General features: G+C 45.5%; 1 non-coding gene across 1 annotated transcript; it reads right to left on the reverse strand.

The window, feature by feature from the left end:
• Positions 1-51,913: 51,913 nt before the first annotated feature.
• TRNAS-GCU (transfer RNA serine (anticodon GCU)) lies at positions 51,914-51,989 on the reverse strand. The gene has a single exon. It is a non-coding gene; the product is annotated as a tRNA-Ser (tRNA).
• Between the last annotated feature and the right edge of the window lie 20,100 nt (positions 51,990-72,089).

A 72,089-nucleotide genomic window follows, 5' to 3' on the forward strand; every position in this document is an offset into this window, starting at 1 on the left:
TTCTTTTTATGAGGCAAGCATTACTCTGATTCCAAAACCAAAGGCATTATAATAAAGGAAACCTAAAGTCTAGTACCTTCCATCAATAAAAAGCGAAATACCTTAACAAAATGTTAGTGAAGTGAATCTAGCAATATATGAAAAAGGTCATAAACCATGACTAACGAAATTTATCCCACAAATGCAAGGCTGTTTTAACACTCAATAATCAATGTATTTCACCAGCTTAATGGACTAAAAAAAAATCATATAATCATCTTAATAGACATAGAAAAAGCATTTAAGAAAGTTGAATATTCATTCATGATTTTAAAAAGAAAAATTTCAGCAAACTAGGAAAAGAAGGGAACTTCCTCAACCTGAAAAGACACTTATGAAAAGCTTACAGCTATGAAAAACTTAAAGCTAACATCACATTTAATGGTAAAAGACTGAATGTTTCCCCCTAATATTGGGAGCTAGGCAAAAGTTTCCACTTTTATCACTTCTATTGAACACTGTAATGGAGGTTTTAGACAGGCAAGCAGGCAAGAAAAAAAGAGAAATTTAGATTGGAAAGGAAAAATAAAAACCATCTTTTCGCAGATGGCATGATTATATCTAGGTAGAATAAAGGCTACCAAAATTGATAAGCAACATAGTAATATATATTTAAAAATCTATTGTATTTCTGTATACTAGGAATAAACAATTGAAAATTCAAAATTTTTAAATGCCATTTACACTAGCAAGAAACTAGTAAATACTTTAGAATAGATTTAATAATATATTTGCAATTTCTATACACTCAAAATTACTATTTATTGATCAGAAAAATAAAGAAGACCTAAAAAGTGGTGAGACACACCACGTCCATGAATCAGAAGGTTCAATCTCATTAGGACATAATTCTTCCCCAATTGTTCTATTTGTTGCATAAAAATTCCAATCAAGATCCCAATAGGTGCCTGCCCTGTGGTGGTGCAGTGGATAAAGCGTCAACCTGGAAATGTTGAGGTCGCCAGTTCGAAACCCTGGGCTTGCCTGGTCAAGGCATATGGGAGTTGATGCTTCCAGCTCCTCCCCACCTTCTCTCTCTGTTTCTCTCTCCTCTCTCTCTCCCTCTCTGTCTCTCTCACTCCCTTTCTCTCTCCTCTCTAAAATGAATTTAAAAAATTTTAAAAATCTTAAAAAAAAAAAAAAAAGATCTCAATAGGTGCCTGACCAGGCGGTGGCGCAGTGGATGGAGCATCGGACTGGGATGCCGAGGACCCAGGTTCGAGGCCTGAGGTCACCAGTTTGAGCGCGGGCTCATCTGGTTTGAGCAAAAGCTCAGTAGCTTGGACCCAAGGTCGCTGGCTCCAGCAAGGGGTTACTCATCTGCTGAAGGCCCGCGGTCAAGGCACATATGAGAAAGCAATCAATGAACAACTAAGGTGTAGCAACGAAAGGCTGATGATTGATGCTTCTCATCTCTCTCCGTTCCTATCTGTCTGTCCCTGTCTATCCCTCTCTCTGACTCTCTCTCTGTCCCTGTAAAAAAATAAAGGAAAAAAAAAAAGATCCCAGTAGGTGTTTTATTTTGTAGAAATTGGCATTCTGATTATAAATATTATATGGAAATTAATTACCTCAAAAAGCCAAAAACCTTGGGGGAAAAAAGTTGGAGGCTACACTATCTGATTTCAAGACTTATTACAAAGCCATAGTAATCAAAGCATCATGGAATTAGCTTAAAGACATAAAATAGTTCAACAGAACATAATAGAGTCCAAAAATAGAACCACACACATATGGATAACTGATTTTTTACCAAGGGACAAAAATAATTTTGTAGAGAAAAGATACTCTTTTCAACAAATGATGCTGAAACAATTGCATATTCTTATGTAAAAAAAAATTGAACCTTGTTATACAAATGTCAATACAAAAGTTAACTCAATATGAATTATATACCTAAAAGTAAAACCTAAAACTATAGGACTTCTAGCAGAGAACTTAGAAGAAAATCCTTATTACCTTCAGTTAGGCAAAGATTTGCTAGACCTGACATCAAAAGCATGATCCATAAAAAAACAAATTGATAAATTTGACTTCATTAAAATGTGAATGTCCTGTGCTTCAAAAAATACTCTTAATAGGATGAATATACAAGGTGCAGTCTTGGAAAAATAGCCATTCCACTAGTAGGCATTTGCCTGAGATATTGCTTATGTCCATACAAACACTTGTACATAATATTTATAGCAGATTAAAAAATTTTTTTTAACTTATCTAGTGGTTTTAGAGAGAGAGGAAGGGGGAAAAGAGATAGAGAGAAAGACAGAGAGAAACATTGATCTATTCCTGTATATGCCCTGACTAGGGATCAAACCTGCAACCTTTGCATATCAGGATAATGCTTTAACCAACCGAGCTATCTAGCCAGGGCTTTATAGGAGATTTGTAACAATCCCAAGAGGAAACAATTCAAAATTCCAAACTCCCATCAATAAGTGATTGCTTCAAAAAGTGTGGTATATCCAAATAATGGAATATTACTCAGCAATAAAAAGAATATAAGCCCATCACAAAAGAATACATACTGTACTATAGATACTATGTTTATAAAACCCCAGAAACTGCAAACTAATCTATGGTGACACAAAGGACATCAGTGTTTACTTGGGGGATGTGGGAGGTGGAGAGAGGTTGAAGGAGGGATTACAAAGAAGCATAAGGAGACTTGAGGTAATGGATATGTTAAATTTCTTTTTTGTGGTGATAGTTTCATTGGTGTATACATGTATCAAAATTAGTTTATCAAGTATTTTAAATACATGTAGTATATGTCAATTATGCTTCGATGAAGCTAAATTTTGCCAATGATATTTTAGAGACCAAAAATTATTTTTAAAACATCTTTTATATTTCCTCACATTTTTACATTTCCATCACACATCTAATGATATGTTAATAGAATAGTACACAAAAATCTTAAGATACTTATCAAATAAGAAATGAATATGACAGAAAAATACCCTCCTAAAGTATCACAAACTGGGATGTGTGACAAACTCTCCAGAAGCCCTTCCGGGAAGAAAACTTAAATGCTTTAAAGTCTCCTAGAAGTCTTCAAAAACCATAAAAATGTCCAGTCTAATGTAAAGAGATAGTGCTTATAACAATGACTTTAAAACACTTTTAGAAATCCCGTGTCTTTAATTTTATATTCCTTTATTAAATGTATAAGGTATAGCCCTGGCTGGATAGCTTGGCTGGTAAGCATCATCCCATAGTGCAGAGGTTGCTTGTTCAATCCCCAATCAGGGAAGATACAGGAGCAGCTTGATGTTCCTGGCTTTCTCTCTCTCTCTCTTTCTCTCTTGCTGAAATCAATAAATAAAAGATTTTTAAAATGTATATGCTACATACTTAGTACATTATAAGTTATTCAATAATCACAATATTCATTTTAAAAAATGATCCAATTCATTAATCTCTCACTCTGAGTTTATCTCCTTCTAGAACTTATCAACTAATATATTGTTGCAGCAACCAGGCTATCACCTTTCACAAAAATACTTTCTTTTCATTGCATTTTGGGTAAATGGGTGTGTACTAAAAAACATTTGTGGGGAGGACATACATTTTACAGCTTACTTATGTAAATCTTTTCTTCTTCTTCTCCTTCCTTTCCCCTCTCCTCCTCCTCCTCCTCCTCCTCCTCCTCATCCTCCTCCTCCTCCTCCTCCTCCTTCTCCTTCTTCTTCTTCCTCTCCAAGTGAGAGAAAAGGAGATAGACAGACTCTTCCATGAGCCCTGACCAGGATCCACCTGGCAACCCCTATCTGGGGCCAAGCTATTTTTAGCACCTGAGGCAGAAGCTCCACGGAACCATCCTCAGTGCCAGGGCACAATGCTCATGAGTCAATCAAGACATGGGAGAGTGAGAGAAGGAGAGGGGTGGAGAAGTAGATGGTTGCTTCTCCTGTGTGCCCTGACCGGAAATTGAACCCAGGACAACCACATGCCAGGCTGACACTGGGACAATGCTCTACCACTGAGCCAACCAGCCAGGGCTGCAAATCTTTTAATGCATAACAAGACACAAGACAGAGATTTGGCATTAGTTAAAAAAAAATTAGAGAAATAAAGAAAGGAAGGAAGGAAGGAATTAAAGGGAGGGAGGGAGGGAGGGAGGGAGGGAGGGAGGGAGGAAGGAAAAGAAAGAAAAAAGAAAAGACACCTATAAGGAATAAGTTAGCCCATTCAAATATATTGGACTGTTTCACACTGTGATTTAGAATTATTCCTAACTGTAAAATATCTACCCAAAATTTGAAAAAATTACAACACCCTGTCTTGAAATAAAGATCACAGTGTATGATAAAACCTCCCCTACAAGACTTTGGGAGCAAAGAGATAGACAGTCAGAGCTGAGGAATATAAAGAAAGTCCTTTTTCTCACTTTATTTCGTTAAAATTTCTGCAAGCACACAAACTGCAGAGGAAGTATTTGTTTAGAGAATGGTGAGGAATATTTTGAAAACTGAGGAAAAGTATAGAGAAATAAAAGTTTTACAGTGTTATGTGTAAGTGTCATTCTGGTTCCCAAAGATTTTCATTGCTTTAATAATTGCTCAACAAGTATTATGAGAAATCCACCAGAGTACACTATGTACTATCATCGTAAGGAACACACACACCAGTAACTGCCCTATCATTTAAATGTTTAGGTAATAGCCACTAATCCAGAGACTACTATCATGTCAGGTTTTTAAGGTGACCTGATTCATGTACTTATGTGTTACAGTGCCTGATCCACACTAACCCTTATTACCTATTCCTTTAGGAAGTAAGTTATCAAGTAGAAAGCTCAAATGAAGAAAATGATCTCGGCCCTGGCCGGGTGGCTCAGCGGTAGAGCGTCGGCCTGGCGTGCGGGGGACCCGGGTTCGATTCCCAGCCAGGGCACATAGGAGAAGCGCCCATTTGCTTCTCCACCCCCCCCCTTCTTCCTCTCTGTCTCTCTCTTCCCCTCCCGCAGCCAAGGCTCCATTGGAGCAAAGATGGCCCGGGCGCTGGGGATGGCTCCTTGGCCTCTGCCCCAGGTGCTAGAGTGGCTCTGGTCGCGGCAGAGCGAAGCCCCGGAGGGGCAGAGCATCGCCCCCTGGTGGGCGTGCCGGGTGGATCCCAGTTGGGGGCATGCGGGAGTCTGTCTGACTATCTCTCCCCATTTCCAGCTTCAGAAAAATACAAAAAAAAAAAAAAAAAAAAGATCTCATATAGAATTCACAGTTCAGCAAGACCTACCGACTGGCAAGTCCACACATCAGTATCATCCAGAAGGGAGAGCTGACACATGATGAACTTAGAATCTCCATCCACGGGAACGTGGAGCAGTTCCCTGAGCTTCTTGGAGTCGTTCTTCATTCCTTCTCAGCATGTTTAGGCATTGATGCATGCCCAAGTGTCGCTGGCCTGGGAAAACAGTGAGGCTTAGGAGAGGGCAGCCCCTCAGGAAATCCCAAGAAATGGTGGCCTAAGGGACACACTGCGCTAGTCCCTGGATGACCTCCTTCACCACTCTTGATTTCTCTACATCTATCCAAATTTCTACTTGGTATTATTTCCTTCTTGAAAATTTTGCATCTAATTTCTAGTCTATTTCTAATGCTTGATTTTTTTTTTTTTTACCTAAAATGGGTTATGTATATCTTTTTTCTTCTTTGTGTAACTGGCAGAATTATGTTTCCCAAGAAGATTCTATGCTCTAATCCAGGGAGCTGTGGCTATACTAATTTACATGAAAAAGATACTTTACAGATGTAATTAAGTTCACTAATCATTTGACCTTAAAATAGAAAGGTTATACCGGGTTATCTGCTGAGCCCGTGAGTCCTTAAAGGCAGAAGTGGAAGTGGAAGTCAGGAAGATTCAGAGCATGAGTAGAACTTGGTGCACCATCGCTGGTTTGAAGATAGAGGAGGCATCAGGAAAGGGATGTAAAAGCCTCGTGGAACTGAAGGCAGCCCTAGATGATGGCCAACATGGAAACCAGAACCTCAGTCCTACAACCACAGGAACTGAGGTTAAGCTGGGAAGACAATCCCAAGTTCTAGAAGAGAACTATGCAAACTGACACCTTGATTTCAGCCTTGCAAGACTATACTCAGGGCACCCAGCAGAGCTATGCTATGTCTGGACTTCTTACCCAACAGAACTGTGCTTGTGGTAACTTGTTACGGGTGGCAAGAGAAAATACATTTGGTAATTTTTGGTTGGATGCCGACATTGTGAATTGTACCTTTTTGAGTGCTGGATATTTATATATTCCCATAAATATTCTTAAGTTTTGCTCTGGGACAGAAGTAATTTACTTGAAAATAGTTGGATCTTTTCAAGTCTTGTTAGTTTATCTTTATCTTTTCCTGGGTGATTCTAGAGCACCCTTTATTCTAGGGTTAATTTAGCCTGTCACTGAGTTCTTAGCCAAAGACCTGAGAGGATTCTCTGCAATGCCCTGGTGCTCTTTCTTTCTCTGCAGCTCTAACCTTGCCAGTACTCGGCCCCACAAATTCTAGCCACCTTGGTCTCACTGAACTTCAGTCTTTGTTCCCTCAACTCAGGGTGGTAAGTAATGAAACTTCAGGGCTCACCTTATTTGTTTCCTTTCTCTAAGCAATTTACATACAGTCTTGCCCTGCCTGTTGTTGAATGTATAAAAACTATCATATCCCATATTTTGCCCAGATTTCTAGTTGTTTAAGCTTGAAAGGTAAATTTAGTTTTTATTACTCCCTTATAGCTAGAAACAGAAGTCTCTGAGGGAACATGTTAAATATTGAAGCCTGGATCTCATCCCAGAATGCCGTGGGGGCAGACCTAGGCATTGTTAAATGCTCCCTTACTGGTTCTAATGTGCATCCCCAGGTGGGAACCATTGACCTGGATGATCTATACAGATTTTTATTCTTAGAAAATATCTGTCATCAGTGAGTACTTACCACGCCCCAGGCGTTCTGCTAGGTATTTATCTATCTCATCTAATCCTCTCAACAACTCACAAAATGGATATTATCTTTAATTTACAGATGAGGCTGAGTCTCAGGGAAGTTAGTGACCTGCCCCATGTCACATCACTGGTAAGCGAAAGAGCTGAAAAAATGAAAGCAGCCTGCATGACTGCAAAGGTTCCTTCCACTCTGTGCACTGCTGTGTCTTCCTCATCTGATCACCAGAGTCCAGGCTGCCTTGTGTGGGTTCTGTGCAGGTTCTGGACAGGCCCATGGGCCAGGGTGCCCAGGAAAGGGGTTGGGCTCTGCTCTGGACTTTTCAGTGGTCTCACTGAAGGGCTGAGGGACCCCTTTTTACTTTTTCCTCAAATAAGAGCCCCTCCTAACATTTCAACTCCCTTTGCTGCTCCTGCTTGAAGCTGCTGAGAATAACACTGTTGGCCTCGTGGACTCCCCACTCACTCCCTGAAGATGGGGAGGCAACGATTGCTATAGAGATGGCACAGCAGGAGCTACTGAGTAGGGGCAGATTGGCAAAGATAATGACTTCCCTGGGACCTCCATTCCATTTATACTCTGGGCCAGGGAGTCTGGATATGACAGAAGAGGATAGTGGTCCCAGGAGAAAGCCATAGACCTGGCAGGATCCTTAGAGACTCTTTGTCCAATGTTTTCATTAGGCAAATGGGGACACTATGCCCAGAGAGGCAAAAGGACTATCCCAAGGTCATTCAGAAACCTAAAGGGAGGGGATAGCCAAGTTTCTTACCCACCTGCTCACCCTTCCTAGTACCAGGGGCCTGCTCAGGGACTCTAGCTGCTCCTAGCATCCTGGCCAGTGAAAGCTCAGCCACGAGGTATTAAGTGACCCAGCCAGGGTCCCTCAGTAGGCTGAGGCAGAGCTGAGGGTTCTACTGTACATATTACTGCTCTGGAAGGTTGAAGAGCTGCTCCATCCTGGCTCACCCGCCCCTTCAGGGGCCTTGATTGGACCATGTGGTTCCCTTGGAAACAGAGTCGCTTTTCTCCTGGGGTCAGCAGCACTTAATCTGCAGTTACTGCAATTTTGATGCTAGTGGGGGAAGGGACCCCGAACTCCCCTCCACATTCCTACACCACGTCCTACACCTGCTGCTTCTGAGAGCACACACACTTTCCCTCCTCGTTCTCATACTGGGCTTTCCCACATGTGGACACACACACACACACACACACACACACACACACACACACACACACACACACACTTTCTACAATGCTCAGAGAGCTTTTAATGATTCTGTTTTCTAACCCCCAACTGAAAAGGAACAATCATGCCTCTACCAATTATCCTCCCTTTGTGTCCTACGGTTGTCAGAGAGCCGGGATTGGAACACCCTTTCCTTTCAAATGCTATCTCTGCAGCCTTAAAATCAGGTGAGGAGTGGGACTGGGAAAGGGCCGGATAATCCATTGTCCTTGCTCCTCTAGGTCCTAAGAGACTTCAGTGCCTGCAAGGAAAGCCAAGGGTGTGTTGGGGCATTACTTTGGGCACAATGAAGTTTTAAATAATCTACATTGTAATTTCTCAGTGTACTTCTGCTCCTGGCCGAGTCTTTTGAGGACTGGCTACCTGTCTAATCCCTGCTGTGGCGCCCAGCACCTTGGCACCCACTGAGTTTGTGCTAAATAAAGATGTCCTGGACTTCAGGAGGCAGAGATGACAATCCTGGCTAGCATTAGGTTTTATCAGATTCAATCTCATTGTTTGACCTTAATTGTAAGAGATTGAGCATAGATTCATATGCTTATTGGACTGTATTTCTTGTATCTATGAACTGCCTATTCATATCCTTGGCTCTTTTTTCGATTCTTTTTCTTATTCTGATTCTGACCTATGAAAATAGTTGATATCAAGAAAGAAAAGAAAAGGCTTTTCAAATGTTAATTAAGGTTTATCAGAGATCCCGGCAGAAGATGGAAAAATAGGAGACACACAGCAAACACCAGGAAACAGACGTTGGACATGAACCTGTAGTTTGGAAGATAGTGCCCGAAATGAGGGTAAATTGAGGGGGTGGGACTCTATCAAAACAATAAAAATAATAAGAATTATGGCAACACCAGGACTTTTAACTACATTCAGAGCCTCGGGTTGCTGGAAGGTCCCTGGTACAGAGAAAGGAACCTGGCTGGTGTCCTCTCCATCACGGAGGCTCCTGATGAACACCTGAGCGGCCGGCACAGCAGGGGCAAGGCCACGCTTCTGTAAGTTTATAAAACAAATGCATGTATTTGGTAAAGAAATTAAAACTATATTGAAACTTCTAACACAAAGGTCAAAATTCTCCTCTCCAATCCAGTCCTACTCTCCAGAGGCATTTATAATTTTTCACAGATTCTTCAAAATATTTTTATGGACAATATACAAATTTTTATTTTGATTTTTTATTGATTTTGAGAGAGAGAGAGATGGAAACATTTGTTATTCCACTTAGTTCCACATTCACTGCTCACTTCCCACTTGTGGCTTGACCAAGGATCAAACCTGCAAATTTGGCCTGACCTGTGGTGATACAATGGATAGAGTATCAACCTGGAATGCTGAGGTCACCAGTTCAAAACCCCGGACTTGCCCCGTCAAGGCACATATGACAAACAGCTACTGAGAGTTGATGCTTTCTGCTCCTCCCCCACTCTTTCTCTTTCTCCTCTCTGTGAAATCAATCAATAATTTAAAAAAAAAAAAAGATTTTATTTATTTATTTTTAAAGAGGAGAGAGAGAGAGAAAGGAAGGAAGAGGAGCAGGAAACATCAACTCACTTCTTGTACGTGCCTTGACCAGGCAAGCCCAAGGTTTTGAACTGGCAACCTTAGCATTCCAGGTCAATTCTTTATCCACTGCACCACCACAGGTCAGGCTTTTTTTTTAAAAGTAATAAAAAGTCTTTTAAAAAAATACTGCAACCTTGGTGTTTTAGGACAATTCCCTAACTGACTGAACTAACAAGCCAAGATCTATACATACAAATTTTAAAACACAAACAGAATCATACTGGCAGACAGTTCTGCGTTTTTATTTGACTTAATGCGTCAGAGCTCTTTTCATATCAGCCCAAATAAGTCTATTTCATTTTTCTAATGATTGAATAGCAGTTCATTTTATAGGTGTGTCAGTGTGATCAGCCACCTAGTGACAAAGCTTTAGTTTCTAGTGTTTTTACAATCTTGCAATGAATATTCTAGTACATTATGTTTGAGTTATGCGACCAAATCCCAAAAGACAAAGTCAGGTGCATTTAAATTTTTTATAAATATTACTAAAGTACTCTTCAAATATATTGCAGCAATTTACGCCTTCACAAACCATATCTGCAAGTACCCATTTCTCCAGATCCTGGCTAGCATTAGGTTTTATAAGATTTAATCTCATTGTTTGACCTTAATTGTAAGAGATTGAGCATAGGTTCATATGCTTATTGGCCTTTTGCATTTCTTGTATCTATGAACTGCCTATTCATATCCTCTGCTCTTTTTTCTATTCTTTTTCTTATTGATCTTTAAGATCTGCTTGCATGACAGAAAAATTAATCCAGTGTCATAACTGAGACAATATTGTTATAATCAGCTTCTATTTTGAACAGGTTTTTTTACATAGATATGTTTCAAAATGTTTATAAAGCCAGACACAGGGATTTTGTTCTTTATGGTTTTCGGGAGGTTTGGTTTTCTGCTTTAAACAAGTTTGCTGTCTGGTGTAAACAAGTTATCTTTGAAGTTTCTTGAAGAACTAACAGGTATGATCACAGAACCTGAGAAAGCAATCCTTGAAAAATCAGGGAAAACATGAGAGGGGCAGAAAGAGGTCAACAAACATCCCCGTTTTCCAAAGAAAAGAAAGATAGGGTCCAGAAATGTAGACAAATTAATTTCATGCTAGTTCCGAGTAAAACTGTAGGGTGGATCACTAAGCGGGTAGTTTGGGAACAGTTATCAAAGGGCATGTGGGTATCAGGAGCTGGCATGGTGTCACCAGGAAGAGGTCATGCCAAACCCATGCAGCCCTCATTTTTGTCAGGGTCCTGTATAGAGGAATCAGAAGACTATGGTGGACCTATGCCTTCTGGGTTTCGGGAGGGCATTTGATAAAGTCACTCAAGACTTCCCTGTGGACAGGATGTTAGTCAGATCTACAGCTGGCTGAACAACTATATCCAAAGAGATTAATTAGGGAATCAGTATCAAGTAGGAGGGCTCTCTAGAGGCTGCAGACCTCTCTCTCAACTTGACTGTCTTGTTTAATGCTCTTATCAGTGCCTTGGATAAAGGCACAGAAGGCCACTTATCAGATTGACGGAGGACATGGGCTGGGAGAGAAAGCTAACACAATGGGATGTTGGAATCAAGATACAAAGATGTATCGACAGCTTTAAACAGGGTTAAGAGGGGTAATGTAAATCCTGCACTTTGGTGGGGTGGGAGGGGTATGAATAAGCAGACCTTGGGAGAGAGCTGAGTTAAAAGCAGTAATTTATGTGAGAAAAGGCAAGCAGAGCCCAGATGTGCCTGGCTGCAGAAGAGAAGTCTGAAGACCCTCCAGGGACTATTGCACATGGCTCCCGGATGCCCTCATCCTCAGGAACAGTTCCAAGAGAAGGACACTCGCCTGGAGAAGCCGGGGGGACATGCTACTGATACTAACACTGGCGAGGCCACGCTGAGAACAGAGAGCAGACAGGTGCCTTGGCTCCAGCTGGCTGAATAAGAGCCAGCCGGTACAATCACAAGGAAGAACACTGGAACTCCCAGAGAAAAATGTCCTGAACAGCAGATTGCCCAGGAGCCAGAGATCCATGCCCAGGCTGGGAGCCGTCGGACCCCTTTCTGGCCCATGTGCAGGGCTCAAACAGATCACCTTGCTGTAGCTTTGGATTCCATGAAAGGTCAAGGTCACCTTCAAATGCAAATGCAGCTTTAAGACAAGCCCTGTCAGCCCTCTCTGCTAGCTTGTTGCCCCTAAACTCCTAAGTACAAATCCTGGGCTGTCCATTGTGCTTCTTAGACATGTCTTCTCCTCCTTAACCCTAGTCTTGGGAGTTTTAAAGGCATTTCAGGTACTGGGACTAGCCTGTCACGGAGAAGAGGTCCCAGTACCTGGTTCCTCGTCTCATTTTCAGAGACTCTCTGAACCCCTTGGGCAAAGCAAGACCCAGCTCTTCTTTGGAATGGGGAGGCCTTGGGGTGGGGCTGGCTGGGAGAGGAGCTGACTTCTGGGAAAAAACTTGATCTTCTGTCCCTTCAAGCACCCATTTCTGTGGCTGGAGGCCCCTCATAGTGTGACATACCCAGGACCACAGACCAGCTAGTGTCCAGAGTACCTCACAACTTTCAGAATTAGCTTGTCCCAGGGCCCACGTACCACACATGTCCAGGCGCAGGCATCACCACTGCTCAGTTCACCACTCAGCCTTGGCCTCCTGACACCCACTGCCAGCACGATTATGATTGAGGGTGGTCAGCCGGGAAGGTCCCGTTCGCCCAGCCAGCTTTTGGCCCAACATTTAATATGCACATCACCTCCAGCCACTTCCTGTCACACAGACACTTCCTGCCACACACTGGGCAGTCCAGAGTGCCCTTCCAGCTCAGGGCCACCGCGCCACCTCCTCTCCCTCTACCATTTCCACCCTCCGCTGGCATCTGCTTCCTGCTTCCTTCCCTCCTTCCCGTGTTCCTTCCTGCCACTGTCTCGCCAGCCCAGGTCTGCTCCAAGCTCTGAAGTCACTTCCCATATCTCTACCCCACCTGTCTGCTGGCGGTGGGGTGAGGATTATTTTCCAGGTTCTTCTCTGACTCCTTTGCCTCAGGCTTTCGGAACCTCAGTTCTCTCTGTACAAAATATAGTCTTTCAAATTCCTCCTGCTCCTGGCATCTACTGTCCCAGCATTTTATAAACATCTGCAAGTCCAAAACCCAATAACAAACGGTTTGTATGTATGAAGTGCTTATTACCCACCAGGCCCCATGCACAGTAGGCAGTATCTTGTTCGTGCCTCCAGAATCCCCGAGAGGTGGGAGTGTGAGCAGCCCTGTTTTGCCCAAGGAGAGACTGAGGCAGCACAGAGAGGCTCTGTAACTTACCCATAACGAGTGGTCCAGCCTGTGCAGCCCACACCCGCACTCCCATGTGCCAGCAGAGCTCAGGCTGCAGAAGATTCTGGAGTCCAGGCATCCGCCTTATTTGTGATCAGGATCTGGGGCCTAGAAGATCATATGAACTCTTCTGTTCTGAGAGCCCCGAGCCCTGGGCAGCCATAATGACCCTGACTCTCAGGTGAGTCTCCAAGGAACTCTCCACCAAGCCATTGCCCACCCCAATTCATCCCAAGGCCAAGATGACAGAAGATGGCCTTTCTGTATAATAGGACAGATTTGGGTTAGGCAAGACGGTTTGTTGAAATATAATCTTTTGTTTTTGTCAAAGTGAGAAAATGAGACAGGGCAGATAGGCTTGATGGATGACAGCCTCCTTCCTCGAGCCCCAGTCCCGGTCCGGACACCTGAGCCAGAAACAGACGTTAGGCTCTCAGGGGCTCCTCAGGCAGTGCCTCCTCTTTCTCGGTGATGTGATTTGCTATTTCTTGTCACTGATGTGAGCCATTTCTATTGACTTGGATAGAGGGTTCTGGCAGGGTCTATACAAGTGCTCCAGGAGGGTGGTGGAGGAAGAATGCCTTTCTCTGGAAGACAGGGCTGGAGGGGTTGGGACTCAGGGACAAGGGGTGGCCCATTTGTATGAGGACTAGAGGGACAACCCTGCTGAGGAGCAGGGGACAGCCAGGGAGTCCGTGGCTCAACCTTCCAAGGCCAAGGCACGCCACAGTTCCAGAACTGAATGAACAAACCTCTCCTCTCCGTTTAGACGGCAAGCCATGTGCATTCCCACCTCCAGGCTGCCTGGGCATGCTCACTTCCCCCACTCCTACCTGGCCGGCCCTTTCTGCTTTTTAGCCCTTCACCTAAATGCTACTTGTCCCTCCAGCTCCAGCTCAGAGCTTCCTTCTCCAGGAAGCCTTCTTGCTGCCCCCCCACCCCCGCTGCCTTTTTCTTTTTTTGCATTTCTGAAAGCTGGGTCATCAGAACAGGCAGCTAGCTCATGCTTCTCAGTTCTCTGCCCCCTCAGGGTGCATATTGGCTTCTCTAGTCAGACATCAAGGCCCAAGGAAGCAGGGGCCTGTCTGATGGCCCCTGGCATCCCCAGTCCTGAGTTTCACCCCTGGTCCCTGAGGGCTCAGGACATGGGTTTGGCTGGAGGGCCCGCGGCAGGGAGTGAGTCCACCAGCTCTTAGGTGAGACCATGTCTCTGCTGCCTGGGGTTCTGAAAGAATAAAACATCCAAATTGCCCTTTACAGTTTACAAAGCACTTTTATAAGCAGCCTGTGCATTACATGTTATCAACTTTCTAACTTGAAGGATGAATTCAGTGAGGCTCAGGAGGGCTTCCTAGAAGACCCACAGCTAGAAGGAGCAGAACTGGCCTAGAAGTTAGGGATTTTGAACTCATTTCTCTGTCCAGGACCCTGTGCAGCCCCGCCCCACACATAGGAGTGGGAATGGGACGAAGGCTGCTCTGGGCAGTTGACAGATTGTCAGGGGAGGAGGTCAAGTGCCTTCCACACTGATGCACGACAGGGGCCCAGCTGCTTCCTCCTCATTCACTTGCAGCTCCGTCAGCAGCCTCTGTGCTGTCCTGTAGCTTTCATCATCAGGCCCCTGACCCTGAGACCCAGGCCCGGCCCAGCTTGCCTGAGGGAAACACACTGCAAACACCCACCTCTCAGGGACACACTTGTAAATATTGAGTTGAAGTCTTTCAGATGGTTCTCACACGTGGGGAAACTGAGGCTGGAGTGGGCCAGCAGCTTGCCCAGTGCCAAACTGCCAATGGGTAGCAGTTAGGAGAACCTGGGCTCCTGACTCCCACTGAAGGGTTAGTTTTACACTTGCAGAGCCTGACCAATGGAGTGAGGGAAGAGGGGAGTCATGTACACATGAGGGAGAGAGAGTGCAGTATATGTGCATAGTCAAGGGTGTGTGTGCCACTGTATCTGTATATGGGTTTCTCTTCGCTATAAGACAAACATCAGAATGTATGAACGTCCGCAAGTTTACTATTGCCTCGACCAAAGCAATTACAGAATAATGTACGACCCATTTAGTTAGACACACATGTACACAAATATTTTTAAGCTCACAAACTGAGGGGCTTAAACAACAGAAATTAAATTTTTCATCGTTCCTGAGGATGGGAAGCCTAAGATATCAAGATTTGGGCCAGTTTGGTTTCTGGCGAGAGCTCTCTTCCTGGCTTATAGACTGCCACCTTTTCGACGTAGCCTTATCATGGCTCTTCCACACCATGCGTGTCGTGGGGGCCAGGACAGTCTCTGGTGTTTCTTCTTCCAGAGACACTAATTCTATCGGATAAGGGCCCCTCTCTTCTGACTTCACTTAACCTTACTTATCTCCTTAGAGGCCCTATCTTCAGGGGTCAGAGTTTCAATACATAGATTTAGGGTAGGGCACACAAACATTCAGTCCATAATAAATATACAACTAGTATGTGTGAGTGTAAGAGAGTGTGTGTGAATGTGGTACTGTGTCAGCCGCTCCTTTTGTCATTGCAGTTTCATCCGTGACAATATATTTGCTATAAACGTTACAACTTTTAAGAAAAAACAAATCAATCACAAAGGAGGAAGGAAGGGGAGAAAGAATTGTCTTTCCAGGGTTTTGTCTGTAGGCTCGCAGTGACAGTGGTCACAGACACCTGCCTAAAAAGTGAAACTTCAGTCAAACATCCAGAGATTTCCAAACAGCTGTTGGACACTGGGCACACCAGACATCTAATGGCATGAAAAACCCCCATTCCTCGGCTGGGTCACTGTCACCCTGTCATCTATCATTTTCCACGTGAGAACCTGGGTGGGGTTCTGAGGGCTGTAGGTCTAGAAGGAATTTAGCATGCACGCACACCCCTGCCTCCCTTCTGCTGTCCGGGGAGGAAGGCTCCAGCCATCCCGTGGCCCTTCCTCAGCCCGGCTCCACCTCCCGGTCCAGTGGGGCAAGGGAGATTGAGTCTAGTTCTTGGCTCATGCTCTGGAGGTTCAGCCAGCAGCAGACAGACATTTGGAACAGGTACATTGCGATGCCTGAAGGAAAATCAATGTCCCATGTATCCAAGGACTTGGGCTATCCACGTCTTTGCGATGAGCAGTCTGCAGCCACCACGACCACTAGTGGTAAGGGAGACTGAGGACCAGAGAGAAGATCATTCCCATGACAGAGCCTGACAGTCCCCACCCCCACCTTGCTCTGCCACGAGCTGCCTCCTGGCTCTGGGGAGGGCGCCCCACAATGCACAGAACCTGGAAATGAGGGTAATGTGGGCTCTCCCTCCCCCACCCACCAGCAGCTCCTGACAAGCTTGGCAGCTGGAGTCCCAGGGAGCGGCTGAATCCATCACTAGGGTCAAAGACAGGGCCTGGGGTATGTGTTAAAACAAGAAAACCAATCAGAGCTGAAAATGAAAAGCAGCGTAGGTGTGAAGCGGAGATGGAGGCTGCCAGACGGGATGCTGGGTGGCTGGCAGGTCGCATGCCTGGTGTCCCCACATCTGCCCCCTGGTCAACGTGCCCCCCCCGGGACCCGCCACTCTAGGAACCAGGTGGCCAGTGAGAACCATGGGCCTGCCTCTCTCAACCTAGAGAGCAGGGCTCCAGACCAGGGCTGAAATGACAAGGAAGTGTTGGAGAAAGAGTGTCCTCAACAGCTGTCAAAGTTGGCACACAGATGACCCCTGTTGTAACACCCAGGATGAGCCAGTCCTCACACATCCAGAGTGCTCTGGGGTCTCTGGATGGCAGAGTCTGGGTGGCCTCTGGCTCCAAAGTCCCTATCTCCCTGTCAGAGCTGGGCGTGCCGGGTCCAGGAGGCTAATGCGGACCACGTGTGTGTCCTGGGCCGGGCCCACTTACCATTCCATTGAATCCTGTGTCACCTGTGAGAGGAACACTGTTTATATGCCCACAGACTGAAACTCTGGATGCTCAAGTGACTTGCCCAGGGTCACAGAGCCGTGGAGGGGCGGGGCAGCAAGTAGACAGGTGGGGGTCGCCGAGAATAGACTGTTCTGCCAAGGCAGCCCTTCTCACCGGGCTGTGGCCACAGTCCGAGACTTTTTCAGTGGTCCAAGGCCTCCATGATCAGTCCCTCAAGCAGACTCAACAACCATGTGCCCATTCAATAAATACTTACGGTGCACCTACTGTGTACCAGGCACAAGGCCACAGTGAAGTCCTTAAGGCTCCTGTCCTCTTGGACCTTACCACCCAGAGGGGACAAAGTACAGAGTCCTTCCTCCTCATGTCCCCTCAGTGAGGCCCTATGGCAAGAGACAGATCATTGGCTCCAGCTGTCGGCTGTCCGTCAGGATTGCCATGGTCTGAGCTTCCGTTTTACAAAGTAGAGAGATGAGGTCTACTGTCACACAAAGGGGCACAGCTGAGTGGGGACAGCCGGTCGTCTGGGGCCAGCTGGCACAGATCATACAGGCTTTCCTTGCCACGGGGCAGCAAGGCCCGAGCTTCTGTCAACTGCATGATTGAGGGGTGAGGCCGCCACCTGAGGCGCCTAGGACCCAAGGTGAAGGGAGGGGGCAGGGGGGCAGGCTGATGCCCGAGAGGTGGGCTATGAGAGAAAGGGAGTGGGCAGAGTGAAGCATAGAGAAGGCACACTGTGCTTGGAGGCACAGTGCCTGGCACCAGCAGGGGGCCGCTGACAGCCAGGGTTGGCTTTGGGGGAACTGAGGAACCTGCACACCCAGCCGGGCAGCAGGGGGTCTTCCTCAGGTGGGGGAGCTGGGGTGTGCTCTAAGCTCTCAGCCTTGCTCTGCTCCGATCCCCAGACAAGAGGGCAGAGCTAGGTGGCACAGTCAGGCTGACAAGGTAGCTGCCTGCTCTCGGAGAAAGAGAGGCCATCCCAGGCTGAGTTCCCACTTCCCCTCTGCCTGGCCACCTCGGCTGACAGACCCAATTGCTCACGTTGGCCTTGGGCACCCAGTAAAGCCCGGGAGAGGGCCAGCAGCCGCTCTATTAACACACAATCCAGTGGCCCAGCAGCTGCTGACACTGGGGTTAATTAAATCTATCTCCCCATCAATTCTCATTCAACTACTATCGACAGCCATTAGATGGGTGACAGAGTGACAAGGAAACACTAATAGACTTCTCTTGACCCTCATGCTGTGTGGAGAGGGGGCTCCGTACCAGGGTCTCCCAGGACACCGCACCCCCTGCCGTAACCCAGGCCCCACCCACTGGAGCCTGGCTCACTGGAGAGGCTTGTTCCCCCACACACACCTGGCCCCCAGCCAGCCCACCTCACCCTTCGTTCACTTCGCAGATTCTTCCTAGGCACCTCCTCTGTGTCAAGCAGACAGGTAAGAAGACCACAGCAGGACTTAGACCACTCCCTTTGCTGTGCCCAACCCAGCTCTTCCTCTGCCAAGTGCAGTCTGTCCCCAGCTGTCCTTTCCAAGGAGCTGGGTTTGAACTGAGGCTCCTTGGAAGAAGTCTGACAGTCCCTGTCACCCGGTCACCCTGTAGCCAGCAGAATAATGCCCTCCAAGGACATCACGTCCTAATGCCTGGGATCAGTGACTGTTATCTCACATGGCAATGGGCACTATGCAGTGTGATTAACCTAAGGATCTTGAGAAGTGGAGATTATCCCAGACTAACCAGGCAGGCTCAATGTCATTGCTGGGCCCTGTAAGTGAAGGAGGGAGACCAGCAAATTGAAGATGTGACTATGGAAGCAGGGTCAGAGTCATGCAATGTTAGAAAGACTGCCATTGCTGACTTTGAAGGCAGCAGCAGGAGGCCACGAGTGAAGGAGAGCAAGAAGTCTCTAGACCCTGGGAAAGGCAAGGAAATAGAGGCTCCTCCAGGGATGCAGGCCTGAACACCTCCATTTCAGCCTCGTCAGACCCACTACACACTTCTGATCTCCAGGACAGAATACAGTGTGTTTTAAGCCACTAAGTTTGTGGTCATTTGTTAGGGCAGTGATAGGAAAGTAACACCTGTTCTGCCCACTCTACGCTCTAACCATTCTAGGCTCCTGCAGCTGTGTGAGCATCCCAGTACACATCTCCCTGTCCTAGCACATGCTGTGCCCTCCACCTGAAGTGCGGTTCCAGGCTAGCTGCCAATGTCTTACTTCAAAACTCTCCCAGCACCTCCTCTGTGAAGCCTTCCCTGATTTCCCCTCATTGCGAGGGCCATCTCATCCTTGTCCTCCCACTAAACTTGGCTCCTCACTGATGTGGCTCAATTTTGCACTCAGTGTGAACTCCTTTAGCAGGGAGTTTTATCCACCTGTATCACCGCAGATCCTCTCACATAAGCAGTTCAGGAAACATTTGCAAAATGAGAGCCATAGGATGGCCTAGTCTGCTTTGTGCTACCTGAGTAGAGAAATAATAGAGCCCGGTGGATGGAAGCGCCAGTTAATGTCAATTTTACATTATGAAAAAAAAAATTAAATATTAAACTTGCTAAAATTTATGATGAAGTGTTTAGGGAAAATATACAAATGTCTACATCTTATTTTTAAATGCATCAGAAATAACAATGATGGGTAATGAGATAGTACACAACTAAAGGACCAAACAAGCTTAGGGAAATGTTAATAGTATATGGGTGTTCAATGTAAAATTCTGTCAATTGGGCTGTATGTTTGCACTTTTTCATAATATCAAGGGAAAAGTATATCGAGTGATGGTTAATTTCATGTGTCAGCTTGACTGGGTGGAGGGATGTCCTACACCTGGAAAAATATGATTTCTAGGTGTGTCTCCATGAGAGAGCAGCCTTTGAATAGGTCAACTAGGTAAAGAGCTACCTTCTCTGATGTCAGCAGGCCTCATTTGACCTCTTGGGGACCTGAGTAGATCCAAAAGCAGAGGAAAGGCAGATTTGCTCTCTGCTGGACCTGGGATGTCCGTCTCCTTCTGTCCTTACACTAGTGGCACTCCTGGTTCTGAGGCCTTTGAACTTGGGTCAGGACAGATGCCATCAGCTCCTCTGGTTCTCAAGAATTCAGGTTTGGATGGGAGCTATGCTGCCGGCTTTCCCAGCTTCCCAGTTGGTAGATCATGGGACGTTTCAGCCTCCATTCTCATGAAAATCAATCCCTCACAATGAATCTCTCTATATTTGTATTGGTTCTTTTTCTTTAGAGAACCCTCATGTCCTAGAACTAGACAGTCTGAAATCAAATCTTGGCTATACCATTTCCCTACCGTATAAACTTAAGCAAATTGCTTAATTTCTCAGGGCCTCAGTTTCTCATTTTTAAAATGAGGTAATAGTCCCTTGCATGGTGTAACCGTGGGGACTGGATGCATTAGTGCACATGAAACAGTTAGGAGCAGCTCAAGGGCCAAAGCAATGATAGCGGGCAGGCAGCATGGTCTCCTCCCCCTGATAAGCCCCACATCTCTTTCCTCCAACCCCGGGAGTCACCAGCTAGGCATGGCAGACACTTGGAAGCTTCTTGGTGGCCGGGGGAGAGACTGCCAGGACTGGGAGAGAGGGGGGAGAAAAGCATTCGCCAATCAGCCCATTTTCCTCAGTCTGAAGTGGGGGTGGAGGATTTTCCTAAACTTTACACCTGGAAGATGCCAGGCACTGCCACTCCTGTCTTCTCAGCACCAGGGCTGCCTTATAATTCAAGGCGGAGGGAGTCCAACAAGGCATCAAAGCATGAGAGCAGTTTCTGGAAGCAGCAGCAGTTACTGGAGGTGACCAGGGCCTCACTGAACAGAGCATCTGAATTTCAAGTCATGGGCTCTGTGGGTGAAATCATGTTCATGTGTGCTTAGGACAATTACACTTGAAATATTGAGAATGAATGAATGGGAGTGGAAGCCCAGAGACCAGTTAGGAAGCTCCTGCTATAATCTGGGTGGACACGAGAGGCAGTGGCAGACAGAGAATTTGTGTATGACTCTCCTCTTCCGGGTCTGCAAAAAGGATCGTCTTCTTCAATGTTCTGTCCCTTACCCCAAGTCTGACACATCAGGGTCACACCAGCAATTAAATTCAGTCAGTTTCCTTTTTAGTCTACCTAGCATGGAGGTCATCCAAAACAAATCGCCCACATCCCATCTAAGTAGGTGCTCAGTGAGCTTGAGAGAATAAACTGATCCCTGCTAGAGTGAGGAGGGCACAGCTCATGGGGTTCTGGTGCTAGTGGGATTCCAGAAGAGGAATTTATCAGAGAGTATGTAGCCCATATACTTACCAGAGAACAAGGTTCAGCCAGAAACAGTCCCCCCAAATCACAGACAGAACTGCTTCAAGATCCCGCTGCTGCCACCTCTAAGCCAGAGCTATAAGATTAACTGAGAAAGCAAGTTTAAGATACTTTCATATCTATGGTGGGAAGTCTGATGCATCTAGAGGGGAAAGTACCTAAACAGAGGGAGAATTTAGTCTCACAGCAAAAGGAAAGACATCCTTAAGCATTCACTAAGTACAAACTAGGCTCCTTTTACTAGCTAACATCAATAATCCCTTCTTCCTATACTTCAAGAAAGTGCCCTCCCCACCAAGATCACTGAGCCGACTACATTCTGTTGCTATCCAATAGAGAGTGAGACCCATTCTTTCTTAGTTCTATTCCAATCCTGTTATGATACTGTGACTGATGGACTATATAATGTGCAGTCTCCATCACACCTTACATAAAAGAGGTAAACACTAGTCACTGCAAGAAGGATAAATAGAGACCAGTGTTAAGGACCTTTTATTAACAGTTACAAGGCTATGGTTATGCTATGGTTATTTGTGACTCATCTTCCAAAACAGACTCCATTGTTCCCTTTCCCTTAATCTAAGACTTATGCTGACTGGGTTATTTAGATGGTGACATGATTCAAACTTTTATTGCTGAAATGAGTATACCCTTGGTGAGACTGCTAATGTAAGGCTACTATGGTCTACTATTCTGCCCAGGTATGAGGGGCTCTGTCAGGGGGCTCCCTGGATCATACCTATACTTCCCTGCCTCTCTTGCACAGAGTGATCTTGTTTTCTTCAACATCATCAATGACCCCAAACAATATTATAAACCCTCCCCCTTTATTTGCCCCCAAAGTAGCAGAGAAATGACCAGAGGTCATCTCTACTTCTAGTTCAGTGATAAAATTATATTCCCTGGTAGAATCATTCTCTCCTTTAATTATTAAGGTCTCCAAACTAGGAGAGCCCAGAAACTCAGGAAAGGAAATTAAGTTTTATGAGTAGAACCCGTTGATGTTACAGTGAGAGGTACCATGTTCATTTGCACTATTCTGTATCTGGATCCAAGCAGTCTGGCTATGAGGGAAGCGTCATCATATTAGTCTCTGGTTTAGAACACATACCACCCCTTCCATGACAGCATTCCAGCCTCCAAGGCAGGAATTCCAGGTGAAAACAGGACAAATTTCAATAGACCGACTATCCCACCACTCCCTAAGACCAGCCTCTTCAGGGAGATGGGTACATGCTAACACAGTGGAGACCATGGGCTCCATCCAACCTATGGATTTGCACTAAGAAGTGAGTTCCTTCATTAGATGCAATACTGAACAGGGCAGTAGTTTTCAACCTTTTCACACCTGGAAGCAGTGAAAACAAGAGAGTTATTTTGGGGGTTGCTAAGGCGGAAATCTCCCTGAGCATAAAAGCTAAGTTGACTAAGATCGTTGGGTCTGTAATCTTCATACAACACCAGGGTGGTTAACTCTTTGACAGACTGGCATAAAATTTCTGGTGAACTGGCGCTGGTCCAGACTGGCAGTTGAAAACACTGGTATAGGAGACAATGAAGCTAAATGTTACTTTCAAATTCGTGGACAGTTTTAACACATGTGTTGGGCAGGGAAAGGTATAAATCCAAGTTAGGGTCTTTTCTGGTAACAGCAAATAGCCACCCCCTCCAGGACAGGAGTCCAATCAAAGGAACTCACCGTCAGGTAGCTGGCTGCTCTCCCAGGTTGAAGGTGCTTTAAGCAGGAGCCCATGGTCACTGTTGCAGGCAAGTTGGTCCCTCAGCAGCTGTCAGCTTTGTAAGAAGTTCAAGTTAATCCTCTGCATGGCCTTGATCTTGTCCCCATAGCACTTCACTCATGAGTTCATTAAGCAAGCACAGCCGTGCCTGGGAGGGAGGCTGGCCCATCTAAGGACAGTCCACCTAACGTACCTAATGAGAGCCCCCTCTAGAGGGCCTTTGCAAATGCTCATAAGCAATATCATTCCACTCTGGGTCCATTCTAAGAATTCTAACTCTAATTTCCTCTTTATATATAATTTGCTCCTTCTAAGTTTATGACCAAACCATCCAGTCACACTCTTAGCCTCTGACCACAGATCTGTGTAGATATTCCTTTTAGATCATGCCCTTCCATACCAACGATAACAAAATGACCCTCCCAAAGGGTTGCCTGTTAGGAAAAGTGCCTTCCTTGTGATCTGTCAGGGTCACCTTGAGTGGGGTTAGAATGCCATAGCAGTCTACATCCAGCTGATACCAGTGTATTGTCCAGAACTATTTATAAGGACCTAGGTTTTCTCCATGAGTCATAGGTAGTGGTGTGATGGTTTAGCCATACTATGTAAGCCCCCGCTCATGCAATTCACCTATGTTCTTAGGACCTACTGAGGTCCTCGCTCTTACAAAAGACTTTCATTTGATGGACCACTGTACATGCTCAGGGATGGCTGGGTACGTCAGCTCACACCTGGTCAATGTAGGCTGTACTCGCTTTCTGCCGGGGACCGACGAGAAAGTCAGTCACCACTTCAACAGCAGTTGCTTACAGATGGCAGCCTGGCTTTGCCCTGAAACCCTGGGGCTTCCCCTGAGATCTTATTAGGACTTGCCAAAAGTGTCACATAGCATCTCAGTTTGCTACAGACACCAACATCCTGCTGGGTCACGAGAGCCGAGGAGCAGAGCAGTCCGCCGACATCCTGCTCTTTGCCTCTTCTTGGTCTGGGCACCACTGAAGCCAGCCTTTCATGTCACCACTGAAGCTGAAACAAGTACGGCACATGCTGTCTTCCAGACAAGGCTGCCCACCCAGTACTGTGCTTCTGACACCGACAAGCAGATAGAAGTCAAGTCCAGCAGCAGTATGTCCCACTAAAGCTCAGCTTCGGGCAACAAGTCACTCCCTTTCGACAGCAAGAAATGTGTGCTTTGTCAAGACGGAGCTGGAGTGGTTGCTAGACAGCTTCAAGGACGTTGTGTTCTCGGTGGCAGTTTGTTTTGTTTCTACATGGCACGGGCTGTGAGAGTCTCAGACTTTCATACTGGCTGGGTAACACCATCAGCCCCACTGGACCAGCAGGCCAGCCTGTTTCTCCTAGAGCCTTGCTCCCTGCAGCCAGCCCAGCAGACCAGCCTGTTTCTCCTAGAGCCTTGCTCCCTGCAGCCAGCCCAGCAGACCAGCCTGTTTCTCCTAGAGCCTTGCTCCCTGCAGCCAGCCCAGCAGACCAGCCTGTTTCTCCTAGAGCCTTGTTCCCTGCAGCCAGCCCAGCAGACCAGCCTGTTTCTCCTAGAGCCTTGCTCCCTGCAGCCAGCCCAGCTGACCAGCCTGTTTCTCCTAGAGCCTTGCTCCCTGCAGCCAGCCCAGCAGACCAGCCTGTTTCTCCTAGAGCCTTGCTCCTTGCAGCCAGCCCAGCTGACCAGCCTGTTTCTCCTAGAGCCTTGCTCCCTGCAGCCAGCCCAGCTGACCAGCCTGTTTCTCCTAGAGCCTTGCTCCCTGCAGCCAGCCCAGCAGGCCAGCCTGTTTCTCCTAGAGCCTTGCTCCTTGCAGCCAGACCAGCAGGCCAGCCTGTTTCTCCTAGAGCCTTGCTCCCTGCAGCCAGCCCAGCTGCGGATTTTCGCAGGCAGGGTTCTTGGTCGCAGGCAACAGAAATCGATTCTGGCCAATTTAAATAGGAAAGGAATGCCTGGTGAAGACTGGGGAGCACATAGAACCCTCAGGACAGCTGAGATCTGGGGCTCCGAGGCCACACAGCAGACCCACCTCACTGCTGAGGACAGCTCAGCCCTCACCACTGAGCACTAGATGCTGTAGCCAGCACTGCTGATGGGACACAGAGGTGGCAGTTTCCAGTGCTGCCTGGAGCTTGTCGCAGTTAGCAGAAAGAAGGTTATCACCCAAAGTCCTGGAATCTTTGCTTTGATGGTTTCTATTACACATCCAGGGAGGGCACATCTAGTCAGTGGAGCCTGGGAACAAGTCTGCTTTCTACCTGCCAGAGAGGCTGAGGAAGGGGTCGTCTGAACTCCGGTTTCTACAGTGGCAGTGAGTGCCGCGGAACACTGAGACGACAAGGTGGAGGTCACCCCGACCACGGGCAGGGGGCTCAGACCTGGCGGTCAAAGGCAGCAAGCGCGTTCCCCGACTTCCTTGGGTCTGCCTCACAAGTGTCGCCCAGGATGAAAACCTCTCGCCTGCTGCCTGCCTGCCACATCCCAGGGACAGCAGAGCCCAGTCTTCAGGCAGACGCAGTCTGACTGGTGTGCTGCCCTGGACCATGCCTCTGCTCTCAGAGCCACTGAGGGAATGTTGCTGAAGGAAAACCACGGGCACCTGGAGAAAGTCACTTCCATGAGGGGCCTGGGCTCGAGGCTGTTGCCACCACCAGGGTGCCAGGGCGATGCCTGGTTCTGGACCAAAGACAGGGTGAGGGACTGAAGGGGAAGGAAATGCGTTCACAGCCTAGTGACGATGACACTCAGGGACTCACACTGCAGTGTTCGGCCCCTTCGGCCCTGCCCTTCGTGTGCCCTCAGCTCTTTCTGCTCCATCTGCAAGCCCCCTGCCACAGGCCTCACATGCTCGTCCGGAGCAGGGGGGTGTGACATCTGGGACTCCCTGGCCCTGTTTCTCCCACCTCAGACAGGGGACTCTTATGTGAACCTCCTTCAGTGGGAGCTGTGCTCTGAGGGCCCCTGTGGCCCAGGCCTTGATCCACGCCTTCCTCTTGGCCTCTGGCAGGATCAATCCCTTTTCTGTCCTTCACATTGCTTTGGCCGACATATTCATTTCATTTTCTGTAAGAGTTCTGGAACCTACCGAGGTAAATCAGAGTCAGGGCAGGTGTCCCGGGGACGTGGTGTCATGCATGCTGAGGCTGCAGTCCCCGTTCAGCACGAGGCTCCAGCAGGGACTCCCACGACTGACCCAGCCACCCTGAAGGGGCCGCTTGGTGTCCTTGGGACCTCACATAGAGAGAGTGGAAGACATACATGCAAAAACCCAAATCCACTGTGGACATAAGGGAGTTTTTACCTGAATAGATGTCCATAAACTGTAATAAGAAGATGGAGAGGTCTGGGTCAGAGGTGAGAAGCCATTTCTGATGAATGCGAATGAGAGAGTCTAGACTGAGTCTCATTTTAGCACCAGGTGGGCGGGCTACATGAGGCAACTGCAGATTCCCAGAGGAAGGTGAGCCGAGCTGCAGTCCCGGCAGGAGGCCGCTCAGGGCTGCAGGTTCTGTGGGCAGCGGTGGCCGGGCCTCCTCAGTACAGCCGTCCAGGGCCAGATAGCTTCAGCCACTGTGTGGGACGGCCTGGTCAGACAGCTGCCAAGCTTGCTGGTGTTCTACTTGCTCAGTGTCCCATTTGTCCCAGACTCGGTCAGAAGAGCAAGTCAGGAGCCACTGGGAGGAAGGTTGTTGCTCCTGGAGAGGGGAGGGCGGATTCCTAGTTCTCATGTGTCAGTTTCGTGACTGCTGGGAATTTGGGCTGCTCCATAACAATGATTATTGTGGAATCTAGCACTGTGTGTCCCATTCAGTCTCTTGACATGATGACAACCAAAAGCAGGACCACTGGTTAAAGTGACATACTGTCCTTTGCCCTCATATGGACCAAGGGCCTCCATGCAAGCCCAGTGGTTTCCAGCTTCAACTCCAGCTCAGCCCCAATACAAATTCTGACTGAAACAGGGACATAGACTGTTGTCTTGAAACACCCTCTACAAAACTTCTGGAAAATTTTACCTTTCATGGCTTCTCAGAGATGCCAATGCTTCAGGCCAGATTAGTCTACCTAGTGATCTTTGCTTGACTTTGAGGAACACCCTCGAGTTGAGAGGTAGATGAACCTGAGGCAGCAGCGCCTCCCTCTACCGCCCACCCTCAGGTCTGACTGTTATAGAGGGATGGTTCTCTGTTTCATTCTCTCGCTTTCTGCCCACCCCTTCCCCCATACCTCCACTTCTCTAAAAGCCACAGGTTGGAGAAAGGAGCAAGTCACCCTGTGTTTGAGGGGTATTGTACTTGTGGCCTCAGCTGAATCTCAGATGGGGTTGAAGCCAGGCAAGAAGGAAGGCTTGGACAGGCTTCACTTAGAAATGTGTTCTGCTAGAGACACGGGACCTGCTCTAGACCCATACTGCTAAGACTTCACTGGACACAGAACAGTCTCTGCTCTGCGGTAGCATTGTGAGGGGGTGGAGAGGCTGGGGGCCACAGCACCCACGAGAAATTTCCCAAGACTTTGCTCTGCAGACAGGAGTCTGGCCCTGGGGGTCTGTTTCTACCTCCCAGACTATTAACATTTCAATGATTGGCCTGACCTGCGGTGGCGCAGTAGGATAAGGCGTCAACCTGGAACACTGAGGTTGCCGGTTCAAAACCTTGCACTTGCCTGGTCAAGGCACATATGGGAGTTGATGCTTCCTGCTCCTCCCCCCCTCCTCTCTCTCACTCCTCTCTCTCTAAAAATCAATAAATAAAATATTAAAAAAAAAAACATTTCAATGATTGGAAAAGCGTGATTGGGAGATCAGTATCTCAACAAATCTGCAGACTGGGGACCATGAGATTCCTAGATGGACCCAGGCATCCCACAGCCTTGTCGATAAGCCCTCTGGCTCAAGTGCTCCAACCCTAGTTTCATTCTAGCAACCATGGTCCATGCTATAATTCTACATCCCGTGTTCTATTCTATGGCAGGCCAGACCTCAGATTTATGTAGAGAACTTAGAATTTCTAATATGCCGATACACTATTGGCCTCTCCTTTCTCTAATTTTTACTCTTTGTGAACAAATTCCACCATCCCCAGAAATGCTGCCTGGGTTGCAGACAGTCAGATCCCGTAAGATGCCATACCCTTCCTGCTGTCTGTCACCTACACTCGGTGGATGCCTTCTGCTTAGGCTGGTAGTTCTACCTTAGCCTTGACAACATACCCTATGGCTAGGATCAGAAGAAGTGTGCAGAGGTCCTGTCTCCCAAGAACTCTCGGGACTATAGCATTTGTTTCCTAGAGATGACAGTTTAGAAGGTCATAGGCAAACCATCTTCTACCTGGAAATAGACACATGCTCAGCACCCACTTCCTCCCAGCCTCTGTCCCTTGTTGTATATCCAATACCACTCCTTTGAGAATATGGAAAGCACAGGGAACATGCAAAACTCAAAGGGATGCCAGACTGCGCACCCCACCCCACCCCCATGCATAATGTACTAACAATGCCTGTAGAGCCCTGGTTAAGACCAGCCACCACACCAGCCTAGCATGCTCTGTATGTGGCCTCAGGGATCCCTGGCCAGCTCAGGCCACGAGGCCTAGTTGCCAGGGTGCCAGGCACTATCCTAACCTAGTATCACTAGAAAGATTCACATGGCACTCAAGAGATCCAGTACTGTTCTCCCAGCAAAGGTACAACTTGCTTTCTTTCCTGGCAAACTGAAGGAACCTCGGTCTCCCTCCTTGATAGAAAGGCAAACTGCCTAAATTATGAAACTGGCACATTTGATGCTTATGGAAACACATCTTAGTTCAAGGAGGAGTCCTGAGGCCTAGCCCATCACAAAGGTAGGCAGAGAGGTGGGCTGCCAGCAAGGGGGCCGAGAAGCCTGAGGGGCAGCAGCCTCACCGAGACAGGGCAGAGACCTCAGGGGTCACAAGGAGGACACAGGAGCCCAGCCGCCAGCCGCAGACAGAGAGAAGAGAAGTCTGAGGACCTCGGAGCTCCTAAAGAGGAGAGTGCTGAAAATGAAGGGGTCCTGGGGAGTACACCCCAGGGCCACAGGCAGCTGGGATGGGACCTGAGATGGAGGGAGTGCTAAGTATAGGAAGGCGGCCGAAGGCTTGTTCCCAGGACCAGGGTTCCCACCCGAAGCAGACGGGGGAGCTAAGAACCCAGAACCCGCACGAGCATGTACCTTTAGCCACCTAAGGGCAAGTTCAAGGGGAAGCACTTACGGGAGAGAATGGAGGGGGCCAGGGAGGCTGAGTGGAAGATGAGAGCCTGAGCCCTGTGTTCCCTCTGAGGGGGAACACAGCCACATACAATAGGCACTGGTGGAGAACAAAAGGCCCTGTGACCCAGTGTGTACCTAAATATTCCTGCTTCTAATCAGAAGCTCGGCTGGGCAGCTCATCCCTGAAAGCAGCTGTGCAGAGAGCCAGCAGCCCCACCTCTGCACAAGGCCTCTGTAAGAGGTGCCCTTCTCTGGGGAGCAAGGCAGTTCTGAGCCCTGAATCAGAGGTAGAGCTGCCTCGTAAACCTCTCACGCTGAGTTTAGGGTTAACCTGGCACATGCCTCTAGTATAGCTGTCATACGCCACACCCATGACCTGTACTCATTACACTGAGCTCCCTAAAGGCAGAGACTGGGAACTCCATACCCAAAGCCATGACAGAGCCAATATCCAATAGCCTTACTCAGAATTACTATAGAAGGTAGACCCCTCAGAAAGTCTCAGGTTGAAAAGACAAACAGGACCCTAGGTGACATACTCTAGTGTGCCAAACTTGGAAGGTCTGTGGGACATTCAAGGAGCCTTCTTAAGTGACCTTAGCTGTTGATTCTAAGCAAAGTGAGACAGAACAGAACAGCTCTTAGGAACAATAATGACAAGACAGCAGTGACTCAGGCCATGGGATAATCCTGGTTTCTGTTCAAGTCAACATCAAAAAATGCTTATCTGCTGTGATCCTCTGGAAGCCCTGGTCAAGGGGAACGCTTCTCCAAGCAACAACAACATTAAAGGGGCCTTGCCCTTCTCGTGATTTCCACAAATTCTTAGGCATGCCAAGTTGACTAAGTTGTATTATACATATATACACATAGATAGCCATCTGACAAATGCCAGGGTCTTTCTACTTAAAAGTTCTGAAGCAAGTCCTGAAGCCAAGAGTACTGAGAGGGGATGATCTGGGAAGAAGGCTGGAAGGTGGGATGCTTGGACAAAAGGTCCATCCAGGAGGTGGCCATGACAACTTCTAGCCATATTTACTCTGCCACCTGGAACCTGGCCCGCATGACTTGGGTGAAAAGGAGGGAAACTGGGAGTTAGAGCGCAGATGCCATATCCTCCAGACTATGAGCAAACTGCAATGGACAAAAATTAGGACTCAGAGCAAAGAGGCAAAACAGACCTTTGATTAAAGGAGACCAGCCCAGAAGGCATAAGAAGGGACTTCAGCAGGCCAGTCCCAGTGTCTGGTGCAGCCAAGAGACAACCCACAGGCAGGCAGTGTGACTCGCTGCCAGGGAGCACAGCCACCAGCGACTCTGTCCCGAGGGTTGGCAGGAACAGAAGTCTCAGGTAGAAGGGAAGGTGAACAGGTTCAGAAGACCAGAAAGAGGGCCCTGAAGACAAGGCCCCACATACAGCACAGAGTGGGTCCGGAGCCAGCAGGGTGCCCAGATGCTGCTGCCGGATGCAGCTAACTCTGAAGGAAGAGGGGAAGTGAGTAAGAAACACCACAGGGTCAAGTTCTGAGGCCCTAGCTCTCAGGGAGCCACTACCCACTTGAGAGGTAAACTGAGGGAGGCATCCAAGATGGCTCTGGGGCATGCTGGGGATGCCTGCCTCCCCTGCAGGGCTACTCCCAAACACCCCCCTGGGGGCCTGGCCTCAGACATCCATGAGGCAGATCCCAGTAGCTTGCACAGCGCAAGCAAGGCCAGCGGTCAGCACTAGCACAGCAATGGAAACTGAGCAACGGGAACAGAACCGAAAGGGCAATGCAAATCGTTCCTCCTCTCAGGAGCCTTACCCGATCAGAAATCCTTCTCTCCTCCCTTCAGCATCCCAGCCATTGGACACTGTCCATCCAGAGTCAAATGACAGGATTTAGTTTCTCTAGAATTAAAGGAATAAAAGAGACTCCATCTCTCCGTACCTTACAACCTTTCCCGGTCGACACGTCCTCATTTTTCATGGCCACACTCTTTACTCACAACACTTTTTCTGCTCCAGTCTGACAGCCCGCCCTATCCTTACATTCTTCTTAAGGTCTTGTGTGAACCCCTGAAAGAAATATATCTGCCAAGAGGGACTTCTCATGATTACGTGGGCTCAAATTCATAATCCAAGTCTAGCGGTGGTTGCTGGCAGAGGCCTTTCACACATTGCCTTTCGGGAAAAAGCCACAGGCTGAGCTTTCAACCTCCTTTACTGAGCTCCTGCCTTCTGAGTCAACTATTATAAGGGAGTTCTTGGTTTCCTCTTTTGACCAATAAATTGGGACCTGCCCCATCCAAATAGAACTGCACAATTATATCCTCATTTGCATCTGTAATGACCAATCAGTGCACAATACTGACCAATCAAACTGTATGAATTTAGAAACCTCATTTACATAAAACTGGATCAATCTGGAACCTAGGCAGAAACTTTCTCTATAAAAGGTGACCTCCCCTTTGTCTTGGTAGCATATACTTCCAGTTTCCACCAGAGGCTGTGACTACCCATTTGCACAGTATTCACCCGAATAAAGTTTGGGAAATTTCACCAACAGTCTCCAGCAGCCTATAAGTAGCAAATCTCCAAAGGACACTTTTGTTCTCATCTTTTTCTGCTGCTCAGTCCACTGTAAGCTCTAGGCAGAACTGGTGTCATCGTTTTCAGGGTTCCTTCTTAGGCCTGTTTCTCAGTCTGTAGTCTGATTTCAACTCCCCAGACCTTCAGTTACTGGCAGGACACCGATGCCGAAGACTGGCCTCCAGCATAGATCTCCACCTATCTGCTGAATATCTTCACTTGAAGAGGTAGGGGAACTCAAACCAAGCTTTTCCTTTACTGAATTTGTTTTTGCCTCTAGGGACTCTAAAAGAATAACATCTCAGCTAATGTCATGCTGTGAACCTAAAGATAACCACCAGGTGACCAAAAGCTTTTCTCCTGTTTCTCTCCCTTAACTAATCCTGTTCTACCTTCTAGGAACCTCTTGAACCATTCATTTCACTCCATCTCATCTCCTTCACCAAAGTTTATCATTCCTTTGTACCAAAGTAGATGGATTCTGACCTCTCCTCCCATGGTTGGCCTAACAAAACGAGAAGTGAGACCTGAGAGAACAAGACCATGTAGTATCTTACTAGAGTAAAGGTAACACAAGTACAGTGAGTAAGGAAGGTAGGCCCTGTGAGCTCAACACAAGTGAACACAAAGTTGAAAGAAACCAAACACACAGGGCCAGCACACTGAGTAGGGGCAGATATAGGAAATAGACACCTCACTGGGGCGTTCACCCTCTGAGCACAGTCTGGACCCCAGACCAACAGCACCAGGGAACTGGATTTGTCACAAAAGCAGTAAAGGTTTTATCCCAGCTGAAGCAGGGAGTTGGCAATAATGGAATTGTAGGGAGACACATATTAGTCCAGGTAACATTAAGCTATGGTCTCATAACAACTCAGTCCACAGTGACTTCACACAGAGGTTTACTTGTAGCTCAAGTCTCACGAAGGTAAGGTGGTTTACGCAAGCCTCTTCCTAGTGTAGATCCAGGAATGCTCTACCTTCAGCTATATCATCCAGAATACACAGCCTTCAGCACCCCTACTGTAGGAAGAACACTGCCTTGGATCAGAAGTTATGTCAGTCCCACTGACATTATGTCAGTGAGAGCTAGTCATGTGACCCATGGTGCATGAGGACTGGGAATTAGAGGGCATACAGATGGTCACTAAGCACTGACAGCAGATGCCTGGAATCCTGTTACAGGCCCTGCATGTTACATTTGTACAAGAAACAGTGTCGCTGCCCCAATGGCTAAAGAACTCTTTGATGAGAGAGAACCGCCCTTGGCCCCCCAGGGGCCAGGAGAAATGCCAAGGGGGCCTTGCACATGTACATTTTTACCAGTCAACTCCAGTACTAAAGTTCCCAACAGAAGGGCCTTCTGGGGCCAGCAACATTCAGGAACAGCCTTGCATATAGATGGATCAAAAATAAGGTTCCTGCCTGACCAGGCGGTGGCGCGGTGGCGCAGTGGATAGAGTGTCAGACTGGGATGCAGAGGACCCAGGTTCGAGACCCTGAGGTCGCCAGCTTGAGCGCAGGTTCATCTGGTTTGAGCAAAAGCCCACCAGCTTGAACCCAAAGTCCTGGCTCCAGCAAGGGGTTACTCGGTCTGCTGAAGGCCCGCGGTCAAGGCACATATGAGAAAGCAATCAATGAACAACTAAGGTGTTGCAACGCACAATGGAAAACTAATGATTGATGCTTCTCATCTCTCTCCATTCCTATCTGTCTGTCCCTGTCTATCCCTCTCTCTGACTCACTCTCTGTCTCTGTAAAAAATAAATAAATAAATAAAATTTAAAAAAAAAAAAGAAAAGAAAAAAAAAAATAAGGTTCCTCACTTAGACACAAAGTTAAGTCACCCTTGGGGCAAAGCCGACTTTGACTCTAGGTCTAGGAGCATCTGCTGCTCAGCAGTGTCTATGACTGAAGTTGTCATCTCCAAAATGTTAGAACTTGAAGGTAGTCAGAGGGCTAGGCTTAGATACCCATGGGTGCAATCAGAACATGAGCCCAGCATGAGTCACAGAGAGGCTTGAGAAGACTCTGGGAGACTGCATCCCAGAGCTGGCATGGCCTGCGTCTCAGTGGCCCGCTTGCTACAGGAGGCCTGCACTGACCACAGGGCCTCCCTAACACTCACTGCCATGCCCACTGCGTGAGGTCGTGTCTCAGCACAGATGTTCACACACATTTGGAAAGGCTCACTAGTGAAGTCAACTCTACTCTTCCATCTATTTCAGAGTAGCTGCTTTCTCCAGGACAGCACCCGTGGGACCCTTTCAGTGAAAATATAAATGTAAAAAAGGCTGAAGTGCTTGGTAATAAAGGGAAGCTACTAGAAGTCAACTAGGTCCTCACCACCAGGCCCTTGTTAGTGAATAGTAACTCTGAGCAAACTTACTGTTGAAACAAAGGAATCACCACATGAAACAGCCACTGTTCATCCAAGAGAAATAGGGTAGGTGGTGAAAGGGTGGACGTTCAGGGGAATCAGGATGTAGCCCCGGCAGGTGTATCCCACTTTCTGCTGGGAGTGAGCATTGCCTCTATGAAGTACAGACCCCAGATCCAAGCCAAGGACTGGAGATTTATGTAAAGTTAATTGGTAAATGGAGATAGGCCATTGGATATTTGTATGATGCCCAAGTGACAACACTTTGAATTTCTTCCTATTGACAAGAGATGAGATAAAGACTGTGTGTGAATATAAGGTTAGATTATTGCTGCTCTAATCCAGTAGAAATCTTATCACTAAGGATATCTTCCAATCTGATGCAACATGCAGCCTTATTAGCATTATCTATAACAAATTCAAGTTCAATATTTTTAGCTAGACTACATCAAGCATTTAGATGAAAAATCTAGGTTCCAGGATACATAAAGGATAGAGGGACAAGCTAGACAACACTAAAACGTAGTAACCAAGCAATCGAGAAGGTGTGACACTCTGCAAAACAACTTAGCCTGGCCTGACCAGGCGGTGGTGCAGTGGATAGATCATCGAACTGGGATGCGGAAGGACCCAGGTTTGAGACTCCGAGGTCACCAGCTTGAGTGCGGGCTCATCTGGTTTGAACAAGGCTCACCAGCTTGAGCCCAAGGTCGCTGGCTCGAGCAAGGGGTCACTCAGTCTGCTGAAGGCCCGTGGTCAAGGCACATATGGGAAAGCAATCAATGAACAACTAAGGAACCACAATGAAGAATTGATGTTTCTCATCTCTCTCCCTTCCTGTCTGTCTGTCCCTATCTGTCCCTCTCTCTATCTCTGCCAAAAAAAAAAAATTAAAATTAAATTAAAAGAAAAAAAACAACTTAGCCTGGTCGAACTATCAAAAGGGACAGTGCTAGATTGAAACTAGATACAACAGTATAAGGCATGGTACTTGGTTGTTAACTGTTTGGACAGACTATAGAGGACCTTTGGGAATCAAATGGAAAAATATGAAATACAAATTAAGTAAATGGACTTTTACTGATGTTAAGAGATCAATCAATGACTGAGAAAAACAGGTTATAAGACAGTATATACAATTTGGTCTCATTTCATGAAGGAAAAATCTGGAAGTACTAGATATAGCAGTAGTAAGTAATCTCTGGTCATCAGAGAGTGACATTTTTGCTTGTCTAGTTTCTATAGCAATAATGTGCTACTTCTGTAACAAAATTGAAGGTTATTGCAAATGCAAAAGAATATGGAAGTGGGGTACATCTTATTTGACTAAAGCCAAAGACCTGACATTGAGTTCTCGGAAATGATCCCACAAGTTCAGACTCTTGTAATATCTGCATAAACAGGAAGAACACTTGACTCTCTGGAGATGATACTGGAGATGTTCACTGGCAAGACAATCCCAAAACAGCCCCACTCAGGCTAACATGGACACATCAGCTCTGATGATGGGAAGCCCGTTGTGATGAACAGATGACTCCTAGGCCTGTGGGAGGAGTTGGAAGGCAGCCTTCTTTCCAAACTTCAGTGTGTTCTATGCATTCTTCAGGTGTAACCTCTGTCAGAATGATTCTTTTATTGCTATGAAGTGTCAGATTCAGTGCTCAGCCTTACAAACACACATGCCCATTCCACTTACAAAAATGGACACAAAAGACTGAAAAATTAGCTAGCTGAATCCAATGGTGTACATAAAATTATGACATGACTAGCAAGGTTTTTCAAATTCAGAAAAGTCAAGTGTTTTACCATGTTAATATACAGAAGAAAAAAACCAAGTGCTTTTGTTTATGTTTTTTTGCTTTTCCAGCAAAAAAGTAGTTTATCTGTTTAGGATTTAATAATTTTAGCAAGCTGAAAAAAGAACCCCTTAACTGTAAGGTTTATAGGCATTAACTTAAGAAAAAAGATTCTAGTAAGATACTGAATAAATGAATCATCCATGTTACTGAAAGAATTAAAGATTTTGGTTCTCTCCAAGTTAGTTCATAAATTCAAAGCCTTGCTTAATTTGAATAACTCAAATTTACACTAAAACCTATATAAAGAAAAATGTCCACAAATACTGCAAAGAAGTATAACTAGAGGACTTGCCCTAGCAATAGAGTGCTATTGTGAAAGGTGGTATGGTATTTATATAAGAACAGACAGAAAAACATAGGAACTACCTCTGACAAAGTGGCTGCCGTACATCAGTAGTAAAGGACAAATTTGTTTAAATAGTATAGAAAAACCATGGTATTCTAGAAAAAATAACTGAATACCATACCACTTTATGTTTCTGTTCTTTTAGAAAAGCTCTTTAGCCATAATTATTTTTGGAAGAGAGTCTAGATTGATTAGAGACCTAATAAAGAAATCACAGATTGTGTGACCTGGGGATAGGAAATGATTTTGAAAGACCCTAATATCACAAACCTTAAGTCAAAAATTTGAATTAGGTCAAAGTTAAACTTCTTTTTAATGGAAGATAACTGTGAACAAAGTTATGTCAGAGAACAGATTGGAATTCAATATAAAACCAAGGAGGGACTATTATCTTTGAATAAGAGGAATTGTTATAAAATAAGACAGATGGGAACCCCAAAAGAAAAGGCAAAATCAAGGATACCCAAAATACTATATAAGAAAATGTTCAAACTCAGAAATGCAAATGACACTATGTGATCCCTTCGTGCCCATTAAGCTGGCAAGCACTAGAAAGCTGGATTATATGAAATATTGATAGGGAAGCAGGGATATAGAAATGCTCATGCATTGTCCTGGGAATACACACTGGGACAGCCATTCTGGAAAACAATCTGGTATCATTTAGTCAAATTAAGCAATTCTATTCCTGAGGGTAAACCCCAAAATGTTTGTCCTAGAGATAGATAGGGGCAAATGTAGAAGGATGTTCTTCTCAGTGTCTGTGGTGACAGATGGAGGCAATTGAATGTCCATCCCAGGAGAGCAGCAAGGAAAGGTGTGGTGGCCACATGCCATCGAGTATCACGTGACAGATAAGCAGACTAGGTGTGCACACAATGTGAGTGTATCAGATAAGACCTAATAGGGAAGAGACAAGGTGAGACTTGGCAGTGGTGGGATTCAGCCGGTTTGTACCAGTTCGGCAGGACCAATACCTAATTATTTGTTGAGTTCGGCAAACTGGTTGTTAAAATGGCACTTATAATCGAGGATCTCTCTAAGGTGGGCACCTGGGCAGCCAGCCCAACATAGAAACCACAAATTTATATTCCTTACTCTTTTATAACATTCATCTGTACAACAGCGTATTCTAAGCGCCCATAGTGATGTTCATTCCATCCATAGGGAAAAAAAATTGCAAGTGAGGACACCAATCAAGAAGCAATATGGAAATATCTTAAATGACAGTTTCGTTGTTTTTTATCAGGTATTATTTAATATTTTTTCACTAATATTTTAAAATTCTTTCTTGTAATCTAGGTTTGTGTACCTCTTATTATTCTTATTTAAGTATTAAATGTACAAAATAATAAACTACCTTTTGGTATATCATTTTTTATACTTAAAACAATCATTAGGGCAGAGAACTGATTGTTAAATTATTTGAATCCCACCACTGCTCATTAGTTTATGCACATAAGACATTTTATAATAATGCAAAGAAATATTAAGATACCATACTTAGACTGGTTGTCTACAGGTGACAGAGAGGGAAGAAACATGGATATAGAGAAAGGTAATACATGGAAGAACCCTAGTATAAGGCAGTGATGCTAATATGCCATGAACTAATGGGCAACATTTATTAACCCAACTGTCTACACTGGAGAAAACTGTAGAGAATAGCATCTTAGGAGAATGTTGGGCTTCAGAAGGGCCCTGATGAGATGTGAAGCCAAATCTATAGACTTTTTCTCATCTCCTGTACTAAGACTCCAGGAGTTCTTGCCTTGCTTTGTAATCTGTCCAATTCTTCTGTCTAAACAATGATTCTAAGTATGGACACCTTGACTGAGCATGCTTCCTGCTGCTGTGCATTCTCCAAGCAACCACATCCTGTTCTTTTCTGCGAATACATCCCTGTGCAGTTCTTGCTCTCTTCAGTAGCATGGGCCACAAAAAGAATCCTCCTTAAGAAACGCTTTGTCTCCTCTTGCCCCTTCATGTCAACTTAACCAAAGCCTGTTCTCCCCATTGGTCCCTGAATAAGGTTCTAGTACAACGGGAGCTCACCAAATGAAAAATGATGGAACCACCTTAACCCAAGGGCATAAGAGACTAGAGGGGGAGAATGAGGATTTGGGAGAAGACAGAGGTATGAGAACCTAAGCTGTGTGTTGTCCTTCATGGACAGAGTTTGAAGAAAAGCCTTTTAAGAAGCTGGTACAGAGGCTAAGAAGATTGTTGAAGATTCCAGGCTTAACAATCCTGCTCTTACATGAGTTCCTCACCCGTTAGAGGTAACGTCAGTGGGAAGTAAGCCGTTAACATTAACATTATTACAAATATCTACACAGTGCACTAGCTGGATTCCATGCTCGTCTAGGTCTGGATGTGTTGACTGTATAATCATTGTGATGTGTACCCACTCACATTGCCACGTGGAGTTGAATATCACATATTTCCCAGACATTAAGCAGTATGCTTCCAAGGCCAATAGATGTCCCTTTGGTCTGTCATCTTAGCTTATATTTTAGGGGTGTTCTGAAACAGAAGTATCTAGCCCCCTATGCATTATCTTCTACATGTAGGCTCAGGTGTTAAATTAGGTTCCTGGACCCAATTTCAACATGAGAGGGGGTCCTCCCACACCAACAAGTAATTCTTGGATACAAGAATTCAACTCAGTTCTGTATGTATCTGGACATAGCATCAGATTCCACAGGTTAAGGGTTTTGTCCTACCAGACTCTACCCCCTTACACACACACACTTCAGACCCCAGATACCAGACACAAGCCCAAGGTCTTACTGTCATTTCTGATATAGGTTGGAGGTTCCAATCACCTCCTCTAACACAGAATGCCAACTGAAAGTCTAGGTTGTTAGCTGTACTTCTAACCAACTGGATGTAAGTCAGACCTTCCCACAATTCCTCCTTGGGTTTGATTAATTTGCAAAACTGGATACTGTCACAACTGTGTTCCAAATTTTTCATTAATGACTCAGCCTCTATATGCCTTATTAAAATTAGATTGACCTGATACAATCCAATGGCACCGTGAAGGGGAACAAGATATAAAATCTTTAAAGGAAGATTTATCTAAAGTTCCCGCTTTAGAACAACCTAATTATAAAATTTCTTTCTTCCTCTTCATACATGAAAATAGAAAAATGCTTTAGAAACTTTAATTCAGAAACATGGAGATTGCCATAGATATATTAGCCACCAATCAGACTCAGCAAAAGACTCCCTTCCTGCGTAAGGGCCATTACAGCCATGTGATGCAAACAAACAGAAGTAGTTATGAACTTTCTAACAATTTATGTTCCTCATTCTTTGCCAAATTCTCACCATACTCAGCATTTATCAGTCAGCCAACTAGCTTCTTATGAAGTACTCCTGCTTTCTGCACCTAATGCTACTGTAGCCTGATGTAAATCTTAACCCTGCAACTTTTCTGCTTCTTTACAGGATAAGGACACCCACGATTGCACTTTACTTACTGGCCACCTTTTTGCTCCGAGTAATGATTTACAGGAAATTCTGATAATACTGACTTAATTTGGTTTGCAGATGAATCTTATCTCAAAAAGGAACAGGAACATTACCAAGCTGAATATACAATAACTCTCATGGCAGATGTATTGAAAGGTCTTATTTACCTGAAATAAGATCTGCCCTAAACCCAAATTAATTGCTCTAATCCAAGTTTGTCAGTTGGCCAAAGATTAAATGGCCAATATTTGCACTGATAGTTATTATGCCTGTGGTATAACTCATGACTTTGGAATGTTATGGAAGCAATGAGACTCCTTAACTTCCTCAGGGCAGTCTACAAATATTAATAGTTTGCAGAATTGTAAGATGCACACAGCAACTGGGACAATTGTCAATTGTCAAAATCCCAGGATGTTCTAAAGCTACCAACATGAAGCAAAAGAAAATCATTTAGCTGATACTGCAGCTAAACAAGTAGCACTAAGCAATCAAATTATCCAGATCCAAGAATTTGTTTTTCTCCCCGATAAAACAATAGAAGACTTTTTATAGTTCCAAAAGACAGCTACAGAAGATAAGATATGGCAACAAAAGGGGGAATCTTTGACCCAGACTAACAGATATGGCTTGAAGCCAAGGGAACCCAATCTTACCAATAGGGACTCAACTGCTTATAGTTCAACATGTACAGGGACTAACACATCGGGGTCCTGAAAAGATCATTTCATGGAGTAAAACTATTACTGGAAACCTTTTCCAGCTGTAGCTCAAAAAACATAAAGTAAATGTTCTATCTGTCCCAAATATAATCCTGGAAAACCACTCTGTGAAACCCACAAACATATCCACTCTCTTTAAGTCCATCTGAGGTATGGCAGCTGGATTTTAACCAAATGCCACCATCTCAAGGATACAAATATGTGTTAGTTATGAGAGAATAAATATATGTCCTCTTATTAGTTTGAGGCATTCCCTTGTAGGGAAGCAACAACCTTAATGGTAGGTAAATCTTTATTGGAAAAAGTAATTCCCAGTTGTGAAATTCCCTCTGAGTCACGTAGTGACTGAGGGACTCACTTTAGTGGACAAATAATTCAATCTATTTGTGACATTTGACCTAGTCTACAGCATTTTTATTGTACTTATTATCCGCAGTCCTCTGGATTGGTGGACTATACCAATGGTACAATTAAAACTCAACTAGCAGCCCTGGCCAGCTAGTTCAGTGGTAAAGTATCGGCCCGGCACGTGGATGTCCTGTGTTCAAGCCCCAGTCAGTGCACACAGGAGAAGTGACCATCTACTTCTCCACCCCAACCCCTCTTGCTTATTTCCCTCTCTCTCTCTCTCTTTCCCTCCTGCAGACATGGCTCAATTGATTTGAGCGAGTTGGCCATGGGTGCTGAGGATGGCTCTGTGCCCTCTGTCTCAGGTGCTAAGAAAAAGCTCAGTTGCTGAGCCACAGAGCAATGCCCCAGATGGGCACAGCATCACCCTGTAGGGGGCTTGCTGAGTGGACTCTGATCAGGGCTCATGTGGGAGTTTGCCTCTGTCTCCCCTTCTTTCACTTAATTAAAAAAAAAACCCAACTAGCTAGCCCTGGCTGGATTGCTCAGTTGGTTAGAGTATCATCCTGAAGTGCAGAGGTTGCCAGTTTGATCCCTGGTCAGGGCATGTATAGAAATGAATTAATGTTCCTGTTTCTCTATCTTTTTCTCTCTTCCTCTCTTGCTAAAATCAATAATTAAAAAAACTGAATTAGCTAAATTTTCAGAAACGTTTTATCTCCCTTGGTCAAAAATTCTCCCTATAGTGCTCTTCAACCTGAGAGCTACTTCTTTGGAAAACAGCCACTCTACTTATAAAACAGTCACTGGTTGCCCTATGCATCTAGATGAAGGGACATGTGAATCAACTTACTAAAGGGAGACATTCTGCATTATTGTCAAGGACTTATTAACGACTTAAAGAAATTGATAAATTAGTAATTGATTGTTTCATACATGAAGACTTCAAAGACCATGTCTTACAACTAGGAGATTTTATCTATTGCAATAGACATCAAATAAAATACTTTCTCCAACTTTATTGAAGGAGACCTTATTAGGTATTACTAATTAATCCATGTGCAGTTAAAATTAAAGAGGTAAACTCATAGATTCACATTTCTCATCTAAAAAAGACATATAACCACAAATGAATATCCACCCCCACCTGAAACTTGCCTCTGTCTACAACAGATACCAAAGATTCCTTAAGGCTGAGAAGCCACTAACATCACAGGTAGGCAGCTACCTCATGACATCAATAAGGCTTGAATACCAACAGATTGATGTAGAACTCAGAAATCAATTGTTTGAGGCCCTGGCCGGTTGGCTCAGTGGTAGAGCGTCGGCCTGGCGTGCGGGGGACCTGGGTTCGATTTCCGGCCAGGGCACATAGGAGAAGCGCCCATTTGCTTCTCCCCCCCCCCCTCCTTCCTCTCTGTCTCTCTCTTCCCCTCCCGCAGCCGAGGCTCCATTGGAGCAAAGATGGCCTGGGCGCTGGGGATGGCTCCTTGGCCTCTGCCCCAGGTGCTAGAGTGGGTCTTGTGGCGGCAGAGCGACCCCCCGGAGGGGCAGAGCGACCCCCCGGAGGGGCAGAGCATCACCCCCTGGTGGGCAGAGCGTCGCCCTTGGTGGGCGTGCCGGGTGGATCCCGGTAGGGCACATGCAGGAGTCTGTCTGACTGTCTCTCCCCATTTCCAGCTTCAGAAAAATGCAAAAAAAAAAAAAAAAAGAAATCAATTGTTTGATTGGTTTGATATTATTCATAATAAGTTATACTTATGGGTTTTTCTATATAGCTCAACTGTTATTGATTACTAAAGATGTATAGGTTAACCTTTAATATTTTTATGGCTTATGTAAATGTTATACTAGCTGCAAAATACAAAAAAAAAATGAGACAGCAAAACTTAGATGATGATAGTTCACAGGATAGAAAGGAACCAGAGTGATTTTTACAATGAGGTCAATAACATCTGTTTGCTTTCCATTTACCTACCTTTTCTTTTAGGGAAAATTCAGCTTGAACTCACACCTCATGATGGTATTGTCTCATCCCCAAAGGACCACCATTTCAACAAGATCATGTTGATATGGAGACTTTCAAGGAATGAGACTTCCTAGCTCTAAGACCATACTATTCAACCAAAAGGTTGGTCCATCAATGAATCCTTCAGATGCTTTATGACCAAACGGGGGAATCATAAACAAAAGACGGCTCCATAATGAAGCTGACAAAGCTCAGTGACCAAAAGTAACCTGACAGGGTGATCTGATCACAAATGCCTAACTGGGTGGGTAGCCACACATTCTGCCTGTAACTTCCCTGAGAAAACTTTAGCTTTGCCATAGTCAAGCCCTTTCCATTGTTCTTGTGCGTCCAGGTTAACACCTTTGAAGAGCCAGAGTGATTCTCTTTTTCAGAGCCCTTGGAAGTGTAACCACCCTCAAGGGGGCACATAACCTTGTTAGCTATCTTGTAATCCAGTCAGAGATTTTCCTGTCTTCCTTTTTCTCATCTTTCTGTACTCTTCCTTATGTTACCTCCTTAATTCCAAATGTATAAAGGAATTTAAAAACTGTTATTCTTGGGAGCATTTTCTGTATGTTGATAATGTGCTTCCAGGTGTGTCCTTTGTTTGATTCAAATAAACTCTTACAAAATTTTTCTACAGGTTTAGACATTCTTTCTTTTTTCTTTTTATCTTTTTTATTTTTATTTTTTGAGAGAGAAAGAGAGGAAGGGAGAAAGATGAGAAGCATCAACTCACTGTTGTGTCACTTTAGTTGTTCATTGATCGCTTCTCACACATGCCTTGACCAGGGGGGCTCCAGCCGAGCCAGTGACCCTTCACTCAAGCCAGAGACCTTGGACTCAGGCCAATGACCTCTGGGCTACAGCCAGCGACCACAGGGATACAGTCAATGATCCCATGCTCAAGCTGGCAAACTCACACTCAAGCTTGTGAACCCACACTCAAGCCAGCAACTTCAGGGTTTTGAACCTGGGACCTCAGCATCCCAGGTCAACATTCTATCTACTACACCACCTCTGGCCAGGCCAGGTTTAGATATTCTTACACTGACACTCTTTAGAGACAGAGTGCTCTTTGACAGATTACTCCTCTGTCATATGTATGCCATTTCGTCAACGCAGGAGTCTGAGCCATGTCAGAGACTGGTTAGTAGAACATGTTGAAAACTCACCCCTTGATGAAAAGGGAAGTTCTTATGGTAACTTGCTGTTCTATCAGGGTATATCTGATCTCTTCTTCCTTCCATATTGGGACCAAGAATCTAAGGGGCACTTATTTCTTTTGTTGTTTTTAGCATAATGCCCAGCCCATGCCTTCCAAGTTTACTCAAACAGTTTATTTAGATGGCAATCCTGCCTATGAGAGTCCAAGAGCTTGAGTCTGTTTGACCAGATTTTGCTTTCTCAAAGGCAGCCAATTGCTCAGCTCATCAGCCTCATATATATCCCTTCTTAACTACGTGAGATGATGGGCAAAGGCATTGCGTTAAACAGGGTATAAAAGTTCCCTAATTCCCCAGAATTATAGCGTAGCCTTGTTCTTTGTCTGTTATTGCTTTGGGGACACCACAGGTCTTACCCGACCATAGGACTCCCCAAAACTTACTGCAGTGCCCAGACCTTGAATTTTCTGCAGTCACTGCCCCGCCTCTCTGTTGTAAGTGGTTCAGGAAAGCCTATAAGATTTTATGTCACAGAGGCAGTCCTCACAGGTTAACATTTCATAGAGTTAGGGAAGGAAAACAGTGACAGGTCCCAAACCACCATCCCATGGCATATAGTGGGGCTATGTGCCATGGGGGAGCTCTTGGGAGGCATATACCCCAAGTGCAAAACACATTTTCTAACAGTTTTTCTTTTTGCCTCAGTGAGGGCATCAGCCTTGTGGCAGGAAAATGCTTCAATCTATCCAGAAAATACACACACAACAACAAAAACATAGTGAACCCATATTCACCGGCAATTGAATGAAGTCCAGATTAAATGCACTATGGCACAAAAAGGAATGCAAAAAAACAAAACACGGGGTTTCCAGGGAGCCTGGCAGAACCAGGCAGCCTTTCTGGGTTTCCCATTGCTTCAGCTATTCATTTAATTTATAGTTATTGTTTACCCATCTTAAACAATCTTCTGATTCAGGAGCAGACTGTTGCCACGTTACAAGGACGTCAGGATGGCAGACGTCTGGCATTGAGGGGTCATCCATGTGTGCCACCATCTTTACAGATTTTGTTGCTGCTGCCTCTGCATGAACATCAGCTAGGGCATTTCAAATACAGGTTAACTTTACTATTAAGATTCAGTTTTTTTAAAGCAATTAAGACAACATAAAGCACAGAAAATTATTTTAACAAAACATAGAACCTAGGCAGGAAACTCTCATAATGTTTCACCAGAAGCAGACCCACAATACAGGCAACTTTTAGTATAAAGATAAAGAATCAAACTCTAATTTTATATCAACTTAGTTTTGATACTTAAATTAATGTACTAATTAAATTCATTCCAATCTTACCTTGACCACATAAAAGTTTCTTCCCAGATTGCTTTTCTGCAAACCTCTTACAACTTTTTGCCCCTTTTAGTTTGTCTCTTCTTACTCATTCAGAAATAACCAAGCCCATTCCTCCAGTCTTCCGGCTGGCTCACCAATTGTTACGTGAAATTTCCTAGGGCTGAGAGATTAGAGAATGAGTCTGACAACTCTAGACTAGATCAAGAGTTTTTAAGGGAACTTACATGCTAGGCCTATCTTGGGTAGCAGCAAGATGATGATGTGGTTACCTCCATATCCTATGGCAGGTGCTAACAAATTATATAAAATAGGGCAAGACAGACAGGAGTAGTGGGGTGTGACCCCTGCCCCCCCCCATGTAAAGAGAAAATGCCTTACATGCTTGCTAGGGGCAGGGAAGTGGCTTATTCCAGGATGCAGCATGCCTTGCAGCATAGGAGAGGGGTCACTCAGACAGTCTCCAAGGGGATTTACAGAGAGTAATCTCTGTTCTGGGCCGGTTCCAGCTCAGAGGTCCAGCAGCGATCTTGTCATGGAACTGACTCGCCTCCACAACAGATCCCAGGCTCAAGATACGTGCTCATCAGCCTCAGCCAATGCTCTTAAAAAAACAAATGCCAGTATACTTAGCACCAGGGAGGCCCTCAGCCAGTTAACTCTCAGGTCATTCATCTGGTGATGAATAGTGATCAAGGATGACATCACAGGTGGCACTGCCAATTCCAACACCGATGTTCCTGGGGGACATGGCAATGGAACCTTGAGATTCACTTGGCCAACAGACAAGCCATCTAATGCTAATCAGTTCCAATCTAAGATAAGCATGTAATTGGGTACCTTAGGACTAGGCCTGAAGGTATAATACAGGAACAATTACTTGTGTTATTTTCTTCTATAACCTTTTCTAAAATTTATGAAACTAAAAAAATAAAATAAAATAATAACTTAAGAACCAAGAGCAAGATCTTAAAACAACAACCTGAAAACAGAGACCCTGAGGCTAGAGGAATGGAAGATGGCGTGGGGATACTCAGCTGACCCTAGAAGGCAGCAGGGGGACTGAGTGAAGCAGACAGAGATGGAGATTCTAAAGACCAGCTCACGGATCCTGGGAGCACAGGGCAGGCGATGGTTATTCAAGAGGCTATACTAGAGGCCAGTAGTCAGAGAAGTTCCTGCCTAAAGTCACTGTTCTGAGGTCTGAAGGACATTACCTTCTGAGCCAGATGGAACAGAGAATTGGACCAGACGAAGGTCCAGGCAGGAGAAATGCCATGAGAGAAGGACTGCTATTGTCAGCCAGGAAGGTCCACATCAGAATACACCAGCAGGAACGTCAATCACATAAAGAGTACACACCACGAGGCCGTGAAGACCAAGCGTCAGTAGCATGAAGAGAGTAATGCCAGTGGAGACATGTGAGCAGGATCAGAGCTCGATCTCTCCAACCTGGCAAGAATTTTCACTGAAAACCTGACCACGCCTAGGCCGGTTACCAGCCCACAGACCAGCCTGGTGCCACGGGAGGTGGCTGCTGTGCCAGCTTCTTCAGAGCTACAGTCTACAAGCAGCCCCACTAGGAGATACAGGAACAGGAGCGAAGGGACAGAATCCACAGCCAGGGAGGAGCAGGGCCTGAGCAGCGAGGTTCCTCCAAGGCAGCCTGTAACCTTCCACAGGAAATGAGCAGCGAGGTTCCTCCAAGGCAGCCTGTAACCTTCCACAGGAAAAGAACAGCTCTGAAGGAGGTGAGACGTTCAGGAGAGAGGAAGCCACCTGCCTGGCCATTAGCAACTCCACTTGCAGTATAGATATAGGAATCAGAGTCCACAGAGGTCATCCCTGAACATACCTGACCACTGAGCCACAGATACCGGCAGCGCCCCACTCTGTTTTCGGGGACCTGCATCATACCTGTTCTTCCCTAGGCTGCTGGGAAAGTACCCAAGACCCCTCCCAGGCAGTAAAATGCCACCGTCGACATAACCTCAGCCAGTTCCCAGTGCTTTTTGTATCAGCCCAAATTAGGAAACTCGAGTCCATCAACAATAGATTGACTATTCAAATTGTTGACTTTTTATAGAGTAGTCCATAGCAGCAGACGTGAACTATTTCTGCTATTTGTGCCAAAGATAAAGCCTCAAATATTGAAAAAGAATTGAATATTATGAGGTTTTTACAAAATCCACAGACAAAAAAAAAATAAAATCCACAGACAGAGGCAAGACTGAAATGAGCTACAGTTTTCTTCATATCAGTTGAAGTCAGGACTGGCCCAGAAAAAAGGAGCAGGACATAGAGGAATCAAGGAGTCCTCACCATTGTGTCCGAATCTGCCACAGCAGAACCGGAAGGTCGGGTTGGGCCAAGTATAGCACTAGCTCAGTATATTCACTTCACCAAGGGGCTCAGCTTGGGGACAGACAATCCACTAAAAACTGCAGAGTTCCATGTCCTCAGAAGAGGGTGCAGTTCAAAGAACGCCCAGACCTAGAGGCCAACGGGTCCCATGCTTCCAGCCAACCGTGTATCTTGGGTATCCCACAGGCTCGTGCTAGCAACTCAGACTGAACATCCATGTCATGAAGTTAGACGTCTAAGCAACTCCATCGACATGATTTCCCTGGCCACAGCGTTCCTGACACAGAAGCCTAAGCATCAGGCAATGAGTAACAAGGGGAAGTCTCTCTGCTAGGGTTGCCAGATTTCAGAAATAAGAAGGCTGATATTTGAGTTTCAGAAAAACAGCAGATACTGTTTTAGGATGAGCATGTCCCATACAGACACCTTGCATTTTATTTGCTAACCCTGTACCCTGAAGATGCAAAGTTAACAGTCACCTGTGCTTTCTTGCCAGATAAACCCAAGAAATTATGGGAAGAGAAGTATCCATCCCCTGCCTGTATTCTGCCACAACCAGACTTGGAAGGCAAAATGTTGTTCCTTGCCCTGGCCGGTTGGCTCAGCGGTAGAGCGTCAGCCTAGCGTGCGGAGGACCCGGGTTCGATTCCCGGCCAGGGCACATAGGAGAAGCGCCCATTTGCTTCTCCACCCCTCTGCCGCGCCTTCCTCTCTGTCTCTCTCTTCCCCTCCCGCAGCCAAGGCTCCATTGGAGCAAAGATGGCCCGGGCGCTGGGGATGGCTCTGTGGCCTCTGCCTCAGGCGCTAGAGTGGCTCTGGACGCAACATGGCGACGCCCAGGATGGGCAGAGCATCGCCCCCTGGTGGGCGTGCCGGGTGGATCCCGGTCGGGCGCATGCGGGAGTCTGTCTGACTGTCTCTCCCTGTTTCCAGCTTCAGAAAAATGAAAAAAAAAAAAAAATGTTCCTTGAACATATTCAAAATATATATACTAGATGAAAATCTTCCAATAAACACAGGACACCACAAAAAGATGGCCCGGGAACTTTATTGGTTCAAGCAAATAGTGAAGAACCAATCTAAAGGAACTCCAGGACGTGGCCTCTGGGTTCTGACCCTCACCACTGCCCTCTGCCCTGCCGGCCACTGGCAGGTAACAAAATGGTGCTTTCTCTGGACTCTTGGTTTCAAGGTCTTGGTGGCAACCACTACGTTGCATGCTGGTATACAGGAGACACTAAACAGAAATATATTTTTCATGCTGTACTTAGCCATTTATTTCTGTTCAAGCTGATTGCACAGCCTATACCTTAACTGCTCCTCTGAAGAAGAGGCATACTCAGTAGCTCTTCAATGGGAAGATCTCCCCTGAGCATCATCAAGGAACTGACAGAAAGAGTCGGAGCCTCCTTCTTTGCGTTCCTGCTCAGAAAGCACTCTCCTTCAGGAGCTGTTCCTCTTAACTGGGGTGTCATTTGAATCACTAAACTGTTGGATTCTCAGGAAGAGTTCGGAAGGGGACACATGATGATCTCTACTCTCAATCTCCAAGCCAGCATTTTCTAGTTTCCCAATTTAAGAGTTCTGAAAAATTGAGTCCAGGGTTGAGATGGGAGAAACTTCTCCAAAGAGAACTAGAACAGAGAAGTTATGTTTTCAGTGCTTAAAAAAGTAGTCATATCAAATAAAAATGTCTTTAAGCATTTAATGAGTTAAGATAGTGTATATATATATATATATATATATATATATTTTTTTTTTTTTTTTTTCCATCTAAACTAGTATGGCTAGGGTATCATTTTCATTATGTGTAGATTGTCAGTCCAGAGCAGGGCTAAGCCAGTGAGCAGGATTCTTTAGTTTGAGACCTACTTCCCAAATCTAGTCCTAACTAACCTGTGGTTTTCATTACAGGTTCTCAGTCATTTCCCGATTAGGAACTTTCGTCTACAGAATGCGTATGTAAACAGAGCGTAGCTCTTTGGGAAAAACTATACAGCTTTAGGTTTCCATGTTAGAGGTAGCAGCACCATGACTGTCACAAGGGCTGCAAGCATTGGAGCCACTGGGTTTGGCCCTTGACTGGGGAGAAGGGAGTGATCTCGGGTATATAACCTTTGCACATCAGTTTCTTTAACTGTAAAAAGCCATACATATGCATATGTTCGGTGTCCCTGGGATGTGTTAATTCAGTTCATCTTAAACCATATCTGAGGCACTTCTCTGCCTCGGTTTTCACGTGTAAAATAGTTGTAGTTCCACCATAAGGGAGGTGAGAATAGGCAGTTACCCATGAGAATTGCTTAGAACTCTCTCGAGCTTATACTATGCATTCAAATGCAAGTTGACACCTGGTATAAGAGAGTTCATACATATTAATTCTACAAAACGAGAAGGATATCCCCCCACAACACACCAGGGCATAAAATACTATAAAAATAAATGAGCAAGACTGATGTTATCTCCGTAAGAGTCAGAATACAATTACCTTAGGGCAGTGACTGTCCCTCAGGAGAGGAGTTTAGTGGGTTTCTGATGAGGCAGCCAGTGATTTTCTGCTCTGAATGCCAGTTACATGAATGTTTACTTTAGAAATTCATCCAGCTGTGTGCTTGATTAGTGCACATTTCTTCATGTATATTATCCATACGTTCAAAGATGTTCATGGAAGCCATATCCAAGGTAAAAAACTAAGCTACTGCAGACAAAACAAGGGCCATACCCTAAATCTGACGCGCTCAGAGGAGGCCTGTATTGGTGACTTTGTAAATTCAAAGACCTAAAGTAACCACACAGGACGGTCTGAACCCAAAAATCTCTAACTAAAAGCAGGTTATGATGGATAGTCAGGTCCTAGGCCTGTAGCTTCCTTGACAAAGGTCAATATTTACTTAGTGAGCTTGTCTTGACTTGTGCATCTAAGATAACATAGCTTTGAAATGCCAGGGTAATCTCCTTTCTCAGACCCCTAAAGGCACAATCGCCAGCACTAGAGCAGAGATCACTAACCCTCATTGTTATCTTGTTAGGGAACAACATCATACCATCTCTAGGTGCTGCAAATGTTTATCCTGTGCCCATCAGTGTAAAAGAAGTATGTGTCTCTCCGTCTTACTTTTTATCCAATCCCAGAGATTTCCTCACGTTGCTTTCTCCCACCCCTTAATCTGTCACCAGTGGATTCCATGTAGCCCTCCCTATATCTCCTCCTTGGATACTAATGTATAAAATAAACTGCAAAGCTGCCTCTTCAGAGTATTTCCTCAATCTATTGAGATTTTGCTTCCTGGCAATTGTCGTCAGTTTAGCTCAAATAAACTCATTAAAATTCTCTACAGGTTTGGACGTTTTTCTCATCTACACTATGGTTCAATGCATACTCTGACGTTATAAGCTAAAGAAAAGTAAGGAAGTAATTTTTTTCTCTCTCTCTTTTTAAAAATCCATTGACCTCTAGAGAAAGAGGGAGAGAGTGAAAAACATCAACCCGCTGTTCCACAACTCTCACGTTCATTGGTTGATTCTTGTATGTGCCCTGCCCAGGGATCAAACCTGCAACCTTGGTGTGTCGGGACAATGCTCTAACCAACTGAGCTACCTGGTCAGGGCAGGAAGCAGTTTTCTCATGTGTCAGGCTAAGTGTTACCATTAACAGATGAAGGCTTCGGGATCTCAAAGGAACTCCAGGATGCAGAGTTCTATGGTTTTTGTTTGTTTGTTTTGTTTTTCTTGTATTTTTCTGAAGCTGGAAACGGGGAGGCAGTCAGACAGACTCCTGCATGCGCCCGACCGGGATCCATCCGGCATGCCCACCAGGGGGCGATGTTCTGCCCATCTGGGGCATCGCTCTCCTGCAACCAGAGCCATTCTAGCGCCTGAGGCAGAGGCCACGGAGCCATCTCCAGCGCCCAGGCCATCCTTGCTCCAATGGAGCCTCGGCTGCGGGAGGGGAAGAGGGAGGCAGAGAGGAAGGAGAGGGGGAGGGGTGGAGAAGCAGATGTGCACTTCTCCTGTGCCCTGGCCGGGAATTGAACCCAGGACTCCTGCACAGCAGGCCGACGCTCTACCACTGAGCCAACCGGCCAGGGCCGAGTTCTATGTTTTTACTCTGGTGGTAGCCACAGAGGTGTCAGTTTTGTTAGACTTTAAGTGTTTACTGTCAAGCAGTATTCACAGACGGTATAAGATGCTTTTCTTTGGTTTACTAAAGAAGGTTAACTTTGGGAAGCCATAGGGCCCTTTATATCCTCCCCACAGTTTCATGACCACTTTATACCCAGGTGCACTGGGACTTTGAAATGGCTAATGGGTATGAAATGGGTCATCGTGGTCCAACTTTTTCTTCCTGTTAGAGATGAAGCAAAGCAGCCAATAATTGCTGCATCACTCCCCTGCTTAGCCTTCCTCTCACAGTGTACTAGACACACTCAGATAGGGATTGGGTTTTGAATTCTCCTCTTAAAAAGTCACTCAGCAAGTTTAAGGCTTTAAGATATCTAAGTTGCTTTTAACAGCTCATGTGTAAGATTGAGGGGGTCAGCTTACAAAAAAGAAATTAGAAAAATTTAGAGGAAATGAAGAAACATTTCATGTTTACCAGTATGGTAAGTTGTATTAGTAAGTACCACTAGCCGTTTTAAGTGGCGGAGAGGTTCCTCATTTACTTTGCTTTTGAATGTGGGCACTTCTGGTCAGATCTCCTTGGACCTATTTGGGGTACCAGGGCTCCTTCCACACCGAGGCTGACCCTCCTCAGAGTCTTCTGGGAAGGTTTGGGGCTACACTTACTCGAAGTATAGATTCTTGGTTATATTCTACTTCCGGCGACCATATCTAGACGGAAGGGAGGCTGGAAGCTACTCAAGTTTAGAAGCACTGGCAGTCTCTACCACAAGTGTATACCCTGAAGGTGTGTGTTTGAGACAATCATATCTGATGTCTTCCCCAAGCCAAGGATCTCATACAGCAGGTTTTGTTTAAGAGTCATGGCTCTGCAGGGTGTTTAGGAGAAACTTGAGTTTTACTGATAGTATCTATAGGATACTTTTAAACAGCTTGTCTGGCCTGATCAGTACAAGTATGAAACTGACTTTAGAGTCAGGACTAACAAGTCCCTAGAGCTTCAGAGAACTGTTTCTCTGATTTTCCTTTGCATTATAATCTTAATGCTGACATTTCAGAAGTTTCTATTAGAGGAAGTTAACCTCTTTTTTTTTTTTAACCTGACAGTATTCTTTTGGGCAGGTTTCAATATCCTGCCTATTCTTTCCTCAAAGGCCAACAATTATACTCCCAGGCAGTTTTGACCTACACAAACTAATACAGTTTTACCTCTTTGTAGAGCTCTGTATAAGCATTCAGCGTTCTGAGAATTTACTTTGAACCCCTGCAATGACTTGCACTGTATTGCTACAGAACAGCTGTCTCCAAGATACAATGCTATATATGCATATCTAGCCATCACAATGATGTTTCAAACTGCTTCTGTAATGAGGTAAAACACAGCTTATTTAATAAAACCAAGTCATCTTTGGTTAAGAGATAGGAACTGGTAGATAAAGGGAAAGAATTATGCATTTATCTTGCCCTTAAAAAGGCAGTAGAGTATATTTCTTTAGAGATAGTGATAGAATGCTGCCATACTGCAGAGCCTAATAAGCAGAACTAGTGAGTCAATGGCTATCAACCTCAAAAAGCAACAGCAGGGGGTACACACCTCTTGACAGTAGTATACAGTTATGTAAGAGGTAGTCTAGCCAAGAAGTAAACTTAAATCCCACCTTTGAGGGACAATCACAGACGAACAGGAAACACAGGAGAGAGAGAAGCATATTAAAGTATGCCACAGAGATTCAAAGTCCCAAAATGTGGACCATTCTGCAGGTCTAATGACCCTGCTTCAAAGAACTACAAGGAAAGATGGAGAAACCTGTACATTGAGACAAAAGACTCCAACAATCATAGTATGTAGACTTTGTTTGGATCCTAGTTTTCATAAAAACTAGAAGGAACTTAGGCCCTGGCCGGTTTGCTCAGTGGTAGAGCATCAGCCCCGAGTATGGACATCCTGGGTTTGATTACCAGTCAGTGCACACAGGAGAAGCGACCATCTGCAATGAACGACGGTCCCGGATGGGTAGAGCATCGCCCGATAGTGGGCTTGCCTGGTGGATCCTGGATGGGGTGCAAACAAGGAATCTGTCATTTTGCCTCCCCACTTCTCACTTAAGAAAAAAAACTAGAAATAATTCTAATATAAGTGGCAAAATGTGAACTCTGAATATGATTAATGCCTAATGATTTAGTTATCTTTAGGTGTGAGAAGTACTTATTGCCAAATAACACCACAGAACTTGCCCACCAGGGCAGCTGATACCCCTGCAATGATCTAGAAGGTGAGGAACTAGGAAACCACTGCCCAACTTCCTTGATGCCCACAAAGCTAGTGCCAGATACTAGAACACCTATATAGACAGTGTATGCCCAGGTCCTGGCTTGCCAAGAGAAGGCAGCCTCAGGTGCATCTAGTTGGCAAAATCTGATTGCCTCTAGAGTCTTGAATGTGGGAAAATAAGGAAGTCTGGGAAATAAGTTTCCTGTGCTTTTGTAGCACAAGGAGCAGTTGCAATGGTCAGGAAGGAAAGTGGATCTACCACACTTCCCACATACTCTGACCTTGTCTTATATCTACCATATAGATCTACCACACTTCCCACATACTCTGACCTTCTTATATCTACCATATAGATCTACTACACTTCCCACATACTCTGACCTTCTTATATCTACCATATAGATCTACTACACTTCCCACATACTCTGACCTTCTTATATCTACCATATAGATCTACTACACTTCCCACATACTCTGACCTTCTTATATCTACCATATAGATCTACCACACTTCCCACATACTCTGACCTTCTTATATCTACCATATAGATCTACTACACTTCCCACATACTCTGACCTTCTTATATCTACCATATAGATCTACCACACTTCCCACATACTCTGACCTTCTTATATCTACCATATAGATCTACCATACTTCCCACATACTCTGACCTTCTTATATCTACCATATAGATCTACTACACTTCCCACATACTCTGACCTTCTTATATCTACCATATAGATCTACCATACTTCCCACATACTCTGACCTTCTTATATCTACCATATAGATCTACCACACTTCCCACATACTCTGACCTTCTTATATCTACCATATAGATCTACCACACTTCCCACATACTCTGACCTTCTTATATCTACCATATAGATCTACCACACTTCCCACATACTCTGACCTTCTTATATCTACCATATAGATCTACCACACTTCCCACATACTCTGACCTTCTTATATCTACCATATAGATTTACCACACTTCCCACATACTCTGACCTTCTTATATCTACCATATAGATCTACTACACTTCCCACATACTCTGACCTTCTTATATCTACCATATAGATCTACCATACTTCCCACATACTCTGACCTTGTCCCTGCCTGTCTTTTAGCCTCAGTTGATGCTTCTTTCTCATCTAAGGTTTTAGTTACACTGCCTAGCACCATACCCTATCCTCCCTTCCTCCCATCTTCATACCCCAAACATCAAATGGAATTAAGTTTGTTTTTGAACTCAGTCAGTGACTGGACCAACCTGGAAGATGGGCATGAGAGGTGCCTAAGACTTCCCAAATATCCTTCGGGACTCACTTGCAGGCCAAGTCAAAGGACAGAAGGTTCTAGTTATGTCTAGACTGGTCTTCTACATCCTAGAAACTCCAATATTTTCTCTGTCATCCAGGGAAGTTGTGGTTTTGATACTCTTCAGGGTAGAGGAGTTATCCAGAGACCTCACTCTCATAACAGTGACACACAGGTGCTTTCTAGTCACATAGCAACTCTCTGTTTAACATTTTGAGAAACTGCTAAATTGTTTAATAGCAGCTGCACCACTTCATGTTCTCACCAGCAGTGTATGGGGTTCCAGCTCCTCTATATCCTCACCTATGCCTGTCACTATCTGTCTTTGTCTTGGTCAGCCTAATGAGTGAAGTGGTATTCGTTGCCTTTGTCAACCATTTGGGTCCTATGATGGCATGCATATCCTCTATTTCTGCCCCTATCCCTATCTGTACTGCCTCAGCCAACTATACCCCTGAACCCTACTCCTAAAATAAGCATTCAGATGATGCTTTTATTGGTAAAAATGAAAGCTAATAAAGTACACCTTTGTAATACATGTCTACTAACAGATATTAGTATTTGGCAATGCCTTTCTACCTGAAGATTTTCCAAAATGAAACAAAATTTTCGTTATACATAAGCATCAACAACTAAATTTTTGTGATCAATTTTAATGAGAAACACTAACTTTGAACCTCGAAGTTCTCAAAAAACAAGTTCTATGTTTTCATTAATAAATCCTTATGACAATTTTAATGTTATATTTTTTACTTTATAAATATATCTTGTGAAATTTTCTTGAAATTAGCACCTCCATAATATCCTCAACTTTGCCCCTTGGCACACAAAACCTAATACATTTACTATCCAGACCTTTATGGAAAAGGTTAGCTGACCTCTGTTTTAAGAAGAAAAACACCATAATACAACTTGTAGTTTGCTCTATGATATTAGCAGTGTATTTCTTTAATATTAATTCCTGTTATCTAATTTTCACCTCTAAAAGGTAGTATAAGACCTCACTCAACCCCCAGTGGGCAGGAAACTATATTTGAAAATGTGATCATCCACAAGTCCAGTGGTCTAACTTTGGATTTAGCTGACAAGGAACAGAAACTGGACAATAGCTAATTCAGGCTGGAAGGCATTGTGAGCTCAGATGTCAACATACTTAGCTGGCTTGGACTTCATTTGCTATTAACTGGTCTCCTGTGGCTTTCTGACACCTCTCATCACTTAGCATTTTTAAAGTGAAGAAAAATCTCAGTCATTAAACAGGTTGTGAAGATGCCACATGTGAATGAACAGACAGGCACGGGGCAGGGGTGCTGCGACATCACAGCCCCTGCAGCCTTATTCACTAGAGCAACTGTATTTTAAACTTAAGTGTTAATTCTGAAAGTTAGCTACTGCTGGTTACTTATAAGATTAGCTCACTTGAGAACAGGCAGGTCAAGTGGTGGGAGTTAAGAGCTGCCTAAAAAGATGTTACATTCACTTTCAGTCACTAAATACATCTTAGAGAAACCAACGAATCAAACCATCTCTATGAGACTGGGTGTTTTGTCTTGATACTATAGTGTAGATGGCTTCAAAAAGTAGATTCAGTTCCAGGCCGCCTCTCCCTTCCCACACTCCCTGAATTAGAGATGGTTACATTCCACCCATTCATAGAGATTGAATAAGACAGGGCATAAACGTTTTTGCAGAATGAGCACTCACTCATTTTTAAGTCTTTGGACACAGCAAAGTATACCTTCCAAAAGTAAGCTTTTTGAAAAGTCAGATTTAGGCATCCCTCCCCACAGATAGAATATATCTCTAATTTAACAACTAGTCAACATACTGATTAATACTTCTTATGAAAGTCCATAGCTCTTATAACCCCAGGATACCTGCTAAGTTGTTTTTTTTTTTGTTTTTTTTTCTGTATTTTTCTGAAGCCGGAAACGGGGAGAGATAGTCAGACAGACTCCCGCATGCGCCCGACCAGGATCCACCCGGCATGCCCACCAGGGGGCAATGCTCTGCCCCTCTGGGGCGTCGCTCTGTTGCGACCAGAGTCACTCTAGCGCCTGGGGCAGAGGCCAAGGAGCCATCCCCAGTGCCCGGGCCATCTTTGCTCCAATGGAGCCTCGCTGTGGGAGGGGAAGAGAGAGACAGAGAGGAAAGAGAGGGGGAGGGGTGGAGAAGCAGATGGGCGCCTCTCCTGTGTGCCCTGGCCGGGAATCGAACCCGGGACTTCTACACGCCGGGCCAACGCTCTACCACTGAGCCAACCGGCCAGGGCCTTGCTAAGTTTTTAAAGTTCAGAAACAAAAGCAAGCCCACATGTAGCCCAAAGATGACATTTCGGACAGACTAAGCAGGATTTAATATGCTTGAGACAGTAGAGAACTCTGCGAAGTCTACAAGATAATTGCTCTATACCATCCATCGCTGACAGATGCCAGGAGGTGAGAAGGCCGGCCGACGGTGGCACTGGCCATGGCCAGAGGAAAGGAGCAGTGCCGGCAGCAACCGCTCTCTAAGAAGCAGAACTCTGAAAGCTAGTAGGACATCCTACTGATGTAGGTGTTTGAAGTTTCTATAATAAAAGTGTTAAAGCTAGTAGGAGAAAGGGGTAATGTTTGACCTTGAATGTAAGAAATCCTTCATTAACACCAAAGTCGCAAGTCATAGAGAGATGAGAATAGAGAAGGATAGAACAAGACTATTTAGACTTGTTCTTTTTTTTATTATTATACATTTTTATTAATTTTAATGGGGTGACATCAATAAATCAGGGTACATATGTTCAAGAAAAACATCTCCAGTTTATCTTGTTAAACTTGTTTTTTTGTGTTTTTTTCCCCTTTTTTTTTGTTGGTCCCTAGTGGGCTTGCCAGTTCAGGATCCCAGTCGGGCACTTGTGGGAGTCTGTCTCTCTGCCTCCCCTTTTCTCACTGAATTAGAAAAAAAGGATATTTAAGGAAATATAGCTTAACTTCCTTTTATGTTGTTCAAAATCTTGCACATAAAGTAAAATCTTAGTTTTTTATTGACTTTAATATTTTCAGATAATAGAATAATAATGGTTTTTTTTTTACTTCCTTTACCCATGTCAAGTGAAAAAAGAAAGATAGATGTGATATTTGTTTTTGTTTTACAAGTAAGAAATAAAAGCATAGAAAGGAAAAAAATATACAAAAATATTAACTGCAAATGATTTGGGTTTTATAATTTTAAATATAACAAAAATACGTAAAGCATTTAGATATCCTGACTAATAATAAACATCAATTAAATAATAATAATTGATTATACTTTTTTTTTTTAATTCAGTATTTTACTCTGAAAGATTACCTGAAGTTCAATTACTAAGTGAAAAGTTTTAGGTTCTAAGACACCTATTATTGTCAAGTTGCTTTCTTAAAAGGTTAAATTAATTATATTTCACAATGAACAAATTAAATTGCTTTTCATAATTAGCAGTTGGTTACTTTCATATTGTTCTATTTTTAATTTCATTGGTTGTTAAGAAGTTTTCAAATAAACTTGTTCTTTATTAGCCATATCTTTAATATCAAAATTAGACTGGTGACTAGCAAACATAAGAAGCACTAAAAAAGTGACAAAGGATATCTGTAAGATACAGGGAACTCCTACCAAGTGAGACAAGATTGCCAATGGAAGGAAGGGGCACTTGCCTAGTGTTTGCCTTAGCTTGCATGTCCCAATTGCAATTCCTCTCTATTACCAAGTAAACTCACTTCGCTAGTTAAAAAAGAGTGAGACATAGAGAGAGCCTATAGGAGTGATTAAGTGCATCAACAGGTAATTTAGAAAAGGGAGGAAAAAATTACTTATGCATATGATATATTGTTTTACTAACCAGAAAGACAAGTTTACATTGCTCAGCCTCTACCTACCCAGTTAAGAAGGCTACGTTCTGGTAGAGATCTGGAGGAGGCAGGGGGCAGCTTCAGCTCTGAGGAGGCTCTTAGTAATGTTGAATATGCCTGTGCTCAACAGCCCCACGGTGAGGTAGAGACCTCAGGCCTTCATGTGATAGTCAGACAAGCATAAACATGTAATCTGCACTGAATGGCATGCTGTGCCCTTAGATGCAACTGCCTAGACATGGATAATAGCAGTGTGGGTAAGTCTCAGAAGTGTTTGACCAGAAGCGACAGGAACATAGCACCATTTATGTAGAGAAGCCCACTAATTCTCCCTCTTCAAGATAAAATCCACTCCCCTAAGCCCAGGGACTTCCTAAGACATGAAGTCTAATTATTCCTGATCCCACTGGACCAGAATAGGGTGGAAATCCCTGCTGATCCACGGAGTCAAGGACACAGCAAGTGTCCGAGGTGCTGCTGCTGAGGCTGTCCATGACTGAAACATAGGCCAGCAGACGCCAAGCCCAGGGCTTACCCCAGCCCTCCTCATTAGCTCTCAGCAAATCTCTCTCCAGGTTCAGAGCCCAACTCTGCAGATCCAGATCTAGCTTTCCAGGGCCACGTGTTGTTCAATATTAGAGGTTCCCATGATGACCACACGTTCCTGAAGCTCCAACGGGAGTGTAGAAAGAACTAGACATCTTCAGTTTGGATATAGCTAAATTAATTCTAACTAAGCCACTCGAGTCTTACCAAGACCCCAAACCCAATTCACATGTACTCGGGTCACAAGCTGGACTTATACCTGTCCATGAATTCTCCTGTCTCCAAGTTCAGCTCAGTCACCTTGGGGACAGAGGATTGAGACTACTTGGCCTGGAGTCCCTTGAGTTACTACTAATTTTTCATCTTGCTTGGCAACTCACCCAGAACTCAGGAAGACCGAGTCAGCCAGGAACACCAGATCATCTGAAGAAATCAAGCTGAGGAGGCCACCTCTGTCTAAGGCAGAGACCATTCTTCCCCACACAGACCTGAGAGGTTTTAACCTTAAACACAAGATCATGGGTGGACAAACTTATCCTGAAAGGGGGCTAAGGGCTAGGTACTCGGCAGAGCCAGGGTAGGGAAGGTGGGCGGTAGGGACAGTTTGCCTCCCCCGTGTGGAACCTTCATGTTAGGAATGAGCCAGGCCAAGTGCTATCAGGGCTCCAGTAGTCTCAGTACTCTGTGCCCAAGGTAGACGCAATCCACACTGGGGGCTGGGGGAAGGAGGGAGCCTGCCTCTTGACACTTAGCCTCTACAGCAGGTCCTGTCACACATACAGTTAGGGCTTTGTCTCAGACTCGAAAGAAAGAAAGAAAGAAAGAAAGAAAGAAAGAAAGAAAGAAAGAAAGAAAGAAAGAAAGAAAGAAAGAAAGAAAGAAAGAAAGAAAGAAAGAAAGAAAGAAAGAGGAAGGAAGAGAGAGAGAGAAAGAAAGAAAGAAAAAAGAAAGAAAGAAGGAAAGAAGGAAGGAAGGAAGGAAGGAAGGAAGGAAGGAAGGAAGGAAGGAAGGAAGGAGGGAGGGAGGGAGGGAGGGAGGGAGGGAGGGAGGGAGGGAGGGAAAGAAAGAGAAAGAAAGAAAGAAAGAAAGAAAGAAAGAAAGAAAGAAAGAAAGAAAGAAAGAAAGAAAGAAAGAAAGAAGGAAGGAAGGAAGGAAGGAAGGAAGGAAGGAAAGAAGGAAGGAAGGAAGGAAGGAAAGAAGGAGGGAGGGAGGGAAAGAAAGAGAGAGAGAGAGGGGGAAAGAAAAAGAAAGAAAGAAAGAAAGAAAGAAAGAAAGAAAGAAAGAAAGAAAGAAAGAAAGAAAGAAAGAAAGAAAGAAAGAAAGAAGGAAGGAAGGAAGGAAGGAAGGAAGGAAAGAAAGAAAGAAAGAAAGAAAGAAAGAAAGAAAGAAAGAAAGAAAGAAAGAAAGAAAGTCCCAAGACAGGAGAGCTACCTGAGGCTTCCACCGTCCAGGTGGGAACTGCTGTACTCAGGGATGTTCTGTGACCAGCCAAACAGGATAAAACCAACTCCAGCATGTGAAGAGCTTAGAAGTCACTGCTATCTTCACAAGAAAAAATGTTGAACAACCTGAAAGTCAATGATTTCTTAGATCTCTTAGAGAATTGAGGCCATGGGGGCAAACTGCTATTCTGAATTTTGGAGACAAAGGAACATACAAAACCACAGTCAAGATCTACTTTCCTGCAGCTAAAGACCCTGAAACCAGTAACCCGTGGAAACACTGACAGCTTGCTGGACTAGCTTGAGAGTGAAAATTCTAGGAGCTGTAATAGTGTGGGTACCTTCACTTTAGTGGATTTTTACTTTCAGAAATTCCACAAGGTTGTCACAGTGAATAAAAGTCAGAGATAAATCTCTACATTACAGGCAGTTGGAGGGGAAGAGTTACCATTTTGAAATATGCCCAGAGCATCCTCCATAACAGAGGGCTGTCTTCCAAGGACCACTACTACATTATCAGAATCTTACCTGACCTGGAAGAAGGACAGTTAGCCAGCCTCAGCCCTTCCTGCCTTCCTGACTCATAGGAGGGGAGAAAAGAGGCCAAGAAGTACCTTTGAAGGTCACAGCCCAAGATCTCAGGCCCATTGGAGATTTGAGATGTAATCATGAAACTACACAATGCTTTTCCTCCCTAACACCTTACCACCACATCAACAGGGCTCCAGTATAATGTGGATTACAACTGAGAGAACCTCAAGAGAGGGACTCTATTTAAGAAGGAGTTCTTAGGGAAACCTAAGGACAACATTGGGGGTGGGGTGGAGGCAACAGAGGAAACGAAAGCCTTTGGCCCCTACAGCTACCGCTGATACTAAACTAAACCATAGCATATAGTTTCATCAGTTCCTATTACCCAATAGCATGTCTATCTTTCAACAAAGATTTACAAAGCATGCTAATAAACATGAAACAGTCTGAAGAGACAAAGCAAGTATCAGATTTAGATGATACAGATTTTTGAATGATCAGATAAGGAATTTAAAATAACTGATTAATATATTAGAAAAATGCAACATGCCAAAACAGGGGGTTAATGTAAGCAGAGAGTTGGAAACTCTACAAAAGGATAAAAAAAAGAAATGCTAGAGATAAAAAACACAAACAGAAGTGAAGAATGCTTTTTATGAGTTCATCAGACCAGACTCTGCAGAGGAAAGGAATGGAGAACTTGGAGTTATGTCAATAGAAGCCTCTCAAACAAAAATGCGAAGAGAACAAGTAGAGAAAAACTGACCAGCAGGTATTCAGTTAGTGTTCTTTCCCACTGACTCAAAACCAAGAGTGTTTCCAGAGTGGAGATCAGTTTCCTGGGCCAACTATACTTTAGGTTCTCTATTCCCAAGTCCTGTCTGCGGCTAATAAGGCAGAATAATTTTAGAGCAGGGGTCAGGAACCTTTTTGGCTGAGAGAGCCATGAACACCACATATTTTAAAATGTAATTCCATGAGAGCCATACAATGACCCCTGTACATTACGCATTATCCAATAAAAATTTGATGTTGTCCCGGAGGACAGCTGTGATTGGCTCCAGCTACCCGCAACCATGAACATGAGTGGTAGGAAATGAATGGATTGTAATACATGAGAATGTTTTATATTTTAACGTTATAATATTTTTAACGTTTTTATTAAAGATTTGTCTGTGAGCCAGATGCAGCTATCAAAAGAGCCACATCTGGCTCGCGAGCCATAGGTTCCTGACCCCTGTTTTAGAGCCTTCCCTTATTTCCTTTAGGTCACTGCTTCTCTGGTTGCATGTGGAAATCAACTGCCCTTCCCTGCCAAGCCTTGGCTTCTGACTTGGGTCAGTGCTGGCCTCTTTTCTTTCTTTTGGACAGGAATAGGGAATGTGCAGGCTCTGGATTCTTATACTTGTCACTTTCCCCATAGGTGTAGCATGATCTTGATCATTTCCCAGAATATTAGTGCTATTGTCCAATTTCTAACAATGCCCTAAGTTTCCAAAGGCAAGGAGCTGATAGAGCTATAATCTGCTGCCCTCCTTGTCAGGACTCACACTCTGAGGCACATTGAAATGGCAGTCACCCTAGCCTCACTAGTCCCTTTTTGAAGCTTCCTCCCCTGCAACAGGAGGTATGGAAAGCTCAGCAGCTTTTATTAGGCCCTCCAAACTACACCCAAGTAAACCTGGAACTCTTTTACCTTAAGTCCTGTCTGTCCAAGATTGGCTTCTTCTCATAGTGTCTTGTCAAAGCAAGGGAAGGCTAGACAGTCAAGCATCACCAGATGTTGGTGCCAAAAAAATCTTAGCTGGCAGAGTTTAACCTGGATTCCTTTTCTAAATAGACACTTGTACTTTGTAACAGGAATGTGCCCTTATCATCAGTAGGGTGGCATCTTAGATTCACCTGTGATTAGACTTTAAAAGTTAGAAATCCTTAAGACAAAAGATTCAAGAGAAACCAAGTGAGAATTAGAAGAGAAAAATTCTAGCACCATTAGAGGTTAAACAAGCTCAGCTTCTTTTTTACTTAAAAATATATATATACAAGCCTCTTCCTCAACTTTCCTTCTTCAAGTATTGAAAGCAAATGACAGAGATGATAGAGGTTAAAGGACTAGGGACACATGAGTAGTTAAAACTGCTGTGATTTGGGGCTAGGGAACAAGACTAGGGGGTCTAGGTTATACCTGGTATGTGTAGAATTATGAGGAGGGCTAGTGTCAAATGTAACCCAAGCCTAGAAGAGCCTTGGAAATAGGAGCAGCTTCTGTGACTGGTACTGGAATCCACAGATGGAGACCAGGTATGTCATGTTACTCACAACACTTCCAGTTTTTCTGAATAGCACTATATCCTGGATTGATCTAGAGACACATTGACTGACTTTAGTCACTAATAACATTATCTCTGGCCCCTTCCCCAGCAACAGCCAAGAAAGAAGTCACATGGAGTAGCTGAACTGGCCTTGACCTTTCTTCACTATGTCAAGACCCTAAGTCCCACCAGGTACACAGTGCTTATTTGCCTTACCTACTCCTTAGGGGTTGTTAGTAAGCAGAGAAACAGATAAAATATCAATCCTTCCATATCTCCAGAGCCACTGGCACCAGGCCCAGACCCTGTGTCATTCTCCTTCACATTCTGCTGGTAGGAGACACCTGCTGGAGAAAACAGGCCCCTCTTCAGGTTCTAAAGCAGCTCCCCCAGCTCAAAACTGCCCTCCCCAGTGTTGTGACCTTCATTGCCTACTACTCAGGAGGAGACGGGCGTCTTTCATCCTCAGGGCAACAGATTCAGCAAGACCCAGGGTCAGAAGCTACCTTGTTTACACCTCAAGTAACTTCTTTTCATCCAACAGAGCAAAGATGTGTGGGATTCATAGCAAATAAATGTAGTCAGAGACTCAAAAGGAAGAGAAGGAGACAAAAGTTTGAAAGTGGCTAAGAAATTTCCAGATAAGATATAAACCCAGATATCCAAGAAGTACCTATTTCAAGTCAAATAGATTTAAAATGTAGGCATAATTTTGATAATTGATATACAAATCCCAAAATTAGCCAAGGAGAAAAGTACTAAGGAATGTGGTTGATTTCTCAAAAGAAGAAGAAATAGTGGAATGATATCCTCTGAAGTGCAGAGGAAAAAAGTCAATCCAGAACTCTATACCTGGCAAACAGAGTCCTCAAAACTTAAGGTGAAATAAAGATATTCAGTCAAAAACTGACAATGGCAACAGCAGACCCACACCAAATACTGAAGGAAATTTAGTCAAAAGGCAAGTGATTTCATGTGGGATCCCAAACATCTAGGAGGAATGCAGTACACAGGATGTGTAAAATCAGAAGAAATAAGAACTGAGATTCAGAGGAAGCAGTAAAACTGTGTAACAAAACTAAAAACAAAAACAAACAAAAAAACGAAACCCAAGACTAGTTCTAACACAGCAATCCCTGGGTAAAACTAAGCTGCATATTCAAGTATGCTAATTACTAGTATTGCTTCACACCCCAGGATAGGTAGACATAGTGACAAACCTCAACAGGTCTTTTAACACAAGAGAATGTGGCAGGCTTTCAACGGGAAAGGCAATTTTTTAGTCCTTTGGATCATGCAAATGACTTTAGACCATGCAAAGAAACTGGTTGTACAGGCAAGTCCGTACATAAGGATGCTGAAACTTGAGTGGTATTGGCATAAAAACAGATTCATAGATTAATGGAATACAATAGAGAACCCAGAAATAAATCCTTAGTTCTATAGTTAATTATTCTACAGCAAAGGAAAGAACAGACAATGGGGTAAAGACAGTCTCTTAAATAAGTACTGTTGACAAAACTGAACAGATACATGCCAAAAAGCAAATAAAACTGGACCACTTTCTCACACCATGTACAAAACTAAACTCAAAATGGATTAAAGACTTAAAAGTAAGACCTGAAACCATAAAATGGAAGAAAACATAGACAGTAAACTCTTTGACATCGCCCTTAGCAACATCTTTTTTGGACATGCCTCCTCAGGCAAGGGCAACAAAAGAAAAACAAACAAATGGGACTACATCAAACTAAAAAGTTTTTGCACAGCAAAGAAAACCATAGTTTCTACTTGCCATGACACCAGAACCAACCCAGCCAGATTTGTAATCTAGCAACACTTCCATTGCACCGCTTTGGAAGCAAGGAGACCGGGTCTAATCCCTGCTCTGAAAGTGCTGATCACAATTGTGAGGTTCCCCACCAGGATCAGCCCAGAAAGACTAAGATGACAACAAACTGGAGAAAAAACAAGCAGCCTCCAGGTGGGGCTGTTTTGACCTGGTGATGGGTGGGGAGGCTTTCTCCCTGGAGAGGAGGCAGCCTGGCTGGCTGCGGAGAAGGAGCTGAGAACCAAAGTAGTTTGGGTTCTCTACCTGTTTCTCCCGTATTACCTTGGGACAGGGCCTCATACCCTCAGCAACTCATTCCTTTGAGCCAGGCGTCTTCAGCCATAAAATCAGGACAGGGCAGAGGTAAGGAAGAACAGATGGGGAATTCCTTGGCCTTTCCTTGGCCTCCCCTCATGGTTCGAGTTATAGTATGACGCTGTCCTATTGCCCCTTCTGCCTGGCAGGCAGAAAAAGTCCCTGCCTGCAGGCTTTTTGTGGGTTGACCCCTTGCCCCAAGCTCCAAGTCCTTTGAGGACTAGGGTAAGCCTCCTCCCACAGGCATCACTGGAAGTAGTTAACACCCCCAGGGAAAGTGAGTTCAAGCCAAGTAAGACATTAGGGGTCCAACTATTTCAAGACGGTTAACTGGATCACAGATTCCAGAGGTGCAAGTGTTAAGACAGACCAAGGGTTTTAATAGTATTAACAATATTAAATTAGGCATGAAAAGAGTTAAAATTAAGTATATAATAGATCTGAGACAATCAAGTCAGCTAAGGAAAAAATTAACTTACATGAAGTGCAGATTGAGAATTTCCCAAAGGAAAGGGCAGAAGTAGAGGTACAGAAAGGTAAGACATGGCGAGGCACACGCCAGCCTCAGGGGAGAAGGAGTCTTAGAAAAGTTAGGAACATCTGGAAGGAAACATTCCAGGGTTAGAGTTATCACACAGAATGAGAAGGCCAGAAGAGGGGAGAGGGGAGAAGCCCCCAGGCCCTCCATGAGCTGGCTCCCATATTCCTACACTTCAGTAGAAAAGTGAGTCAGGGCTGGAACAAGGCAGATGACACACAGGAGCAGAGACAGATGCCCCTACGACAGGTCTGGGCAGAGGAATGAGACTGAGCTCCTTAAAAGAGGTGACATTCCAGAGCATAGCTCTAAGAGGCAGCCCTTGGGGTCCCTAGAGAGCTGCCTGCCTGAGGACACTGCCTCTGGGAGGAAGCGCAGGGGACAGAGGAGACAACAGCCAGACGCCTGAGAGAGGGCCTATCACAGCCACACAGCAGCACAGCAGGACATGTTCTGGGCCAGAACAGGAGCATCCTGGTTCCCTGTGACACTACAAGGACAGGGGAGTCAGTGGCGCAAGCAGAACGCCTGGCCCATGGAGCCCCTGCTGCAGGCTCAGACCTGTGAGGCCCAAGGCAGCCCAGCCGAGAAGGCTCATGGCTGGTTGAGGAGGAGTGCCTTGAAGACATTTGATGCTCTTAGCCATCTGCTTCCACTGAATTTGGTGCCAGCTTCACTCCAGCCCCCCATGGTAACTGGTCCTTCCTCACTGGTCCATCCACTCTCCTCATCCTTAGCTATTGCTCTAGAAAGAGCCCAGCTCACTGAGCTTGCTTTCAGCCCTTGGTCTAGTTTTCACCATGTCCTGGCCTCATTTTACAGAGAGGGGAAGGTGTTAACACTCTTTATTGCTGCAAGGGGGAGAGCATACTCTTTCTACCTGCAGCCCGTATTTCTGCTACTCTCCACCTCCTCCCAACTCAGCATGAAGGCCACTGTGCCCTCTCTCCCCAGCCACCCGCCAGATCACTATGAGATAGCCCCACTGTGAGACTGACCACAGACCCCGAGGCAGAGTGGGCCTGTCCTGTCCATCCTGGGCACTGAGCCAGCATCACACTACATTCAAGGAAGCCTCAGAGGTCCAATGGGTTGGCTAGAAATTTGTGTGCCTGAAACAGTGAAATGCTTTGTCTCTCTGATGATCTTGTTCAAGCCTGCTTTGTTCCCATGGCCTTCAGGCTAACAGCTTCTGCTTAGTCTTACATATAGGCACACTAATCAGTAGAAGAATTCTGCTTGCAGCTTGAGAAGATAAGAGTGTGTATTGTTTATCAAAGATTTGCTGGAACCTTATGACCAGACTCACATCAACTAGGGTCAACAAACTAAGCACAATCTTCCTCGGCCCCTGGCACCCAGATGTCTGTGGTAAAATGCCTCGAGTCCCTCTCATCCCCCCTTCTCTTGACATAAAAGAAGCCTCAATCCTATATTTTATAAAATGGGTTTGAGAACTAGGTCTCCCATATTCTCAGTTGGTAACTTCTCAATCAGTAAACCTTTGCTTACTCCAAATTCTGATGTTTTGTTTTGGCCTTTCAAAGCATTGGACACACAGACTTTGGATTGGTAATATTCCTACCACATGGAGGGAGGGGGCCAGGGCCAGGCCACCAGAAGCACTCCGCCTAGGATCCTGAGCCCAGCGTGTGAGCTTTCCCGAATCATTCCCCCCAACTGGCATGCCTAGGGAACCCAGAGCCATTTTCTAGTGCCCAGCGATCAGAGGGCCTGCCCTGTAGTGGGGACAAATGGGATGGGGCAATAGAGAATGTTACCCAGCGTTTGAGGGCTCTCCCACCAAAGGGGTGTGTGTGTGTGTGTGTGTGTGTGTGTTTGTGTGTGTGTGTGTGTGTGTGTGTGTGTGTGAGCAGCACAGCCTGGGGTTGTGACAAAGCATTGGTAAGACAAACATCAGTGATGGGAACACTGTGTCCTAGCTCCCTCTCTCTCAAGCCCTCTGGTTCTAGATCTTCAAGCCTACTTCTTCACCAGGAGCTGCAGTTCAAGAACTTGGCTGAGCAGGTCCTGAGTGATCCAACTGAGGGGATGTTTCCTAGGCACAGACAGAGTGGGGAATCCTCAGCCCATCAGCCTAGCCTTTTAAGATACAGGGCCTCCCTGGCCATAAGCTCATCTCCCCCAGGTAGCAGCTGAGAACAGACAAAAAGGTTCTGCCTCTATGTTGGAGCAGTAGGCAGCCCAAGACTGGGGACTTGCACACGGGACCCGGGGCTCCAGTCCCTAGCCTCTTGTATCAAGCACCAGGCTCATGATGCTTGCCCAGGCACCCTGAGCATTTGCATATCAGCACCTTCCCGAGCCAAACTGATGCCGGAACTGGGGCTTCATGACAGACACTAGGGGTTCTGGTGTCAGGGGATACTGGGGAATTTTTTGGACACCTGATCACTGGCTTCCTAACGAGCTGGGCAGCTCTTTAAAAACCCTGACCTCCTCTTCAGGACCCAGTACTGCTCAAAAAAGTCCCTTAGTCCCAACAGCCAGGCCCAAAGCATGCAATCCCAGGTCTATCCGTGGCCCTCTCTGGGACACTGCCTGTGACATTGTCCAGACATCTGAGGCAGCAGGTAATGGCAGCTCTTCCAAGAGCAGAAATGCAGGGCCTGGGGGTGTCAGTCTCATGTCAGTGACCAAGGTCAAGACTCTGCCTCTTAACCCAGCCAACTGTTTAAGAGCTTCCCAGCTCAGGACTCAGACAGGCTGAGGTTTCATTTGGAAGTGAATCTTCTCCAGGGACCCCGAGTCCAGGGCTGGCCAGAGACTGCAGCCCACAGCCAGCTTCCTCCCGCTCTGACCTCTGCTCCAGCCTCTCACTCCATAGTCAATGCCGGTTCCCTTCCAGCCCAGGCCACTGGGGCTGCCCAAGCTCCAGCTTCCTCCCGCTCTGACCTCTGCTCCAGCCTCCCCCTCCATAGTCAGTGCAGGTTCCCGTCCAGCCCAGGCCACTGGGGCTGCCCAAGCTCCAGCTTCCTCCCGCTCTGACCTCTGCTCCAGCCTCCCCCTCCATAGTCAGTGCCAGTTCCCGTCCAGCCCAGGCCACTGGGGCTGCCCAAGCTCCAGCTTCCTCCCGCTCTGACCTCTGCTCCAGCCTCCCCCTCCATAGTCAGTGCCGGTTCCCGTCCAGCCCAGGCCACTGGGGCTGCCCAAGCTCCAGCATCCTCCCGCTCTGACCTCTGCTCCAGCCTCCCCCTCCATAGTCAGTGCCATTTCCCGTCCAGCCCAGGCCACTGGGGCTGCCCAAGCTCCAGCTTCCTCCCGCTCTGACCTCTGCTCCAGCCTCCCCCTCCATAGTCAGTGCCGGTTCCCGTCCAGCCCAGGCCACTGGGGCTGCCCAAGCTCCAGCATCCTCCCGCTCTGACCTCTGCTCCTGCCTCCCCCTCCATAGTCAGTGCCGGTTCCCGTCCAGCCCAGGCCACTGGGGCTGCCCAAGCTCCAGCTTCCTTCCTCCTACCCACCCCACCCATCATCAGGTGGGAACCCTGCAAAACTATGCCCCAGAGGGTCTTCAGCCCCACAGTCCTTTCCCCCCAGGTGGCTGGGGGACCTCGTCTAGCTGGGCTCAGCATCATATCCCCCATTTCCTCTGAGCAGGGCTACCTCAGAACCTCCTCCTCCCCTGGAAGAGACTGCCAGGCCCCAGCCAACCAGAGCAGCATGGGAGGGGGTCCTGAGAAAGCAGAACCTACATCCCTTCGGACCTATGCCCAGGCAGCAGCCTCCCACCCTGAGCACTGGCCACTGGATGACCCCAAGTTGAGGGCAGGACAGTCCTCAGAGTTCCCGCACCATCCCCAAGCCCAAGTCAGAGAGGCATAGCCAATCACCTTCTCCCAGCCCAGAGCAAGCAGCACACCTGAGAGGCAGCCTTTAGCACCTGCTGTTAGGATACCAAGTCTGATGGTCCAAGCCTTCACTCCAACCTTCATCTTCAGCCACCAGTGTGCATGTTCCCTAGGTCGTGGCTCCCCTAGAACCAGGAGTCCCCTTTAGACCTAGGTAGGTGGCCACCTCCCAGTCCAGTCAGTACTCCTTGCCCATTGGCTGTGGCCCAAGGGGTTTATTGACCTCATTCAGACACAGATCAGTCCCTCACTGGAGACCTGCTTTGGCCCAGAAATGGGTGGCTAGAGATGTGTCCCCAAGGACTCTGCGTGGCCTCGGCCGTGAGAGAGCACAGGCGCAGGCAGCAGCCCGTCTGTCAGTCCAGCCGGCCTCTGCACGAAGGTTCTATAGGCCCTGATCCTGCGGCTGCTTCTTCTAGAACAGTGGTTCTCAAACCTTTAACATACCTTAGAGTCACATGGAAGACTTGTTAAAACAAGATTGTAGGGCTCCGTCCTCAGAGTTTCTGGTTCAGTAGGTCTGGACTAGAGAATTCGCATTTCAAATGTCTTTCTAGGCGGTACCAATATTGCTAGGGTGAGACCCTCATACCTAGAACCACTGGTCGAGAGTTCCCAGAGTATAGAGGGCCTGTGCCTCCCCTTTAATGAACATACAGTTGATTTATAGGTGTAGTTTTATGGGGTTGGTTCCTCAGGATTGATAAGGACAGTCCCTGCCTTGGTTTTGAAGGGCTTTGGGGTCCCTAACTGCAGCCAACCCCATGGGGTACAGATGTCTCCTGGAAATGGGAAGCCCCCTTCTGGGCTTCCGGGAGCAGAGGCATGGCAGATGGGAAAACACAGGGAGCATATCCTGGAAATTAGAGCAGATGAGTCCCTTGGAGTCCCCCGCTGGGGGTGGGCCACATCTGTCACAGTTCAGCCACCTTTTGTGTGGCCAGCACTGTGCTAGGTGCTGAGAGGCATAGTGAAAGATGCCAGCCTTTGCCTGGAGGAGTTTTCAGCCTGGTGGAGGAGCGACAGGAGCACAGGGGTGGGTGCAGGCGGCAGTGAGGACCCCTCCTGCTGTCTCTGCTCGTCCTTGCACTTGGGCTGTAGAGAAGCAAAGGCGGCCAGAGGAGGTCGCCCTGGCATTTGAGAGCAAGCGGTCTCCCCAGCTCTGGAAAACAAGCTTTCAGAGGGAGAAGTATATTCAAATTAATGAAAAGTCAAGC

This window comes from Saccopteryx leptura, chromosome 9 (genome assembly GCF_036850995.1).
Source record: "Saccopteryx leptura isolate mSacLep1 chromosome 9, mSacLep1_pri_phased_curated, whole genome shotgun sequence".
Classification (NCBI taxonomy): Eukaryota; Metazoa; Chordata; class Mammalia; order Chiroptera; family Emballonuridae; genus Saccopteryx; species Saccopteryx leptura.